This window comes from Lotus japonicus, chromosome 5 (genome assembly GCF_012489685.1).
Source record: "Lotus japonicus ecotype B-129 chromosome 5, LjGifu_v1.2".
NCBI lineage: Eukaryota > Viridiplantae > Streptophyta > Magnoliopsida > Fabales > Fabaceae > Lotus > Lotus japonicus.
The window spans coordinates 9581095-9652903 of NC_080045.1; the positions used below are offsets into that span (position 1 = coordinate 9581095).

Consider the following 71809-nt stretch of genomic DNA (forward strand, 5'->3'; position numbering starts at 1 on the left):
AATAACAAAAACCCCCCAGTGTGTGTGCGTTGTGCGTTCTTAATACTGAATCTTTGTTCAAACGATAATCCTTGGGAAACGACCTAGGAGTCACTTCCTAGTTACAACAGTTTTCTTAATTAATTATTTGTATCGGGTACGGCCTCGAACAGGGAGAGGGCAGCAAAAAGCGAGACAGGAAGGTGAGGTCATGAGAGAAGGCTGCGAAGGAGCCATTGTACCCTAAGAGAGAAAATTTAGAGTGCCGCAGACCGTGGCATCAAGCTGACCCTCGCCGGCGAGAGGAGCCAGGTAAGAGTCTTAATGCACATTTGACGGAGTTGCTTCGTGAGGTCGACAACCCACGCGGTTGAGGAAGGCGAGAAATAGGCCGACCCGCCCCGAGTGGCGTTGGATAAAATGAACTGGTGCGAGTATCACCGTTCGGCAGGCCATGACACGAGAGATTGCTTTACCCTGAAGAACGAGATTGAGAGGCTTATTCGAGCAGGACGATCGCAGTGAACGACCGTGGCGATCGGTGGAATGGAGAACGGCAGTAAGGGAACCGGTACAGAGTGGGCCGTCAGCAGGATGACAGCAGGCGAGACGACCGCCGACGCACGCCAACTGCTGACAAAAAGGAAACACTGGCAACAAGGAAGAAGGGGGCGGAAGAAACCTTTAATAAAGACCTTGAGCCGCCAGTTGGGACAATAAACACAATCGTGGGTGGCTTCGGCGGGGGAGGAGACACAGCGTCGGCAAGGCAAAGGCACGTCAGAGCAGTGACATCAGTGCAATAGTATGAAACTCCATTCGGTTTCCAACATCCAGATATTGTGATATTGTCGGCAGATTTCGAAGGTATCAAGACACACAAGGACGATCCTGTGGTTGTAATGATAAGGATTAACATTTTTAATGTACGGCGGGTTCTTTTGGACTAAGGGAGCTCCGCTGACATCATCTAAGGAGATGCTTTTGATCAATTAGGATTGACGGACAAAGATTTGATGCCCTACACAGGAACGTTGGTAGGCTTCTCGGGCGAGCAAGTCTGGGTACGCATATATGTAGATCTGGACACAGTCTTTGGTATCAACGATAACGCCAAGCTACTCCGCGTAAGGTATCTTGTATTGCAGGTTGTGGCATCCTACAACGTCATCATTGGAAGGAACACACTCAATCGCCTCTGTGCAGTAATTTCGACGGCACACCTGGCGGTGAAATATCCGCTGATAAGTGGAAAAGTGGGAAAGATTGTAGTTGATCAAAGGAGGGCGAGAGAATGTTACAACAACTGTCTCAACCTGTATGGAAAGAAAGGAGCTGGCGAGGGACACATGTGTCTTGAGGTTGAGGTCATCCAAGGTAACCAAGGCAGGCAAGGGGAATCGAAGCACGAGGTTGACAGGAAGATAGCAAGATCAGGGAGCAACAAAGGACAGGTCAGTATAGATGGCAGGACGGGCAAGGATAGACAGTTCACGGACGCTCATGCAGAGGAGCGTTGGGCAAGTGTGATCGCAGATTTAGAAGCATATAAATTCAGCATGGGGTGTTGGCGATCGAGCCCAGGCTCACGGTTAGTCAAGAGAGACACTTAGAGAAGCTGGTAGAGGACAACTTTGACCTCTTCAGCTGGAGCTCAAAAGACCCAGAACTCTGGGAACTGCCGATGTTCAGGAAACAGAGTCTCGTGAATTCAGGGCGATATTAAAGTATTGGAATAACAGGACTTCGACCTTCGATCTGGAGCTTCGAACTGATCTAAACACTTAGCCAATTTATAAATCAAAATTTGAAGATTCTATCTCATGGTCTTGACCAGTGATTATGTGAAGGTCTTCCACAAAATCCTACCTTCGAACCTACTCTTGAGTCTTGTGGAACTCATTCGAATGTATCATAGAAAAATAAATAAGGTGAAATCTGTGGTACCCCAAAATTATTTTGGGTATGATACTCGCATTAATTAAGTAATTTAGCAGATTATTGTCATGTGAAATAAATTTTTAGCTGTCAAGGTTTATTGATGACAGAGTTGACGATATCTGGAGATCATGACTGGCGTAGGATGAAAACGATGGTGTCCGACACCTTTGTTTTGAAATTAATTTTTGACGATGCAGAGGAGAAGAAGGGTTGGGAACTTTCTGGAGGATTACTTTGCAAATAATGTTGAGAATATTAACACTTAAAATTTAGAGTATGTTTTATATTGGTACACGTCATTTAGAGCATGTATGACTCAATCAAAACATGTATATTTATTGATACACATCATTTTAAGTACCATATCTTGATCTAACTTAAGGTACCACAATAAGCATCTAGAAATAAAGGGGAATAAGAATAATAGCGCGGTAGTCGTGTATCTACCACATCTAAAGTAGCGATGGTGTCTAGTGATGCTACTAAGCGCATAAATTAACCATGCCAGCAGAACTTGCAATTCAGCAGACTTTGTGACACAAATGGTAGTTGTAAACTCATATCTCTTTTTACTATATTAGTTATGCCATTGGCCAATGATGTTGGCAAAGATGGGATGATCTTAACTGTCGTCACTGATCAATCATTTGTCACAGAAGCAACATGAACATTAATGAAATCATTTTCTATATCATAGGAATTGAACTAGGCTGATATATATTGACGAATCACTAACCCAATGAGAAATATAAAAATAAAAATATTTTATATTCTACCTCTTGTAACGTTTATATTTTTTGATCTATTCTGTGAAATATGTTGCCAAATGCCTTTAATTAAATCAGCTAACTTTAAGCTTTTATCTAAGTTAATAGATAGATGCTCCCAAACTTATATTTTTATACCTTGTACTCAATAATTTATAACAAGTGTAGCTATCCCCAACCTAAATTTATGGGGTGTGTTATAATGACATAAAATTTAAATTTGTGTGGACTTTACTCTTAGTTCGAAAGTTAAATTTATATGTATATTTTATTTAGTTTATTTTATAAGATACAAAAGATCTCATCACTCATAACAACAACAAATCGTAAGCCCGGTAAGAGCGAATACAAAACAATTTCCTCCTTTCTTATAACCACTCCTAAAGCAGTTTTCTCTACAATCTGATCCATTATAGCAAAACTCAGTCCCAATGCAAGTTCAAGGAGGATTACCAAAGCTATTCTTCGAGCCAATCGATATTCCTGCATCAAACCCAAAGTTAATTAAAATTTCACCTTATTGATATATTAAACCACCCAAAATAACTTCAAAAAATTAGAAATCATTATCTTGTGATGCACAGGTGACATCTTCTATTAAAATTTACAAACATTAAAAGTTGTTTTGAAAATATTTTCGAATCCCACCACTGCAAAACAATTTTTATTTTATAATTAACATATAAGAACATTAAACGAATAAAGCATATACCTCTTTTAGTTGGAAGTTTTCTCATTTTTTTTGTTACAAAAATGTAAAAAGCAATCAATCAAACAAACTTTTAAATTCATACCTGAAACAAAAATCAAAGTGAGGCATAAAATCAAGAGATGAGATGGACATTTGTGCATAAACATTTTGAGGAATTTTAGCTTTTATTGTTTTACTCACAAGATGGAGACTAATATGCATTTCTCATTATATATAGTGGACCATATATAAATAGAATAACTTTTTTTTAGAAAGTGATAACTTAATAAGATGATATATTGAATAGATAATTAATATCATTAAAGTCAAATTAAATACTAAATATAATATTTACTGTATTCCAATAGTAATTAGTACTAGTATTCAATGCAAATTAATATTATTAATTATTGTAAAAATTATAATACAGGTTGACTTGAGTTTTATATTAATATATATATATATTAATAGTCACTAAAAACACTTTATATTATTAATTATAGTGTAACGTTACTTTCAAAAAAAAATTATAGCAACGTTTAATTTTAAAATATTTCATGAAGAAATTTTCCAATGTATAAAAAAGAATATTTCATGAAGATAAACAAAAATAATAATATATTTTCATTTTTAAAAAACATTGAATGACAAATTACATTTTTAGCTATGCTATTTATTAATCATAAAGCTTGTAATACATTAAATAGAGTAAGTTGACTTGAGTTTTATACTAATAAAGTTATTAATGAGTTATTGAAGACACTTTGTATAATTAATTAACTACTCTATCCATTCTTTAATATATGGAAAATGCTATAGTGCACGAGACAGACCTGACGTGTAATGCACGAAGTAATTTTCTGGCGGTTATAAACCCCTTGTAGTGTTAAAACCGCCAGAAATTGCGAGTCGGATTTTGCAATTTGTGACACTTATGAGTTTCTGGAGGTTTGAAACTGCCAGGAAACGCGTTTCATGCATGACACGACAAAATCTGTCGTGTCATATATACTCTGCTCTTAATATATATTATTATCTTAAGAGTATTTTTGTTTCTGTTTATTTATCTGTTACATAATTTCAAGAAAACATTAATTACGTCTTATCAATTATACCCTTAACATGTTTAATTTTTAATGGTGGAAGGAAATTTTAAAAATCAAAAGGGAAAACTTAGATACAGTAACATTTATACAGTTGGTACTGTTTTCCAATAAAAAATTGACATATGTCCCATTAATAATTTTTTTTCATTTTTAACCGCTTCCCCTGATTCCCTGTAACAAGTCACGTTAATGCTATCGTTTCTACGTCTAAATTCCAATAACAAAAAAACTGCAGTTCTCAAATCTCACTTCGGATCCAATTCCTATTGTCAATTCTTTGGCTGAAATGTTAATGCTCTATCTCCAATCAATACTTTGTTCTTGCTTTCGCTGCTACAGAGTACGTTTCCTCCTCTTCAATTGCAAGTTCGACATTGGCTTTCCATTCTTCATGGTTGAAGCTCCATGCCTCACACCCAGTCGTCTGCACCGCTGCAACTGATAACAAAGATGGAGAAAAGGGGGCCAACAATTAACAACAACAATGGAGAAAATGGGGTCAGATCAGGAGCATCCTCTTCGGTAGAACACATCTTATTGCAGCCAGCAGCACCCAATCGAAACGAAGAAGCCAAAAACCTGCAACCACATCTTGTGTTCACTTCCTTCACGAACAAGAGTCGCGTGGAGATCGTGACTCCTTCATTTCGTACGACCACCGAGCAAGAGACGACGATGACTTGTTATAGGGAAAGAAGTTTTTTTTAAACTTACAAGAAAGAAGTTAAATATGAAAAAATAATTAATGGGATAGATGTCATTTTTTTATTGGAAAACAGTAGCAACTGTATGAATGGTACTGTATCAAAGTTTTCCCCGAATCAAAATTACTAAGAGATATAAAGGGTATATTAGAAAGCTAGTAATAATTTTAACAAAAAACCAGAATATTAATACTATTTCTTAATACATGTGTCAAAACCTTAAAGTAACAAAATTATAGGAATAAAGGGAACATTGTAAAAAAATTAATGCATTAAAGTGACAATGCTAATTAGTCCTCCCGTCCCCATTTATAAGCATTTTAACCATAATTAAAAAATTATTTACAATAAATTTCTCTAGAGTTTATTCTTCTATTAACTATCATAGATTACCCTTACAGTTTTATAAAAACTTTCAAATTTAACTAATTTCTCTCTCTATTTTAACTATTTGTTTAAATTTCTATCCATGTTAAAAACTTTTCAAAATCACATCATCGCTTCCATGTTAAACATGAGGGTAATTTTAGAAAAAATATTAATTGTTTCATTGATATATTATAAAGTGAGTTATATTTACGATAAGAAAAAAATCTTAACATGTTACTTATTCATAGAGACTAGGAGTACTAATTATATCGTGCAATGAAAATATATCGTTTGGTTCTTTAGATATAAAACTTAATTAACCACAAGTGGGGAATGTGCATTTCCTTAAGGGATTTCATCTAGGCTTCTGGCCCGGGTTCGATCCGGTCTGAGGTAAAAAATAATACATTTATGGTCAGGGACTTCACTACTGTATCCCGAGCCAGATTAGTCACGTGGGGTCTCTTTCTCCCGTGGAGACTGGTGGCCAAAGGACAAATATATATATATATATATATATATATATATATATATATATATATATAAAAAGACTTAATTAAATATTTACATAATTTAATATTTTATTTCATCTTACTGATGAAGATTTAATTTAATAATGTTAATAAATATGTCAAAAGGCTTTGGACTGGGCGAGACTCCAGGGTCCCTCGCCCAGGAGCACTGGCCTAGGGCGATGAGCGGACTAGGGACTTGGGCCTTCATCCCGGAGGCCCAACTGGCCCATTAGGATGATTTAGAGGCGCTAAGCCCAACTCCTCCAACTATAAATAGGGGAGGGATACCAATTGTAAAGGACTCTTGGCTCATTTGTGAGAAAACAAGATTGGAATTCAGTTATTCTCTCTCTAAAGCGGTTACGCTCTCACTTTCCCAAGGAATCTCACATCACGTTCCTCACACCTTAGGTACTATACCTCATCTCAATGTTCATGAAGGAACATTTGGCGCCGTCTGTGGGGATCGGTAGATTTCGATTCCTGGACTACGTGGATTGCAATTGGATTTAGAGAAGTTCAATTCTCTGTGTGAATTTTCTTCAGTTTTTAGTTTTTCGCCTGAAGTTCTTCGGTTCACTAACCAAGATCGATGGAGACACGTCGTCGACGACGCGACAAAGATCAGGAGCGGCGGCGCGATTCGCCTCCACGCCGCGTGAGGCAGGCCGCGACGCGAGCAAGTTCGCCATGAAGAAACCGATCAGTTAACTCCTCCTCCACCACCACCTCCACCTCCTTCTCCAACGCCTTCGTTACCTTCTCCGCCAACTTCACCGGAGCAGCAGAGATCACCAGCGCACTCACCCAGAGCTTCGGGAGAGGAGAATCCGGCACCTCAGGAACCGATCTCTGGCCAAGATTAGAGGCGCTTGATCCGTAGTGTTGGTGATATACGACAGAGAAACGATTACTTACAAGAACAGCTAGAGTATTATCATTTCGAGCAGCAGGATGAAGGGGAGCGCGAAGCGGAAGCCGTGGCTGAATTTGAACCGTTCTCAGCGGCAGTAAGAAAGGTTGCCATACCAGATAACATGAAGAATATTGTCCTTGAGACATACAGCGGGAAAGTTGATCCCAAGGAGCACCTGCTATATTTCAATACAAAAATGGTGATCAGTGCCGCTTCCGACGCTGTGAAGTGCAAGATGTTTCCAGCTACGTTCAAAGGCACAGCCATGGCGTGGTTTACCACGCTACCCCGAGGATCCATCACTAATTTCCGTGACTTCTCATCAAAATTCCTCGTCCAGTTTTCCGTCAGTAATACCAAGCAGGTGACAATTGAGGATCTCTACAACGTCCGCCAATCTAAGGGAGAGACTCTGAAGCAGTATGTAAAATGATTCAGCGCGGCGTTAGTCAAAATTGAGGAGTCAGAGCCGCACGCCTGTGAGCGTGCCTTCAAGAACGGGTTGCAGCTGGGGAAGCTGAATAGCAAGTTGAGCCGCAAGCCAGCTCGGTCCATGGCGGAGATCCAGACGCGAACAAACACCTACATCCTGGACGAGGAGGATGATGCTTTCAAGCGAAGGCGCACGAAAAAGGAGAAGGACGGCGAACAGGGGACGCTTCGCCAAGAGAAAAACGGAATAAGGAGAGGGGAGAGGGCAGCAAAAAGCGAGACAGGAAGGTGAGGACATGAGAGAAGGCTGCGAAGGAGCCATTGTACCCTAAGAGAGAAAATTTTGAGTGCCGCAGACCGTGGCATAAAGCTAACCCTCGCCGGCGAGAGGAGTCAGGTAAGAGTCTTAATGCACATTTGACGGAGTTGCTTCGTGAAGTCGGTAACCCACGCGGTTGAGGAAGGCGAGAAATAGGCCGACCCGCCCCGAGTGGGGTTGGATAAAATGAACTGGTGCGAGTATCACCGTTCGGCAGGCCATGACACGGAATATTGCTTTACCCTGAAGAACGAGATTGAGAGGCTCATTCGAGCGGGACGATCGCAGATGAACGACCGTGGCGATCGGTGGAATGGAAAACGGCAGTAAGGGAACCGGTACAGAGGGGGCCGTCAGCAGGATGACCGCAGGCGAGACGACCGCCGACGCACGCCAACCGCTGACAAAAAGGAAACACTAGCAACAAGGAAGAAGGGGGCGGAAGAAACCTTTAATAAAGACCTTGAGCCGCCAGTTGGGACAATAAACACAATCGCGGGTGGCTTCGGCGGGGGCGGAGACACAGCGTCGGCAAGGCGAAGGCACGTGAGAGCAGTGACATCAGTGCAACAGTATGAAACTCCATTCGGTTTCCAACATCCAGATATTGTGATATTGTCGGCAGATTTCGAAGGGATCAAGACACACAAGGACGATCCTGTGGTTGTAATGATAAGGATTAACAGTTTTAATGTACGGCTGGTTCTTTTGGACCAAGGGAGCTCCGCTGACATCATCTACGGAGATGCTTTTGATCAATTAGGATTGACGGACAAAGATTTGATGCCCTAAATAGGAACGTTGGTAGGCTTCTCGGGCGAGCAACTCTGGGTACACATATATGTAGATCTGGACACAGTCTTTGGTATCAACGATAACGCCAAGCTAATCCGCGTAAGGTATCTTGTATTGCAGGTTGTGGCATCCTACAACGTCATCATCGGAAGGAACACACTCAATCGCCTCTGTGCAGTAATTTTGACGGCACACCTGGCGGTGAAATATCCGCTGATAAGTGAAAAAGTGGGAAAGATTGTAGTTGATCAGAGGAGGGCGAGAGAATGTTACAACAACTGTCTCAACTTGTATGGAAAGAAAGGAGCTAGCGAGGGACACATGTGTCTTGAGGTTGAGGTCATCCAAGGTAACCAAGGCAGGCAATGGGAATCGAAGCACGAGGTTGACAGGAAGATAGCAAGATCAGGGAGCAACAAAGGACAGGTCAGGATAGATGGCAGGACGGGCAAGGATGGACAGTTCACGGACGCTCATGCAGAGGAGCGTTGGGCAAGTGTGATCGCAGATTTAGAAGCATATAAATTCAGCTGGGGGTGTTGGCGATCGAGCCCAGGCTCACGGTTAGTCAAGAGAGACACTTAGAGAAGCTGGTAGAGGACAACTTTGACCTCTTCAGCTGGAGCTCAAAAGACCTTGAACTCTTGGAACTGCCGATGTTCAGGAAACAAAGTCTCTTGAATTCAGGGCGATATTAAAGTATTGGAATAACAGGACTTCGACCTTCGATCTGGAGCTTCGAACTGATCTAAACACTTAGCCAATTTATAAATCAAAATTTGAAGATTCAATCTCATGGTCTTGACCTGTGATTATGTGAAGTTCTTCCACAAACTCCTACCTTCGAACCTACTCTTGAGTCTTGTGGAACTCATTCGAATGTATCATAGAAAAATAAATAAGGTGAAATCTGTGGTACCCCAAAATTATTTTGGGTATGATACTCGCATTAATAAAGTAATTTAGCAGATTATTGTCATGTGAAATAAATTTTTAGCTGTCAAGGTTTATTGATGACAGAGTTGACGATATCTGGAGATCATGATCGGCGAACGATGAAAACCATGGTGTCCGACACCTTTGTTTTGAAATAAATTTTTTACGATGCAGAGGAGAAGAAGGGTTGGGAACTTTCTGGAGGATTACTTTGCAAATAATGATGAGAATATTAACACTTAAAATTTAGAGTATGTTTTTTATTGGTACACGTCATTTAGAGCATGTATGACTCAATCAAGACATGTATATTTATTGATACACATCATTTTAAGTACCATATCTTGATCTAACTTAAGGTACCACAACAAGCATCTAGAAATAAAGGGGAATAAGAATAATAGCGCGGTAGTCGTGTATCTACCACATCTAAAGTAGCGATGGTGTCTAGTGATGCTACTAAGCGCATAAATTAACCATGCCAGCAGAACTTGCAATTCAGCAGACTTTGTGACACAAATAGTAGTTGTAAACTCATATCTCTTTTAACTATATTAGTTATGCCATTGGCCAATGATGTTGGCAAAGATGGGATGATCTTAACTGTCGTCACTGATCAATCATTTGTCACAGAAGCAACATGAACATTAATGAAATCATTTTCTATATCATAGGAACAGAACTAGGCTGATATATATTGACGAATCACTAACCCAATGAGAAATATAAAAATAAAAATATTTTATATTCTACCTCTTGTAACATTTATATTTTTTGATCTATTCTGTGAAATATGTTGCCAAATGCCTTTAATTAAATAAGCTAACTTTAAGCTTTTATCTAAGTTAATAGATAGATGCTCCCAAACTTATATTTTTATACCTTGTACTCAATAATTTATAACAAGTGTAGCTATCCCCAACCTAAATTTATGGGGTGTGTTATAATGACATAAAATTTAAATTTGTGTGGACTTTACTCTTAGTTCGAAAGTTAAATTTATATGTATATTTTATTTAGTTTATTTTATAAGATACAAAAGATCTCATCACTCATAACAACAACAAATCGTAAGCCCGGTAAGAGCGAATACAAAACAATTTCCTCCTTTCTTATAACCACTCCTAAAGCAGTTTTCTCTACAATCTGATCCATTATAGCAAAACTCAGTCCCAATGCAAGTTCTAGGAGGATTACCAAAGCTATTCTTCGAGCCAATCGATATTCCTGCATCAAACCCAAAGTTAATTAAAATTTCACCTTATTGATATATTAAACCAACCAATATAACTTCAAAAAATTAGAAATCATTATCTTGTGATGCACAGGTGACATCTTCTATTAAAATTTACAAACATTAAAAGTTGTTTTGAAAATATTTTCGAATCCCACCACTGCAAAACAATTTTTATTTTATAATTAACATATAAGAACATTAAACGAATAAAGCATATACCTCTTTTAGTTGGAAGTTTTCTCATTTTTTTTGTTACAAAAATGTAAAAAAAGCAATCAATCAAACAAACTTTTAAATTCATACCTGAAACAAAAATCAAAGTGAGGCATAAAATCAAGAGATGAGATGGACATTTGTGCATAAACATTTTGAGGAATTTTAACTTTTATTGTTTTTCTCACAAGATGGAGACTAATATGCATTTCTCATTATATATAGTGGACCATATATAAATAGAATAACTTTTTTTTAGAAAGTGATAACTTAATAAGATGATATATTGAATAGATAATTAATATCATTAAAGTCAAATTAAATACTAAATATAATATTTACTGTATTCCAATAGTAATTAGTACTAGTATTCAATGCAAATTAATATTATTAATTATTGTAAAAATTATAATACAGGTTGACTTGAGTTTTATATTAATATATATATTAATAGTCACTAAAAACACTTTATATTATTAATTATAGTGTAACGTTACTTTCAAAAAAAAATTATAGCAACGTTTAATTTTAAAATATTTCATGAAGAAATTTTCCAATGTATAAAAAAAAATATTTCATGAAGATAAACAAAAATAATAATATATTTTCATTTTTAAAAAACATTGAATGACAAATTACATTTTTAGCTATGCTATTTATTAATCATAAAGCTTGTAATACATTAAATAGAGTAAGTTGACTTGAGTTTTATACTAATAAAGTTGTTAATGAGTTATTGAAGACACTTTGTATAATTAATTAACTACTCTATCCGTTCTTTAATATATGGAAAATGCTATAGTGCACGAGACAGACCTGACGTGTAATGCACGAAGTAATTTTCTGGCGGTTATAAACCCCTTGTAGTGTTAAAACCGCCAGAAATTGCGAGTCGGATTTTGCAATTTGTGACACTTATGAGTTTCTGGAGGTTTGAAACTGCCAGGAAACGCGTTTCGTGCATGACACGACAAAATCTGTCGTGTCTTATATACTCTGCTCTTAATATATATTACTATCTTAAGAGTATTTTTGTTTCTGTTTATTTATCTGTTACATAATTTCAAGAAAACATTAATTACGTCTTATCAATTATACCCTTAACATGTTTAATTTTTAATGGTGGAAGGAAATTTTAAAAATCAAAAGGGAAAACTTAGATACAGTAACATTTATACAGTTGGTACTGTTTTCCAATAAAAAATTGACATATGTCCCATTAATAATTTTTTTTCATTTTTAACCGCTTCCCCTGATTCCCTGTAACAAGTCACGTTAATGCTATCGTTTCTACGTCTAAATTCCAATAACAAAGAAACTGCAGTTCTCAAATCTCACTTCGGATCCAATTCCTATTGTCAATTCTTTGGCTGAAATGTTAATGCTCTATCTCCAATCAATACTTTGTTCTTGCTTTCGCTCAAGCTAATCCAGTCCACCCGTTAAGGTGATTTCTTCCTTCTTAGAATGAAGGCAATCCACTAATCAGATAATTGTTACAACTGCACTTGAAACCTACAAGTGACTAACAATACACTGACTTAGCTATCACTAAGATTCACTCTCTTAGTCTTCTCTAGGATCCGATCAACCTTGATCTCCTAAAGGAATCACCACTAAGATTCACTCTCTTAGTCTTCTCTAGGATCCGATCAACCTTGATCTCCTAAAGGAATCACCACTAAGATTCACTCTCTTAGTCTTCTTAAGGATACTGACCTACCCGGTCCCTTAAGGAAAATCAAACAACTGTTTGAGGTTGGTGTTTACAAAGGTTTGCTTCTAAATAAGCTGAGTGTAAACCAAATAAGAATAGATGAAGAAAGTAGAGGCTTGAATCTTCTCTTGTATTGCAGCTCTTTGTTTTCTCTCGCTCTTCTCGCTCTCTTAGTCTTTCTTCTTTTCTTCAGCCTTTTATAGTCCAAGGTGCAAAGGATATTTCTGTTGAGAGAATATGACCGTTGGAGGGCATTTCTGGAACTTCCAGAACCTGCTGTGGCTGAACCTTGGTAGGTAGGCATTTCAGAATAGTACACTGCTCTTGTACTTCTCGATAGAGACCTTTGCCTTTAACCATTGACCTCTGATCAGAGTTATGCTTCGTGTTGGAACTTGTGAAGCTTGGTGATCAGAGTCAGAGGGATGCTTGGATCCTCTGACCTTCGTAACTTCTGCTTCTGGACCTTCAGAGCTTCTGAACCTTCAGAGCCTCTGGTCCCTCAGAGCTTCTGGTCTTCAGATCTTCTGATCCTCAGATCTTCTGATCCTCTGATCTTCTGATCCTCTGATCTTCAGATCTTCAGATCCTCTGATCTTCTGAACTTCTGATCTTCAGATCCTCTGATCTTCTGAACTTCTGACGAATATATCTTCTGGTGTCAGAATCAGAACCTGTTTGTCAAAACACTCAAGACAAACATTAGAGTATCATAGTTGTTCATCCACAAATAAATACTTGTTATCATCAAAACATAGAGTTGTACCACATGACCAAATCTTGATCTAACAATCTCCCCCTTTTTGATGATGACAAAACCATGTATTTTGATGAACAACTCTAAACAAATAAACTGAATACACTCAGAGTATAAGGTATCAGAGTTAAAACTTATCCTGATGTGTATAGTTTATCTTGCTCCTTCTGAATCCAAGTCTCGTGCTTGATTCTGAGCTAAGCTCCCCCTGAATCTAATACTTAATATCAACGTTAGTAAAGTCTAGATTCTGAGCTAAATGATGTAGGAGTTGAGTTGTCAAGATACTATAAGTTCTCCCCCTTTTTGTCATAAGCAAAAAGAATGAAGGTGGAAAAAAAAATAGTAAGAGTAAAAGACGAAATACTCCCCCTCAGAAGTAATACCAAGGGATACTTGGCTTCTGATTAGCATATCTTCTGATGAGAGCAGAAGTGTGGTTCTGGTGACATCTCCGTTCTGGACAAAATTTCATCTTCAGATACTTCAGAATGAGAAGCTAGGAACCTGCTCTTCTTCTGATGACGCAAGTCAGAAGTTGTAGTAGCATCTTCTGATGTTGTTGCTTCTGGTTCGACAAGTTCTGAGTCTTTGTTTCTTTCTGAAACGGTCATGCTCATCTCTGCAAGCTTTTTCAGCTAGCTTTGACTTGACCAAATCTTACTCTACTGATGCCTCCAAGATCAACTTCACCTTCAGGTTCAAGTTTTGGATCTTGGGACATATGCCTTTCTCCCATCATGTGTTGCTTGCATCCACTGTCCAAGTTCCATGGTTGGAGTTTCGATGGACCTATTGAAGATATCTGCAACATATATAATCTTATCCCTAGGTACCCACTTTCTGGGTCCTTTCTTGTTAGTTAGCCCAGAAGTTCTGACAACTTTGGGTCTTTCAACAGGATAATATACAGGAATTTTTGCATGATATTTAGACATGGAGAAAGATCCCTTTATAAGAGGAGGTTTAGCAGCTTCAGCAGGTACAGGGTCAGGCAATATGGTACCAGAGGGAACAAAGCATTCATACAAAGATTTAGCTTTAGGCACAGAGGGCTCATTTCTAAGTGGTTTAGAATACCCAATGCCACGCATTCCATTTCTGCTCACGCCATAGATCAATGAAGCCATCAAGCTTCTATCTACGCTTTTAGCCAGGAATCTTTGAAAAGTTTTTTTATACTTAGATTCATGCTTACTATCAGAGGCATCGCAGGCAATAACTTCTTCTAACTTAGCAATTTGATTCTTAAGCACAGAGTTAGAATTAACTAAAGCATGGTTATCATTTTTCAAATCAGATATGATTTTCTCATGTTCAGAAGAAGTTTCAGAGGCAGCAGAGAAATTCTTTTTCAACCTTTTATGCTTAGTCAAGAGAGAGTTATATTTATCCATAATTTCAGACAAAGCATCTTTAAGTTCAGAAGTTGAGAAAGAGTCAAATACCTCATTTTCATCGTCAGAGTCTGGATCTCCTTCTGATTCTGAGTCAGAGTCAACAGCTTCCTTTGACTCTGCTCCTTTGTCTTTGACAATAGCCATGAGTCCTTGGACTTCACCATCAGAGTCAACATCCTCTGACTCTGATTCATCAAATGTCACCATCAGACTCTTCTTGGTCTTGAAATGCTTCTTTGACTTTTCGTCCTTTGATGAACCTTTGTATTTGCTCTGCCTGTGCTTCCAGATGCAGTTGAACTTTCTGGATATCAGAGTCAGCTCATCTTCATCAGAATCTTCTGATGCTTCTTCGGATTCTTCTGTTCCAGCTTGGAGAGTCTTAGCCTTTTCAGATTTGGATTTCAAGGCAATAGACTTCTTCTTGTGATCTTGATGTTCAGCACGCTTTAATTCATGACACTTCAGTATGCTTATGAGTTCTTCCAAACTCATCTGCTCAACATCTCTAGTTAGCTCCAAGGAAGTTATCAAAGGCATCCAGCTTTCAGGAAGACCTCTAAGGATCCTCATGACATGATCCGCAGTGGTGTAGCTGTTGCTGAGGGGTCTTATTCCAGCTACGAGCAACTGAAATCTGGAAAACATATCCTCAATGGATTCGTCAGGTTCCATTTGGAAGGATTCATACTGCTTGATTAGAGACAACGCTTTTGTCTCTTTCACTTTCTTGTTTCCTTCATGAGACATCTGCAAGGATTCAAAGATGCCCTTGGCGGAATCACGATCAGTAATTTTCTCATATTCTTCATATGAAATGGCACTTTGTAGAATAGCTCTTGATCGGTGATGATCTCTGAACTCCTTCTTTTGATCTTCACTCATCTTCTCCCTTGGGATTTTTACACCATGTTCATCAACAGGAGGGGTGTAGCCATAAACAACAAAATCCCAAAGATCAGGATCAAAGCCAAGAAAGAAGCTTTTGATTCTATCTTTCCAAAAATCAAATCTCTGACCATCAAAGATAGGTGGTCTTGCACTGTATTGATATTTGCTTGTAGTAGTGGTGGAATCCATGAGTTTTTCACACTGGCCCGGATCTACTGAACACTGTTAAGTGTGGTAATCAGAACTTGCGCTCTGATACCAATTGAAGGTGTGAAAAACGACTAGAAGGGGGGGGTTGAATAGCGTTTTCAATATAAAAACTTTCCCCTTAAGATTTAAAGTAAATCTTTTCGGTTTCTCTAAGATAGATGGTGCAGCGGATAAAGATAGAGAGAAGAGAAAAGCACACAAGTATTTTATCCTGGTTCACTTGATAAATCCCTCAAGCTAATCCAGTCCACCCGTTAAGGTGATTTCTTCCTTCTTAGAATGAAGGCAATCCACTAATCAGATAATTGTTACAACTGCACTTGAAACCTACAAGTGACTAACAATACACTGACTTAGCTATCACTAAGATTCACTCTCTTAGTCTTCTCTAGGATCCGATCAACCTTGATCTCCTAAAGGAATCACCACTAAGATTCACTCTCTTAGTCTTCTCTAGGATCCGATCAACCTTGATCTCCTAAAGGAATCACCACTAAGATTCACTCTCTTAGTCTTCTTAAGGATACTGACCTACCCGGTCCCTTAAGGAAAATCAAACAACTGTTTGAGGTTGGTGTTTACAAAGGTTTGCTTCTAAATAAGCTGAGTGTAAACCAAATAAGAATAGATGAAGAAAGTAGAGGCTTGAATCTTCTCTTGTATTGCAGCTCTTTGTTTTCTCTCGCTCTTCTCGCTCTCTTAGTCTTTCTTCTTTTCTTCAGCCTTTTATAGTCCAAGGTGCAAAGGATATTTCTGTTGAGAGAATATGACCGTTGGAGGGCATTTCTGGAACTTCCAGAACCTGCTGTGGCTGAACCTTGGTAGGTAGGCATTTCAGAATAGTACACTGCTCTTGTACTTCTCGATAGAGACCTTTGCCTTTAACCATTGACCTCTGATCAGAGTTATGCTTCGTGTTGGAACTTGTGAAGCTTGGTGATCAGAGTCAGAGGGATGCTTGGATCCTCTGACCTTCGTAACTTCTGCTTCTGGACCTTCAGAGCTTCTGAACCTTCAGAGCCTCTGGTCCCTCAGAGCTTCTGGTCTTCAGATCTTCTGATCCTCAGATCTTCTGATCCTCTGATCTTCTGATCCTCTGATCTTCAGATCTTCAGATCCTCTGATCTTCTGAACTTCTGATCTTCAGATCCTCTGATCTTCTGAACTTCTGACGAATATATCTTCTGGTGTCAGAATCAGAACCTGTTTGTCAAAACACTCAAGACAAACATTAGAGTATCATAGTTGTTCATCCACAAATAAATACTTGTTATCATCAAAACATAGAGTTGTACCACATGACCAAATCTTGATCTAACATACGTTTCCTCCTCTTCAATTGCAAGTTCGACATTGGCTTTCCATTCTTCATGGTTGAAGCTCCATGCCTCACACCCAGTCGTCTGCACCGCTGCACTTGATAACAAAGATGGAGAAAAGGGGGCCAACAATTAACAACAACATTGGAGAAAATGGGGTCAGATCAGGAGCATCCTCTTCGGTAGAACACATCTTATTGCAGCCAGCAGCACCCAAACGAAACGAAGAAGCCAAAAACCTACAACCACATCTTGTGTTCACTTCCTTCACGAACCAGAGTCGCGTGGAGATCGTGACTCCTTCATTTCGTACGACCACCGAGCAAGAGACGACGATGACTTGTTATAGGGAAAGAAGTTTTTTTTAAACTTACAGGAAAGAAGTTAAATATGAAAAAATAATTAATGGGACAGATGTCATTTTTTTTTATTGGAAAACAGTAGCAACTGTATGAATGGTACTGTATCTAAGTTTTCCCCGAATCAAAATTACTAAGAGATATAAAGGGTATATTAGAAAGCTAGTAATAATTTTAACAAAAAACCAGAATATTAATACTATTTCTTAATACATGTGTCAAAACCTTAAAGTAACAAAATTATAGGAATAAAGGGAACATTGTAAAAAAATTAATGCATTAAAATGACAATGCTAATTAGTCCTCCCGTCCCCATTTATAAGCATTTTTACCATAGTTAAAAAATTATTTACAATAAATTTCTCTAGAGTTTATTCTTCTATTAACTATCATAGATTACCCTTACAGTTTTATAAAAAATTTCAAATTTAACTAATTTCTCTCTCTATTTTAACTATTTGTTTAAATTTCTATCCATGTTAAAAACTTTTCAAAATCACATCATCGCTTCCATGTTAAACATGAGGGTAATTTTAGGAAAAATATTAATTGTTTCATTGATATATTATAAAGTGAGTTATATTTACGATAAGAAAAAAATCTTAACATGTTACTTATTCATAGAGACTAGGAGTACTAATTATATCGTGCAATGAAAATATATCGTTTGGTTCTTTAGATATAAAACTTAATTAACCACAAGTGGGGAATGTGCATTTCCTTAAGGGATTTCATCTAGGCTTCTGGCCCGGGTTCGATCCGGTCTGAGGTAAAAAATAATACATTTGTGGTCAGGGACTTCACTACTGTATCCCGAGCCAGATTAGTCACGTGGGGTCTTTTTCTCCCGTGGAGACTGGTGGCCAAAGGACAAATATATATATATATATATATATATATATATATATATATATATATATAAAGACTTAATTAAATATATACATAATTTAATATTTTATTTCATCTTACTGATGAAGATTTAATTTAATAATGTTAATAAATATGTCAAAAGGCTTTGGACTGGGCGAGACTCCAGGGTCCCTCGCCCAGGAGCGCTGGCCTAGGGCGATGAGCGGACTAGGGACTTGGGCCTTCATCCCGGAGGCCCAACTGGCCCATTAGGATGATTTAGAGGCGCTAAGCCCAACTCCTCCAACTATAAATAGGGGAGGGATACCAATTGTAAAGGACTCTTGGCTAATTTGTGAGAAAACAAGATTGGAATTTAGTTATTCTCTCTCTAAAGCGGTTACGCTCTCACTTTCCCAAGGAATCTCACATCACGTTCCTCACACCTTAGGTACTATACCTCATCTCAATGTTCATGAAGGAACATTTGGCGCCGTCTGTGGGGATCGGTAGATTTCGATTCCCGGACTACGTGGATTGCAATTGGATTTAGAGAAGTTCAATTCTCTGTGTGAATTTTCTTCAGTTTTTAGTTTTTCGCCTGAAGTTCTTCGGTTCACTAACCAAGATCGATGGAGACACGTCGTCAACGACGCGACAAAGATCAGGAGCGGCAGCGCGATTCGCCTGACGCCGCGTGAGGCAGGCCGCGACGCGAGCAAGTTCGCCATGAAGAAACCGATCAGTTAACTCCTCCTCCACCACCACCTCCACCTCCTTCTCCAACGCCTTCGTTAACTTCTCCGCCAACTTCACCGGAGCAGCAGAGATCACCAGCGCACTCACCCGGAGCTTCGGGAGAGGAGAATCCGGCACCTCAGGAACCGATCTCTGGCCAAGATTTGAGGCGCTTGATCCGTAGTGTTGATGATATACGGCAGCGAAACGATTACTTACAAGAACAGCTAGAGTATTATCGTTCCGAGCAGCAGGATGAAGGGGAGCGCGAAGCAGAAGCCGTGGCTGAATTTGAACCGTTCTCAGCGGCAGTAAGAGAGGTTGCCATACCAGATAACATGAAGAATATTGTCCTTGAGACATACAGCGGGAAAGTTGATCCCAAGGAGCACCTGCTATATTTCAATACAAAAATGGTGATCAGTGCCGCTTCTGACGCTGTGAAGTGCAGGATATTTCCAGCTACGTTCAAAGGCACAGCCATGGCGTGGTTTACCACGCTACCTCGAGGATCCATCACTAATTTCCGGGACTTCTCATCAAAATTCCTCGTCCAGTTTTCCGCCAGTAAAACCAAGCAGGTGACAATTGAGGATCTCTACAACGTCCGCCAATCCGAGGGAGAGACTCTGAAGCAGTATGTAAAATGATTCAGCGCGGCGTTAGTCAAAATTGAAGAGTCACAGCCGCACGCCTGTGAGCGTGCCTTCAAGAACGGGTTGCAGCCGGGGAAGCTGAATAGCAAGTTAAGCCGCAAGCCGGCTCGGTCCATGGCGGAGATCCAGACGCGAGCAAACACCTACATCCTGGACGAGGAGCATGATGCTTTCAAGCGAAGGCGCACGAAAAAGGAGAAGGACGGCAAACAGGGGACGCTTTGCCAAGAGAAAAACGGAATAAGGAGAGGGGAGAGGGCAGCAAAAAGCGAGACAGGAAGGTGAGGACAGGAGAGAAGGCTGCGAAGGAGCCATTGTACCCTAAGAGAGAAAATTTTGAGTGCCGCAGGCGTGGCATCAAGCTAACCCTCGCCGGCGAGAGGAGTCAGGTAAGAGTCTTAATGCACATTTGACGGAGTTGCTTCGTGAGGTCGGCAACCCACGCGGTTGAGGAAGGCGAGAAATAGGCCGACCCGCCCCGAGTGGCGTTGGATAAAATGAACTGGTGCGAGTGTCACCGTTTGGCAGGCCATGACACAGGAGATTGCTTTAACCTGAAGAACGAGATTGAGAGGCTCATTCGAGCGGGACGATCGCAGATGAACGACCGTGGCGATTGGTGGAATGGAGAACGACAGTAAGGGAACTGGTACAGAGGGGGCCGTCAGCAGGATGAGCGCAGGCGAGATGACCGCCGACGCACGCCAACCGCTGACAAAAAGGAAACACTAGCAACAAGGAAGAAGGGGGCGGAAGAAACCTTTAATAAAGACCTTGAGCCGCCAGTTGGGACAATAAACACAATCGCGGGTGACTTCGGCGGGGGCGGAGACACAGCGTCGGCAAGGCGAAGGCACGTGAGAGCAGTGACATTAGTGCAACAGTATGAAACTCCATTCGGTTTCCAACATCCAGATATTGTGATATTGTCGGCAGATTTCGAAGGGATAAAGACACACAAGGACGATCATGTGGTTGTAATGATAAGGATTAACAGTTTTAATGTACAGCGGGTTCTTTTGGACCAAGGGAGCTCCGCTGACATCATCTACGGAGATGCTTTTGTTCAATTAGGATTGACGGACAAAGATTTGATGCCCTACACAGGAACGTTGGTAGGCTTCTCGGGCGAGCAAGTCTGGGTACACATATATGTAGATCTGGACACAGTCTTTGGTATCAACGATAACGCCAAGCTACTCCGCGTAAGGTATCTTGTATTGCAGGTTGTGGCATCCTACAACGTCATCATTGGAAGGAACACACTCTATCGCCTCTGTGCAGTAATTTCGACGGCACACCTGACGGTGAAATATCCGCTGATAAGTGGAAAAGTGGGAAAGATTGTAGTTGATCAAAGAAGGGCGAGAGAATGTTACAACAACTGTCTCAACCTGTATGGAAAGAAAGGAGCTGGCGAGGGACACAAGTGTCTTGAGGTTGAGGTCATCCAAGGTAACCAAGGCAGGCAAGGGGAATCGAAGCACGGGGTTGACACGAAGATAGCAAGATCAGGGAGCAACAAAGGACAGGTCAGGATAGATGGCAGGACGGGCAAGGATGGACAGTTCACGGACGCTCATGCAGAGGAGCGTTGGGCAAGTGTGATCGCAGATTTAGAAGCATATAAATTCAGCAGGGGTGTTGGCGATCGAGTGTAAGATCAAGTTTTGATCTAGTAGTACAACTCTATGTTTTGATGATTACAAGTTAACCTTTTGATATGAACAATTGTGGTACTCTAACGTGTTTTTCTGAGTGTGCTATTAACAGGCTCTGACCTCTATTCAATCTCACACAAATCAGAAGCATTGTGCTTAAAGAGTGTCCCAAGCAACGCTTTCGCATTCACCATGTTCAGTATGAACAGTGGAAAAGCGTCAGAAGTTCTGAAGTTATACAAACTCTGATGTGGACTCAGTCACTAGAAGTTCTGAAGATCCAGAAAGTCTGATAACCAAGAAACACTGAAGGCTCAGATACTCTGATGGTGTAGAAGACTCTGAAGATCCAGAAGCTGATTAGTGAAATTCTGATGTCCAGAAGCAAGATACTCTGAAGACCATGTACTTCCCTCTGAGTTCAGAATCAGAAGAAACAATGGTCAGAGGATCTGGGCTTTCCCTCTGACTCTGATCAACCGGCTTCACAAGTTCCAACATGAAGCTTTCCCCTGATCGGAAGTCTCCTAGGTTTAAAGGTCAAGTCGCTATCTAAGTACAAAAGCAACTGTACCTTCCTGACGACCTACCTAACAGTCTCAGACACAGCAGAAGCTGGATTTTCCAGAACTGCCCTCCAACGGTAGCATTTCCCTTGCAACGCTCAACCCTAATCCTTGGAGTATATAAAGAGGCTGAAGACTGAAAGAAGCGGCTAGAAGCATTCACATACGCGCAAGACAAATTCAAATTCTTCTAAGCTTTCTTTCATCTGAAATTCATTGAGTTTACTATTAGCTTTTTAGAAGCAAATCTCTTGTAAACAATTCTTTGATAAACAGTTTGTTTAGTTCCTTTAGGAGATCAAGGTTGATCGGATCCTAGAGAAGACTAAGAGAGTGAATCTTAGTGTGAGCTAAGTCAGTGTAATTGTTAGTCACTTGTAGGTTTCAAGTGCAGTTGTAACTCTTACCTGATTAGTGGATTGCCTTCATTCTAAGAAGGAAGAAATCACCTTAACGGGTGGACTGGAGTAGCTTGAGTGATTCATCAAGTGAACCAGGATAAAATCCTTGTGTGTTTTTCTATCTCTTATCTTTAGCACTTAAGTTCTCGAAAGATTTGTCAAAATCTTTAAGGTGGAAGCTTTATCTTGAAAACGTTATTCAAACCCCCCCTTTCTACCGTTTTTCATACCTTCATCGAGCCCAGGGTCACGGTTAGTCAAGAGAGACACTTAGAGAAGCTGGTAGAGGACAACTTTGACCTCTTCAGCTGGAGCTCAAAAGACCCAGAACTCTGGGACCTGCCGATGTTCAGGAAACAAAGTCTTTTGAATTGAGGGCGAGATGAGCAAAAGGGAACACGATTAAGGGAATGGATCAACGAATCGTCCAACAGGGCAGCGGCGAGAAAATATATAATAAGGCGCACGAGCGGTCTAAGGACAAGAAGAAGGTGAGGAAAAGGAGCCCAGTGAGTCGTCGCCCGGGTAAAGCAAAAAGAGAGTCAAAATATTGGAAGCCTGTGGGTTCGGTAGTTTTGAAGCCAGCGACGTCCAAGCGCGACAAGAAGAAGGGCAAGATAGGAGAAGTTCGTCACTGTCACGAGGCGGGCATGGAAGGAAGCCAGCCCAAAAACAACAATGAGTGGCTAGCGAGCACGTCGGGCTCGAAAGATGTGGTGATGGGGATGATACTTTGACCCGAGGGGCTAGGAGTGGAAAGCAGGGTCGAGGACGCAGCAAAGGAAGCAGGAACGAGGACACAACAACAAAACCAAAAAATAGGACCAAAAATAAAGATGCACTCTTTTTCTCCGCCACGAGAGTTTTTTAATGAGGCATCCCTCCCATGCAAAATTTTTTACAAATCAAATACAAAGGATATTCTCAAGTAATACTCCTAGCTGGACTACAATACGACGGTCGCTCAGTGGGAAAAATTCCCCGAAGGTGGCGATCCCACCACGACCTTGATGTCTGGGGATCGCTCCGAGAAAGTCCGACGCGAACCGCTGCTACCCAGATAGCAACTCAACTAACATGTCACGTTCGCCCGGTGGGAAAAATTCCCTGAAAGTGGCAATCTCAACACGACCTTGATGACTGGGGATTGCTCCGGAAAGTCTGGCGCGAATCGCTGACCTCTCGTTGGTGATGTGTGCGGGTAGGCTCCTTGTCTGAGGACAAGCAGTTTATCCCAAAAGTCTCCCCGAAATATGGGCAAACGAGACCTCCCCGAAATATGGGCGAGAACAAAAACTAGGCATAAGTCTGGGTAAACCTATATGGTCATTGGGTCCCTCGCAACTGTAAGCCCTCGTCGGGATAAAACTGGTGAGGCCGCACCTGCTCTTACGGGAAATATTGGTGTGAAGGAGAAAGCCTCAGTCCAAGGTTGAGCTAAAGTCCTAGTTTCGCTAGCACACATTCAAAATCGCTACACGAGCACAAAATACAAAGCCCGAAGAGCACAAGGGCGCGAACGAGGAGAGAAATGGACAAACGAAATCGCAGCAAATTTTCATTAAATAACGTGGCGTGATATTAATTACAAAAAAAGAGGTAAGAGAAAAATCAGTACAAAATATTCACACTACATTAACGTCTTCTGCTTCCCTTGCATTTTCAGCGACCGCGAAACATGCAGCATTGAAGCCCGGGGATCGTCCGGGCCGACCAATCCGTGGGGGGTGATCTTCTTGAAGGCTCTCGTCCCGCTGAGGTCAATCCCCTCTTAAAGATATTGAACTTGAGCTTTGGTGAGGAAAAAAACCGCGACCACGCTCTTCCACGGCCTCAACAGCAGCCCTGGCCGCCGACCTTGCCCGGAGAGTTTTGGCCTCGGAATTTGCACGGTATTCCGCGTCCGCAACAACTTTGGCCTTTGTTTCCAATTCAGATCTCACCTCAGCGAGAGATTCGTTCGTCGACCCCAACTCACTACGAAGGAACGCGATCTCTTTGTCTTTGACAAGGCAAGCAGCCTTGCTCGCGGCGATCGCCTCGGCCTTTGCCTTCAGTTCCTACTGCAAATCGTCCCGCTCGTCCTCCAGTTCCTCCGTTCTACTTTCACAAGCAGACAAGTCAGCCTCGCGATAACTCATCTCGATACCCAAATTGTTCAATTTAGTCATTTGGGCCGCTACCTGGGTCAGCAACTTGTCACGCTCGCCATGCGCTTTGAGTGTAGCGTGGCGATAACCCTCATCCCTCTGACGAAGCTCTTCAACTTCAGCGGTTGTGGCTGAGTCTTGTGACAGCTTGGCGAAGAGACACCCTGCACGCAAAAGGCTCGAGATGGCTTCTCGCGCCACTCCATCAAGGTCAGGATTCTCAGTTCCTCTCATGCTGCCAAGAAAAGGGTCAGTTAGCATAAAGTCGACAGGGGAGGGTTGTTGATTTGAAACAAAGCACGTCTGCCCATCAACAATCGGATGGCTATCAGTAGGGGAAGAAAGGCGAAGCGGAAGCAGGGCGGTGGGGGTTTGGTCTCCACTGCCGTGACTCATGGTGGAAATGAGGGAGGCCCTAGGTGGGCTTGCCCCGACTTGATGACATGAATGGTCAGGAGAAAGGGTCGTTTGGGGAGCACCAGAGGGAACGTCTTCAGAAGCATGCTGATCAACGATGACTTCCTCAGGAAAGAGCGAGGACTCCACATTGCCCGTGGGGTTTGGCTTTTCCCGGCCCACCAGGTCTTGGCGAGGGGCAGATGTTTCGCCAGCCCTGGGTCTCTTGGTTTTCTCCTTCTTCTTTTTTGACTTTTGAGGCAGGGGAGTCGCGACCCTCGACTTTACATCTGTGCCAGGGGTGACCCTTTTGGATTTTTGGGATTTTCTTGTTGGGGAAGGTTGGTCAGCATCGCCGGTGGACATCGGAGCCGGCTTGTCAATCTCCAGTGGAAGGATGGAGTCTGGTATTGGCTCGCCAGACCCCGTGGCAACGACGTTTGGGGTCGTAACGACCGTTCCAGAAGGGGCAGCACCGGATCTTTTGGTCCGTTTCTTTAGAGGGGAGGCGGCGACCTCGGCATCAGCATCCGCGACAGCACGTTTCCTCTTAACCCCGTTAGTATTAAAGACGGGAGGAAACTCAAGTGAGTCAGCAGCTAGGGCGCGCTTGAGCGCGACTTCAGTAAAGTTCATCCCTCATAGAAATGAGCAGAGGGTGTTTTTGCGAGCGGCTACAAGCAGCTGAGAGCACTCAAGGATGGGGAGCCCAGCGAAAAAGCCAAGGATGGCTTTATCTTCATCGCTCAGCGATGTGTCGGAAGGCGGCGGGACGTCGCAAGGACTCTTGGTCCAATAGAAAGGGACTGAGCAGTCACGTCCCGGCTGGTGAAAGCTTCAGGGTAGGTAGGATGTACGAGTATTCAGAAATACCGGCGCCCAGGTTCCTTCTTTACGTTGCTCTTGTAAGGGTAGAGGCGCTACCGGCCCGTACGAGATTTTAGAGAGACCCACCCAGGAGTTGGAGTCTTCAGGGATTTTGGCTCCATGCCGTAGAAGTAAAAGAAATGGGAGGTTTTTGCTTCAAGACCGACGGCGTCGCAGAGAATCTCAAAGCACCGAACGAAAGCCCAAGCGTTCAAATGAAGTTGGCTTGGGGCAATATTGATTTCCCTCATAACCTGGCAGAGGAAAGGGGAGAAGGGTAGTTTGATCCCCAGGTCAAGGAAGAAATACTTGTAAACATAAAAAAAAGTGGGGTTGCTTGTTCGATCGTGCGGTGCTGCCAGGGATGACGGATTTCCAAGCCCCAACCGGTGATGAGGACATCTTCGAGGCACTTCTCGCGGCAAAGCCCGCCGGCTTGGCAGGCTGTCTCGGCAATAGACTTATCGGTGGACTGCTCAGAAGGTTGGCAGATGGCCTCCTGAGTGGGGTCTTGAGTTATGGACTGGGGTAAGGTGGCGAAGATTTGGTGCCAGAAAGCGTTCCTTTCATTTTCAATAAGGGGAAATCCCCCAGGGGGGTGTTAGCCGGAGAAGGAGATGCGGGAGCGGCGCTGCGAGATCGAGAGGATCCTTTGGTGCGGCGTTGGGGAGTCATTTTTGCTGGGAGGAAGGATAAGGATGGGAAAGGAAGGGGGTGCTATTTGTCAATTTCAACAGATTGTAGGAATTCCAAAAGTGGTGAATGAGTGAGGGAAGGAGATTTTAAAAGATGGGATAAGCAGCGATTGGGAAATCGTGCCTCATCATGGCAAAGGTGGAATGATCACTTAAGGGAGTGTGGCACGGATTTCGGGGAACGAAGGCAGCGCATTAAATGAAAAGTCACAACGGTTGAAGCTTATTGGTTTGAATTCAAATTGTCAGGCTCTACCACGATTTGAAGGGACGTTTCAAAGGTAGTGGTTGAGATTCCATGGATTTGCTGACCTTTGTGTCACCTCAGGGCGCAACGCGTGGTGCAGGCTCGACACATGTCAAAAAGTTACGGTTCAGGGCACGTGCGTAACTATGGCGGGGCGAGCAGATCCAGCATCATCGCCGCAAGCTCACTTGTGGACTCGCGCCGCCAGGGGAGCGTGACAAGGCGCTCAGAATTTTAAATTTTTAAGCTTTAAATTACCAAGCCATGTTGGCAATTGCTCTTTATTTCTGTACCTTACTTTTTAGCACTAGTTAGCTTCTTGTGGCCATCACCTTATTTCTTCTGTTTAAAAGACATACTTAGCTCTCATGCTTCGAGCTCGGTGTCTTGTGGACTGGGCGAGACCCCAGGGTCCCTTGCTCAGAAGCGCTGGCCTAGGGCGATGAGCGGACCAGGGACTTGGGCCTTCATCTCGGAGGCCCAACTGGCCCATTAGGATGATTTAGAGGCGCTAAGCCCAACTCCCCCAACTATAAATAGGGGAGGGATACCGATTGTAAAGGACTTTTGGCTCATTTGTGAGAAAACAAGATTGAAATTTAGTTATTCTCTCTCTAAATCGGTTACGCTCTCACTTTCCCAAGAAATCTCACATCACGTTCCTTACACCTTAGGTACTATACCTCATCTCAATGTTCATGAAGGAACATGCTTGATCTCAATTAATGGAAGAAATTCAGGTTTAGAATTAATGGAAGAAATTTAAATATGAAGTTGAATAGTTATATATTTTGATTGACTATTCATTTTCGGAAACATCACGTCCGGTATAACCCTAAGGTGTAGGCCAACAAATCGGAGATTGTGGAGGAAAAACCTCTCTCCTGGCCAATGTCCAAGTGTTAAGAACTCAATGAGGTGGTAACTCGAAATGTAGTTGTCTTCGATTATAGCATCTCTAAATCAGCTTGTCCTCTCCATAGTGAGTCTCGCGATAATGACCACAGTACGTCACCTACTGCTTGAGAGGGTAAAAAACCAACGTCGACATAGAGTTATTCTCAAGGAGCTCAAAGTCCACGCTTGTAGCGTCCCGTTTCTCATTTCGTATCATTATTATCACTGAAGTCTGGCGTTAAGCACCCACACAACACACAACAAGTAGAGAGAGTCAACTTCTAAAAACAAATGACCTCTAGGAATAAACAAACAATATAAGCATAGTTCTCAACTACATTTCCCACATCAATAAGATAAACATCTCAATCACATTAAGCATGTTACCAATCGTCATAATTTCATAAGCAAGTAAACATGTTATAAGCACACAAACATGTTCTCAATCATCACAGGTCAACACAGTTAGAACCTAAATGAGTTAGTCTATACGCACTACAAAATCTGGATATACGCCAACGACCATGCATGAGAGGAAGGACAATCACACATAAACCCATGAATTGATTTTATTCAAAGGAGCATCAAACTCATGAAAATTGAAATAATCAGAAGTCAAATGCTTTGTTTGAAGAAGCAACGAAAGCAAACAACTAGAAACAAGCAATTAGAAACAAGAAAACAAAGCAAAACATTGTGCTTGTTCACTTGTGACTAGTTAAACCCAGTGGCGGATCCAGGACCCCGAGGTCAGGGGGTTCAAATTTGTCTATGACCTTCCTAAAATTAAAAACACACCATAATCAGTAAAAACATGGCAGCACTACTCTATTTTAACAAAGGAAAGAGGATTAATAATATAATTAAGCATTTAATTAAACACTTTGATTCATATCAGAACAAGGTAATTTGCAGCAGCTTGCATATACAAACAATTGAGCTGCCAATTGGAATGGCAAGTTACCATGCCATTATTTATTTATTTTTGATAAGCAAAGCATTCATTAAAATCAAGCACAAGGAGTGCTAACAGCAATACAACGTTTGAGAAATCAATTACCTTACACACAAATCAGACCCAAGTAATCACTAAGAACTAAGGACAGCAACATACTTCATAGTTAAGTTATCCAAACAACATTAATAACTACCTTACTACCCAGCCCCAAGAAAGCAAAAGATGATACAGTAACACCATAGGTTACAAAAGACAAAACACCCTGCAAGATATAGCAAGCGATCCATCACATGTTGGTGCTCACCATGCCATTATTTATAAATCAACAAAACCATGATGCTTGCAGCTCAACACAATCAAATAGTCAATGTATTTCAGTTTTAACTCAATTCTTTTCAATATAGGCAACACTAAAATTATTCCAGTAAATGAAACAAATTTGAAATGAAAGTATAAATTTAAAATGTATCAACACTATATCCGTTTAACATTTAAGGTAATGAGAAGAAGTGCACATCCCCTGATCACCTGATGCAGTTCACAAAGTTAGGCAAAAGATCATAGAGCATATGGACTTATGGGCTATGGCTATCTCAGTGCGAGGACCCGGGCAGGAGTTGTATATGATTATTTGTATGAGCTGCATGATGTACAAAGATTGCCATTTCATACAATATAACTATTACTAGTGGTAATTTTAGGTCATTCTTTTCGTGCCAATTGATGCTATTTGGTCATTATATCATTGCTGAGGATGAATGTAGTTTGTGTTTGGAATAAGTTACATTCAACGTCAATGGAAAAGAATGAAACAAGTTGTTGATTCAAAAAAAGAAAATATAAATTTGAACTTGGAATTGAAGGGGAAAATCTTGAAAACAAGAAACTAGGATAAACAAATTGAACAGGTGAGAATAATTAGAAGATTATAACTTTAGAAATTAGGGGAAAAACAGAAATTAGGGTTAGGAAAAAATCAGCCATGCCCATACCTGTAGAAATTAGAACCGCAGAGGCACAGCCAAAGGCAGGGGCGCACGGCTGGAGAGTGGCACGTGGTGGTGCGGCGGCGGCGGCCGGCATGGTGGTGGCCGGTGGTGGTGCTTGGCCAGCTTGGGAAATCAGAGAATGAGAGCGTGAGTGCAGAGTGCGTGCGTGGTGACTGTGAGAGGAGAGAGAGATCTGACTAATAGTGACTATAGTGTGAGAGAGAGAGGAGTTGGGGTCTAGGGTGCAATATTAAATTTTCAGGGGGTTCAAAAAAAACATGTTATAGGGGGTAGGTTGAATTTTTTTTTTCTTCAGGGGGTTCAACTGAACCGGGTTCAACTGAACCCCCTGGGCCCTATGTGGGTCCGCCCCTGGTTAAACCTGACGAAAGTAGAAATCTGTCACATCAACATAAGCTATGAAGCGTGCCTACAAGCCGAAAATGGAAATATCTTTTCAAGCTCTAACTTTCAACGGTCAAGAAGCTATCCAAATTCAAGTCAAGCATGAACATGATAATCTGAATTCAAGCAACCAAGTACATCCTATAAGCTATTGTGGACGATGAAAACCTGCTCAAAAGCATTTCTCGACAACACCAAAGTCTTCATTCACCTAGCACAAATCAGATCAAGCATTTGTGATCAGAACGACTAGTTTCAACTCTCCAACGTCTACTCCATACACTCATTAAGTGTTACACCTTGTAACGATTATATTTTGAAGACTTAGTATAAATAGCTTATGCAGTTGGAAGAAAGTGTTGATTTTTGGAGAAGCAATCACAATGGCTCAGAAGAAGAGGATGAGATTTAGAGTCAAATACTAAAAGAAATAAAAGAAGAGCATGAGCATGAGCTAAAGAGTCAAACTCACATATGCAAATGAGAGATTGTGATACAGAGTCAAATCTATATTTATGAGAAGAAGAAGATGAAGGGAAACAAGAAGAAGAAGTAGAATGCATTAACACAAATCAGATCAAGCATTTGTGATCAGAACGACTAGTTTCAACTCTCCAACGTCTACTCCATACACTCATTAAGTGTTACACCTTGTAACGATTATATTTTGAAGACTTAGTATAAATAGCTTATGCAGTTGGAAGAAAGTGTTGATTTTTGGAGAAGCAATCACAATGGCTCAGAAGAAGAGGATGAGATTTAGAGTCAAATACTAAAAGAAATAAAAGAAGAAGAAGAAGAAGAAGAAGAAGAAGAAGAAGAAGTTAGTTGAGGATCCATTTATTCAATTCAACATCCATCTTAAAGACCTCAAATGAAGGAGCAATATCAAGATGAGGAGAATCAAGATTGAGTTGATTCAACGACGACATCAATATCTATGCTTGGGAGAGTCATAAGAATACTTGGGATGCCTAGAGAGGCAGAGATCAAAGAATACTCTGTTGAGCCTAGAGAAGCTCGTACAAGAATACTCATTGAGCCTGAAGAGGCTCGTACAAGAATACTCAACAATGCATAGAGAGACAATGACTAAAGAATATTCGTTTGTGCCTGAAGAGGCATATACAATAATACTTGTGAGAAAAAGTCCTTGATACTTGATAGTGAAAATCTACGTTGTTGCCAAGGACTGAATGTAAACTCACCGATATAGGGTGAATCGAGATAAAAGATGTGAGTGCATTGTCCGCTGCTTATCTCTTAACTTTATCGTCTGCACTACACGTCTATGGACGAAATGCGTATATGAAGATTACGTTATAACGTCTAGAAAAATCTAGTCAATCGCAATTGAATTATATGAACACAATCCAAACCCACTTGTTGTGTCCCTGTGGTCTAACCTTCAAATGATAATTCTTCAAGACAACTTCCTGGTCGAATCCACATAGTTGACGAACCTTCCCAGTTTTGAATTATTAGTGGTCACCTCGGTCCGGCAATGATAACCTACTTGGTTCCAAATACCCTACAGGCACTCATCTCATGCAAACGACACCTTATATCTCATGCAAGTCATAGTCAAGCTTGCAAGCATGACATATATCTCATAACATACATCATCATAGAATATTACATATATCTCATATCATGCACAATCAACAAACAATCAATATTATATCATATCATATCATAGATTGCAACATCCCAACAATAACATCATATAGTCATCACGCAATATACAAGCATTAAAGCATAACATGATTCAATCAACACATAGCACACAAGACGCTCTAAGACCAAAGTGCCATAACATCGAATATTTTTCTTCCTAAGTGTAAGGCCCGAGTTTTAGGCTTATGTTAAGTGAATAAACTTTTTATTCACGATTAGGGTTGATGTAATGTGAAGGGAAACCTGAACGAAAGTTTATTAAATTAAATATATTTATGAAGGAGAAAGTTCAGGAAAAGTTCAAGGATTTCATTATGATCGATAAAAGTTATAGCACGAACGTTTTACGCTTAAACCTAGGTCAGAAACCCTAGTATATAGCTAATTTTCACTTTTAGGCACGCTGGCAGTTAATTCCAAAAATCTTCAGAGAAATGTTAGAATTTCTCTTCTTCCATATATAACAATCGTTTCGAGGCGAAACTCTAGGATCTACGAACGTCCGATTCCAATCATCGGAAGTTTGCCGAAACCGAATCCCTGGTATTTCAAAACCCTAGAATTTCCCGACTTTGAGGACTTTATCTATTCAGAGCTTCAAATGAATATTCCACACGCGTACACCCATTTCTCTTGATGATTTCAATCTTTCTTCAGAAGGAAGTTTTCCATTCCGACATTCGAGGCAAAAAGCAACTTATCGGGTAAAATAGTTTTACACCGACTTTGCACCGACTTTGCATTAGTTGCCAAAAATACAAGGAGACATCTTCTTAGCTTGGGAATTCCTTTGCCAAAACCTATCTTAGAATTCATGGTGAATGACGCCGGAAAAATCGGATTCGCGGAACTTTCATTTTCCCGCGAATTTCCACCTTCTATATATAGCAAACAAAGGAAGAAAAAACACAATTTTCCTCCATTTTCTCTCCTCTAAACCGCGGCCAAGAACAAGGAAGAAGGAAGAAGAGTTTTTCTTCATCGTTTGCTTGATCGTCGATCAATCAGTTGCTACTTCAAGGTTTCGAGGTATAGTCGCTAACCCTTACCTCCGATCGCTTTTTCCATAGCTTTTCTGTAGAGTTTTCTGAGCGGATAGTTTATGGGTTTTTGCAAAACTATCCTGAATCTTTCATTTCTGATTCTAAACCTCTTCTATGTATGCCCAAGATCACTTCTGCCGGATTAGATTTTCCGTTATGTCGCCGGAATTCCGCCGGAATCAATTTGAACCTAAAATACCCATTTTATGTAGTTTTTGAGTAAAGTTCCAACCTCTAGGCTGAAAACTATCGCCTTAGCTTAGTGCTAGTAGGATTAGTTGTCATAAACGTCGTTGGTGACGTCCCTGCAAAATTTTATTTTTGGGATTTCAGTTTTGAAAATCCTAAGTTAAAAATCATGACCAAAATACCCCTGCGACAGTTTTTGATCCGATAATTTTTCCGAGTTCAGAATACCCTTAGTTACGGCTTATGAAAGCATAGGAACCAAGTTTGATCGAAGAAAAATCGAACCCTACAATTACCTATAGTGGCCGAGAGCTATAAGGGGGGAGGAGGAAATTTCCTTTTCCGAAAACTTGTCTTTTCGCGCTAGATTATCGTACCTTAGAGTATAGATTACTTCGAGTAACCTTAGTAAGTATCGATAGCTTAGTTTCCGATAGATTCTGATTGATTTTTGTGGTTTTGTTCTAAAGGTGATTTTGAGGAATTTCCTGAGGATCAACACCTTGCTTGTGAAGAAGAGTTTGAAGTTTTTGCTGGAGAACCTTCAGGTGAGGGCTTCTCACTGAATCTCTAGTTAATGCTTAGGGTCGATATTTCGACATTGTTTACTGTTTATGCACTGAGATTGTGTGTGATTGAAAATGTTTTCTGAGGCTTCGGCTGACAATGTAGATGATTCATCTACTGAATGTTTTTGAAGATTGACTTACATGCTATGTGCTATGTGGGTAATCTAGGATGTGTGGTGCATGCTTTATATGCTAAGTGCTAAGTGTTTATGATGCGATTTATTGATATATGACATGTTGTTGATTGTGATGATTTAAATATGCTTTACACTGAAAATCTGAGATTCTGAATGGTGAGAATAGCGGGCAGGTCATGCCGATTTTATTTTGAGAGTTTTGAGAAAGTTTGATAGGACGAACGAGGTTCGGGCCTTGTATAGGGTTTATGGATCGAGACATTCTCTGGAGTCATTTGGGGATTCGAAGATCCCGAGAACTTATAGGAATTGCGATAAGACTAAAAAGGATATTATTTTGAAAAGAAAATTCATAAGACATTAAACAACCTCTAAATCTTTAAGTAAGGGTAATAATCTCGAAAGGAGGCTTTGGATGAAAATCATAGTATGGAAAACGAGAAGTGTCGTTGGATCCAAGTGTTGAGTCTGTTGTTGTTGTGCTGTTGGAGCAGCGTTGGTTGTTGTGCTGTTGGAGCAGCGTTGGTTGTTGTGCTGTTGGAGCAGCGATGTTGTTGGGCTATCCTGGGGATAAGTCCGGGGAACCGTTAGTTCCCGAGTATGTGATACTCTTGTGCTGTTGGAGCAGCGATGTTGTTGGGCTATCCTGGGGATAAGTCCGGGGAACCGTTAGTTCCCGAGTATGTAATACTCTTGTGCTGTTGGAGCAGCGATGTGTGTTGTGAAGTGTGTCTTTTGTCGCAGAATCGACTTTGCCTTAGGGTAAGATTTTAGAGACTTTAATTTACCTAGAACACGTGGCGACGTGTCGAGTGAGATCGGAGACGTTGGTTGACTAATCATCCTGCATTCATGCAACATTAATGGGGTATTAACACAGGACGTACTCTAGACCTCGTCGGATTCCAAAATGGTCATAAGACCCGGATTTCCGTGATAGAGCGTCTGTAGACGTCTCTTGTAGCAGACCGAAATGGCAGACCTACGGGTTACGGCTGATCTGACTACCGTTGTTGTTGGAGTAAGAGGCACGCGGGCCGAAATGGCACCACCGTGGCTGGTGAAGGGCTGATCCGTTGATGTCCATCCGTTCCGGATTGCATATTGGTTGACTGGGTTAACCTGCATACATATCATGCAACATGCATACTAATTTAGTTGTTGAGTGTGATTGCTATTTGATTATCTTACTTGTAACATGCTAAGTGTTATTATTGCGTTCATGTTATTGTGGAACATGCAACCCTAGGAATGATATCTTTAGCTATAAGCCTAAGTGGCTATCTATTATTTGTACCTATTGGGTTTATTATCTACATAGTTCTTTAGAGTTGACCCTCGCGTCTTCTGTGTGTGTTTTGGCGGACAACGCCTTTTGTCAGATGAACATTGCGGATTGGTTCGCAATGGTCCACCCTTCGGGGGGGATTAGGTACGAGATGATCGACCAGGACGACCCCGGGTCGTGGGTGGTTGACCCCGCGAGCCACCGAGCGACGTATTCGGGGCGTATCATGGAGGACCACGTGGATAGTGGAGGACTCTTGAGGTCAGGAGTGTTGAGGCGATGCTCTATCAGCTTCAACTTGCCACCGGGCGTTCACTGTGGACCAGGTCTTGGAGGAGCACCACCGCCACCGTCATCTTCAGAGGAGGAGGATCCCTCAGAGGAGATTCCAGTGGGAGTGCCTTCGGCAGGGTCTAGTGCACCCTCCGTTGCGATCATTGATGATCAGGGTTCGGGCCCTAAGCCCGTGAGTCCAGCATCGGAGAGCGTTGCAGGAGCGAGGGGAGGACGGATAGGGTTGATAGACTTGGTCGTTCTGGATTCTGATTCAGACGACGATCATGCTAGCACATAGTTTTGAGTGTTGGTATGAGCTCCTCGAGTTAGGATTAGTGTAGGAGTAGAGTTTTAGCTCTGACAGTCTTGCTTCATTTGTTACTTAGGGGACAGGGTAGATCCGCCTATAGCTTTTTGTGTGGTTTCCTTACGGGAATCACAGAGAGTTGGTTGGACTTAGGAGGTCTTATTTTCAGGCCATTGGGGTCAGCTGATTCTCAGTTTTGAGGGATGGTGTTGCGGGCACTTCACCCTTTTCATTTGGTTTGTATATATTGCCTACGGGCATTGCACTTTTCTTTCCGTCACTGGAGGTTACTCGTGACGAGGTTGTTACTTACAGCGGGGGCTGTTTATATATTGTATATTAGTTTTATTACTTTTCGCATTTGGGTTTTATTTAATTCAGTCTTGTCTTAGTTATTATCAAAAAAAAATATTCACGTTTTTCCGCATTAAGTTTACTTTTGGTTACTAAAGTGACGCCACCGAAATCGGGGTGTTACACTAAGCGCATTCTTCCCAATCCCGACAACTTTGCTAACCGAACCTTAACAACAAGAGTAAATAAGTTACTAACCAAGGTCGTACAAAAGCTAGAGAGAGGAATCAACACATTTGAAAATAGCCTTGCAAACTAAACCCTAAACTTGGTTCATTTAGATTCAAGTCCCTCAACTTCTTAATATTTTCCAAGTAACCCCAACAAAGAACACATGATTAAAATGAACCCAAACAAGTTGGAGACGAGAGACGCAGCGCGAACCTGTTGGAGCGAGACGACGGCGAGTGTTTGGCGTGGCGGCCACCGTCGACGGCGAGGGTGTTGTTGGTGTTCCAACCTCCGTTCTTTAGCAAATCACTCCCATGTCGGTAGCTGTAGAGGGCGAAGCTGTGTCTTTTCAAGCTTCTGAAGCTCGTAATGATGTTCGTAGAATTCTTGAATCATACTCCAAAGTAAGACCAATTTTTTCTCCAGTAAACTTTGTATTTTGCATTGCAATAAACTTTGTATTTTGAATTGCAATTTTTTGCTCATAATGATGTATAGTTTTATCATTTTGAATGCTAAATGATGCTTACAACTTTGATTGCTGATGATTAATGGTTTCAATAGTAAAAGAAAATATAATTTGCTTGTTAGCATAATGTTGACAGTATATTGGTTTTGTACTTGGTAGTTGGCTGAAGCTGGAGATTTTAATGACTCTGAAAACACCATCTTAGAGCTTGTCAAATTCCTTGATTCTTTATCGGATACTACTCTTTCGGAACCAGACGATGAACGTGCGGAGAACAATGCATATGGGGCTCTGTTCGAGATCCATCGATACATTTCTTCTCCTTCTCTTCATCAGGTGAGCTAACTTCTGGATTTCAGTCATTTTTCACACTAGGGTTTTTTACTGCTTCTGTAATATAGACTTAGAAAATTGAAATCAAATAACATAGAATCATGTCTATAGGTGGCATATATTTGTAATTTATACAGTCCACAACCTTGTATGGATCCTTAAATAGTACTATAGGAGATTAATAATTTCACACTATAATCATATTATTGTTTGGATCATGCCTTCTTTCAAGCTCACGGTATAATGCAAGTTCTTCTAAAGAGTTTGTGTGTGTAGAGAGTGACTAAGGTCTAAGAGTGACTTTTTTATTATTTGGTGATGTGGCAGGAAGTTGTTGATGCTCTTTCCTTTGAACTGCCAAAAGCTGTTTCTAAGTTCGGGAGCATTTCAAGTAGACTTTTGGACATGGCAATTAGCATCATCGATCAGTTAATAGTGAAGTGTGGTCCAAGGGATATGCTTTCAATTCTCTGTAATGTGAGTTTGTGTTGTTCTTTACCATTAAATGCATACTTCAATCCATCTAAGATTTATGTGACATCTCATTAGTCCCTGATTGATTAGAAATATTGAATTGGTCCTGCTGATAATTGAATTCCATCAGTTTCTTCCCTTTAGGATTGGTTTGATTTCGCTGTAAGAACCATTTTGATGGTAAATTTACAATGATGGACTGACTTTTTGTTTTTTTAAATGGACCACTAACCTGATAACACATATTTGAAGGACCAACATGGACATTTGCTGCTTTAAATAGATGCTGCTTGCAGTTTATATCTTTCAATATCTTCTTGCTTATTGCGTAGGTAGAGTTGAAGTAGGTTAGTGGAGTGTAATTTTGCCTTTAAAGTGTATTTACAAAAGAATTATTGAATGAATCTTAATGTAGAATCCAATTAATGTGTCAATAATGCTGAAGGCACTTGATAAGAAGGTACCCTAATAACCTCCATGTTTACAAATGTAACTACATCTTGTTTTGTGATGTATATCCTCGGCTTGAGATTAATTTCCTTCCACTTTTATGACAGCCCATCACATAATTCTGACACCTCCTATTCACCTGTATTTCTTGCTTCCTGTTTATTAAATTTTATTGTCTTATCTAACTCCGAAATATTCATTTCCTGACCTCTGGCCATAAATACCAAAAAATAAAATTTTCGCATAATCATATCATAGTTTCCTTGTGAAGAAATAAAGGACAGTGTCACCGTGACATTTAATTTTATTTACTTTTGGTTAATATCTTGATCCTATGCTTCTCTTAATTTAATTGAAACAGACATTAGGATACTCAAGTAAGATGACCAAGCCTGCCTGTTACATTGTCTCTCCTTTATCGGGGCTCTCAAAGGGTAATTTACAGTAAACTTTTCAATTACTGGATATAATATAAAACTGTAACCTCTGTTCGACTAAAACAAGTTGGCAGCAAGTAACTTGCTTATTCCCTTCTAGTGTAGGGATTTAAATGATTATGTTCTTTTCTTGTTTCTTTTAGCGCATGAAACTCATGTCTGGATACATATTAAAAACACGCTTTTGGTTGTCTTGAACTTGAATCTTGGTTGCTCTGGGCTTAGTGTAAAGAGAACCCATTCTATCTGGCCTCAACAATGCAGATTCAGTTTGATGTGCACTGTCAAGTAGCTACAAGTTTATGATTATATTATATTTATTTTGAGAAAATCAAATACAATATCAATTAAGTTTTACTTAGTTTTTTGAGATTTATTAAAAGTATTTATTATGTTTTCACCAACCTTACTGGCTAAGCAGATCCTAGGATCAGTTTCAAATAGATATTTCAAGAGGGACAGATCCAGGCTATTAAAGTTGGTTAACATGCCTGAATGAAGGAGTAAAAGCAGAGAAGCAATTTCTTACAAAATGTTGTGCTTTTGCTTTGGCATTTTAACCGCTCTTATGAAGACAAGTTTTTTGGGTTGAACTAGTGATCTGAATCTTGAGTTTAACAGGACTGATAGCAAACAAATCTGAGACATTATTTGTTTGGGTAAAGTGGCACCATATGGGTGAGAAAGAATTGTGTCACTATTCTTGGTGAAAAAAACTCTCTAGCTTTTTTATGATGTTGAAGTAGAAATTTGGATGTCTATGTGTGTGTTTGGTTTCAAATCTGGAGAGGCCAAACGTGGATCCAGAAATCCAAAAGCAACTATTTCTTGCTTCTGCAAACGTGGATCGGGGTCAAACGTGGATCTGCAGAAGTTTTCCAAACACACACATATGAGATGAGATAGCACTGATGAATTCTAAACGTTGTCCTTCCAATACAGTGAGGAATTAACAAATCATATTTTAAGATTCGACTTTTATATCAAATTAAAAAAAGTTCAATCACCCTAGTCTTGTTATCTGCCAGATTCTTTTGAGCTTTTTTTTTCTCTATAAGAATAAAGACCAATAGAGAATTTGTCTAACCACTTAAGCAACTGTAATACTAGTTTTAAGCTGAGCCTTTGTCTCTAATGCTGCCAATGATTTGAAGCTCCATGCTTGGAATTTTTCATTCATAACCATTTTGCCTTTTTCAGTCTTTATCTCCATTCAGAGGCGTCAGTTTGAGCAAGTTAAAGAAGCTGTTCCTATGATTCTTAATGTATTGAAGACTGTGTCTTTGGACTCAGATGAAGAAGAACTTGAGGATGTATTTGTCAAAGCTGTTGAGATTGCCAAATCTATACATGAAGTTTGCGATAAGTTGGTTTGTCAATTTTAAAACAACTTACCTTTTTCATTGTGAGGACAACTTAAATTACTGATTTATTTTCAATTTTTTTGCTGACATTTTTTCACCTATACAACAGGAGAGTGTTAAAAAGGAGAAGCTCCAAGAACTTCTTGGTTTGTATGTCCTGCAATGCATGGTAGATGCTTTGTGCTTTATTAAATTTTTATAATTATTCTTCTCTGTATTTGTTTCCCAACTACTTCAGAAAATTTCATTACTTATGGTTATACTACTTTAGTATTATTTAACATGTTACCATGCACTGTTCAGGCTCTTGTTTCAACCAGCATTAGCTATAAAGCTGCCATTTGTGATTCGTTGGTATTACAACTATCACAAATTTCATCATATTGTGGTTTATCATATCTCTTTCTTTTAACGACTTATGATGTCGAGACTGTGGCTAGCTCCGTTTTCGGAGGTATTACTCTTAGGTCGCTTTGTGTCTGGTCTGCTGTTAATTTATTTCAATGCGGAAGCCCTACTAACAGTATACGGCTTGTTCTCTTTCCCTCAATTACACAGATGATAAAGATGACTGTATGGGTTGTTTATCTTATGTCAGACAAGGTGCTGCCCTTTCAGGTTTGTGTTAGGACAATTATTATAACTGAATCCTTGACTTTTCTTTTTTGTATTTCCTTTTCACTAGCCCATCAAATTCCTCATTTTTCAGTAATTTGGGGGCATGTCTCAGAGGGGGTTGCTCATGCTGCTAAAGAAGATTTGATTGTCATCAAGGATGAACTTTGTAATAACCAGATGAAAAGGTGGCAAGCAATAGGAACATTAAAGCATGTTCTTTTCTTTGTAAATCTTCCATGGGAGTTAAAGAAACATACGATCGACTTCTTGCTTAGCATCACAGATGGAAGTATCTCTAGAAAGTGCAATAATGAACATTCTGAGTTGTTATCTTATATGCCCAATGTTTTCTCAGCTTTGCAGGTTGTTGTTTTCTGCAATTTCTAACTTCAGTTTGTTTTTATTGGTCAATCGTGAACTTTTTCAATGAAGGAGGGAAATTTTGATACATTCTTCTGTTATGGTTACCTTAACCTTTCAGGCTGTTAAAATGGTTATCATGCATGCCCCAGACCCAGAAGTCAGAAAAAAATCCTTTGCTGTGCTAAAAGGAGTGAGTTTCTAACACTAGACAATGTATTTTTATGTTGAAGATTTTTTTTATAGCTTGTATGCAATATGAAATGTGCATTTTGTGAAATGGAGATATATGATGTTGGTTGAATTGAATCCCTTTAATGTCTTGTATTTTTCTTGAGATTTTTATGGTACTGTTCTTGTGTTACCCAAAGGTACTTGCAGATATACCAATTTCTCAAAGGTTTGACATTTTGAAAGCGTTGATTGCAAATACTGACTCTTCCTCCATGGTAATCCTCTGAATTACAGCTTGTTTAGCTTCGTTCTTTATTTAACTAACTGAAAAAGTAAAATCATCTAATGATGGTGTTACGTTTGTATAGATTGCCATCCTCATTGATCTTGTCCGGAGGGAAATGCACACGGAAATCTGCAGTAGGACATCAGCTGTAAAAAATGTCGCACCGATAAATAATAAAGTACATCCTGACATATCATTTTGGAATCCAAGTGTCCTTGAGTTGGTGGAGTTGGTACTAAGACCTTCACAGGGAGGACCTCCTCCCCTCCCTGAGCAGAGTGATGCGGTATTTTTGCTGTTTCATGTGCTTTTGTAATTTACAAAATCCTGGTATCTTGAGTGTATCTATTGGAAGAAGCATTCTGCATTTTTCTCATCTGGTTTTTGGGTTATGCTCTGACTGAATTATTACCTACAGGTGTTGTCTGCTCTCAACCTATACAGATTTGTATTGATGACAGAATCTTCAGGTATGTAAAATCAATGAAATCTCAAATAAAGCAATAAAAAGTGCCATGAAACAAATATTTCAAAAACTTAAAGCTGTTGGGTGAAGACACATGAGTGATTTTAGATTATATTTAAAACATGCTGATAGGTTGAGTCTTAAAGATAGACATAAGGTGTATGTTAGGCACCAGAATAAGTAAAATGGCCAACTAATTGTTAGTTAGTACTTTTTGTTTTTGTTGTTAGTTAGGATTTAGGAATACTCTTTTAGTATAAATAAAATTAGAGGTGTGCTGCTGAAGTTAGTTTTTGGGAAGTTAGTAGTTGGAGGCACTGATTCATCAAGAATCAGTTACATCTTTCACATAAACTTAATCTCTCTTTCAATAGATAATACATCTCTCAATTCAGAATCACATTGATTCTGGGCAATTCTTTTCTTCTGAATCAGTGTTCTTCTTTCTCTCTTGCATTACCAGTTCTAACACATGCCCTCTCACTCGAGCTTATTGGGTTTGAAGCATGGACAATATACAACCTCACCTAGCTTATGCTGAAATTCAAACTTTTTATTAGAATAATGGGTAACAAGGATTGAACTCTAGACCACTTATTCATAGAGGTTATGATACTATGCCATGAATCAAATATCCCAAAGCTTAAGCTATTGGGTGAAGAAGACACATGAATGATTTTATATTATATTTATAACAAAAAGAATTGGGAAAAATTACATAATAGGACTTCTTATATTAAATTTCAAGGATTTGGAAGATGAAAAACAAGCTTTTGTGTTAATGATCCACTTGAATGACTAGCTGTGTTCCTGAACAGAAACATGTTTACCTAGAATTTTCTTTTGTGAGTGGCCCTGAAAAGTTTGAACTAGTTACATCTTTGTAGTGGTTTAATAATTGGTAGTTGCTAAACATAATCTAAATTAAAGTCTATTTATGAAGGTTTTGCAATTGCTTTTATAACAGGAAAGACAAACTGCACTGGTGTCCTGTCAAGGAACACTTTGTTGAAGGCCTTCAATGAATGGTTGCTTCCTTTGCGGACCTTAGTGACAGGTATATTGGCAGAGAACAAGAATGATTATGATCAGCTTGCAGTTGACACTTTATGCACAATAAACCCACTTGAGTTGGTGTTGTACCGGTGCATTGAGCTTGTAGAAGATAAGATAAAGGAAGCCACATAGGCTATCCCACTAGCCAAAACATTTTTGATAGTATATTTTTAGGGTAGAATTGCCAGCAACATATATGTACCACATTTTCAAAACATGATTGTTAGATGAAGTTCATGTTAGTGGTGAGACTTATTTCATAATTGGTGTGCTTTAAATTAATTTTACCAAAAATAGAAAAGGGGACACCCAGGATTTGTCAAATATATTGTGTGTGTTCTTAGTAACACCCTGGATTTTCACTGGCTTGGAACACATGCACATCATGTGTGTTCCAAGGAGACAACTGGGATATGGTTCATACTAGGGTAAGGTGGGAGAGGATAGGAGAGTGGAATGAGAGGTATGGTAGGGGTAGAAAAGGGGAAGAGACGTAGGGCCCATGGAGAGAGGGAGTGGGAGTGGGAGAAGGCTTGGGTACGTGGGAGAGAGTAGAGTAGGCAGGGAGCAAATAGGGGGAGGGGTTGGGAGTATGAGGGTCAAGAAGCGGAGTGGGGGGCTCAGTAGGAGGGGAGGAGAAGGGGTAAGGGAGGATGAGGATGAGAGATACTAGGATGGAGAAGGATAAAGGTTTTAGGAATAGGGTAGGGAGAGTATGGTAGGTTCTTGGGAGAGTCGAGAGGAGACCTGGGTATGAAGGAGGGTAGAAGGTGCAGGGAGTAATGGTAGAGATAGGGGAGGTAGGGGTAGGGTAGTGTTGGGTAGGGGGATATGAGAAGTAGAGGTATGCAGTGGATAGGGGAGACATGGTGAGGAGGGGTAAATGATATAGGGTGGGGAAGGATAAAGGAGGTAGGGATGGGAAAGATAAGAGATACGGATAGGGATATGGTAGTGAAGGGATAGGGAGGGGAAGAGGTAGGTAGGAAGGGTGAAGGGTGAGTGAGGATAAGGGAGTTAGGGCTAGGGTTAAGGGATATGGTAAATACTTCACTTTTGTATCGTCGGCTGCCGACTCTAGTGTTACAAATTTAGTATTTTAGTCATATGATCGCTGCAAATTTTAGACGCTAAATACTCTTTATTGAGAAAGACCAATGTTACAATAATTTTTTTATGACCATTCAATATATAATAATATTTTATAATTATTATATATATATTCGACAAATTTAGAACATCTATTTGCAACTAAATTAAATTTTAAAGACAATTATTTTTCTAAAAAAAAAATGTCAATTTATTTACTAATACAACAAGCTTTAGTGTGTTCACACACTATAACAAGAAGAAAATAATTCAAAGAAATTTCCAATAACAAATTATCATATTAAGTCTAAGCATTTGTGCCTAAATAATTGATGCTGAATGCTCGTTACATAGCAATAACTAATACAGCTGAAATCATCATGACTCCAAAAGAAACTTGCATCAACTTGGTTGCTGAGTTTTGACTTGAATTCGTAGAACCACGTGAATCTGAAATAACACAAACATATATTTTGTTACAAAAATGCATAAACATATCTTTTTATCTTCCCATTATAGATAAAATAAGACATAAAATGAAAGATTGAAAGAAATCAGTCTACCAAAATTACAAAGTATTAGTGAAGGTATTTTTTTATTCTAATGATTATGTATTGCTACTTTTGTTTTACTTATACTTAGCTTGAAGTTGCACGTCATAAATTTTTGTCTTTTAACGTCTTAAAAATGTCATTAAATTAAAGAAATCCCAAATTAAATTCATATACAAATTGGATTTTATTTAAATGTAATGAATTGGACTTATTTAAATGCATGGATAGTGTAAAGAGTTGTACGCATGCATCTAATAATCCAATCTCATTTCTTCATTTTCCATTTTAAATATTTAAAAATTAAAAATAATTATGGCATGACATATTAATGTATTCTAATAAAATGATCGTATAAAATGTTTTATATTATCAGTGCACAATAATTAATTAAACTCGTACAAATGAACTTAAGGAAAACATACTTGTTAGGCAGGACAATGGATTAACACGCTGGCCACATCTCCCGGGCAATGCCTGAGCCTCATTAACATTAATTCCAGCTTGCTCAGCTTTCCTTGTGCCTCTGTTACTCACCAAGCTACATAAGCATTTTTGGTCTGATTCAATCACAGATTTCAGTGGATCACAACAGCTATCAGGTGGGTCTTTGGTCCCATTTAGGTAGTTTAGGCAAGGTGCAAGCTTGTTTATGCAAGAGCTATCTTGAGCACTTGCTCTAGAGACCCATGTCACCAGCACAAGGAATGCAATGCACCAAAGTGAGAACCTCAACTTAGTAATTCCCATCTTCCTTACTTATACTAATTGCTATAGTCTTTATGTTCCTTAGTGACATTGTGCACATGTTGTATGTAGCATGTATTTATAGGAGAGAAGACTAGCAATTAACTAGAGAGAGGAGAAATAAGTGATGTCAAAAATGCTATAGTTGGTAATCAAACTTGTATCAAATTCTAGTTGACCGTTAAGCTACTTTCATTTCCAAAACTCACAGTTTCAAATGGAAAAAAGCAGGTCAGCGCTCCCTTGACTTCCATTTTTGCTTTAAAGCAAAACTGGCTCTGTTTTTTCTTCTTAATTTCTTTTATTTTAATAAATATGAAGGATTCTAGATATTGCTCATGTATCTACTCAACCGTGTGAACCTCTATTATGAATTTACTTTTGTAGCAATTTGTAACCCCTAGAAAATATTGACATTTAAAAACTGCCACAGGTATTATGTATCCAATAGTAGTATGCATTGTGTAATAGTTGTGTATAGGACTAAAAAATGCTGGTTCTCCTCGTGGAGAACGCCTTTGAGCAGGAAGTGCCATTGACTTCTTTCTCTTATAATTATGTTTTGCTTCATGTCCTCACTCTCATAATTTGCTTCATATGAAAATATTAATATAATTAAACAGAAGCATAAGATTCTATAGTTTCACTCACATGGTGTTTTAAAACACAAACCATTACTCCATTTCTGAGTGTGAAATTGTAAATAATCGTTGCTATGAAAAATTGCTGTTTCACCTCGTGGAGAATGCCTTTGAGCAGGAAGTGCCAAACTGTCAATGATTTCTTTCTTTTTTGTTTTGCTGCATTTCCTCTCGCTCAGAATTTGTGCAATTGGAGAGTGTTGACAAGTATATATTTGTGGTGAAGCATAATTTCACAACTGTGTAGTTTCATAGGAAAATCAAAATAAATAGAATAAACAGAAGCAAAGATTCTAGTTTCACTCATGATGATTTAAAACCAAAATCAAACCATGTAAATAGGAGTTACTTAGTAGTATCTCAGCTGCACAATATAATCAATATACCAAATTTTGAGTCCAAGAATAAGATCCACAGTCATATGGAATTTGATTGAACATTATTATTTCCAACTTATTTAGTTTATTCATTTGTCCTGCTAAATAAACCACTTCAATCTTCACTATCCAACTCAAAGCCTGAAATGTAGAAGTTTAGAGATCCCATCAAGGCCTTTTGCATCGAAGTGGGCCATATAATCAAAGAATTTTCGGTTGTAGAGTATCCCATGGATCATGACCACTGAGATGTCAGGTATGGACAAGGAGGCATGCCCCAAGGGGGAGGAACCCAACCCTAGGGAGTCCAGGATGCATGCGGAGGTGGTTGTCATGGCTGAAAGGGAGCTGCAGCAGAGGAACCAGAGGAGCCCGAAGAACCAGTAGAACAGGAGCCATTGCGCTGGTCACGACCACCAAAGCGACCCTGATTGCTGCGATTGCGTCCGGACCCAGAACGATTGTTTGAGCGTCCTTGAGTGCTGCGAGTGGTGGAGCGCAGTTGAGATGGGTCGTCAGAGTCTCGTGGAGTTGAAGCATATGAGGTGTGTAGAGCAATCTGAGAGGCAGTGGCCTGCATCTAGGCGAGACCAAATTCCTCAAGAATCAGCATGGAGCGGGCCTTGTGGTAAGTTGGCAAAGGCTCGCTCTGACGGATCAGGGTAGCAACACCATGGAAAGCTTAGAGAGACAAAATACCATTTGTAAGACCAGACGATGATTGCTTACATGAGCACCATATCAGAAAGATGTTTCAGACGCTGGAATTAGACTGAAACATTAGGAAAATCATTCAAGCGAGTGGAGGAAAAATCCTGCTTGAGAGCGACAACACAGAAGTTCTGATTGTCCTAAAAAAAATAGCAGCAAGACAGTTCCAAGTAGCCATAGCATTAGAGCCTTTCTCCATAACATTAGCTAGAAGATCAAAGGAGATGGTTGAATAGATCCACTATTTGACAGTAGAGTCAAGAGTGACCCACTGTTCATATGTAGCATCTGTGGGAGCAGGAGGCTCCTTTCCATCCTGAGGGATGATATGGTGGAGTACGCGGGTGGAGCGAGCATGAGTTTCAAATAACTCAGCCGACATACCATAATGATCCTTCTTCATCTCGAGTTTGAAGGGGATACTGTTTTTGACATTAGTGTCAGCAAGTGCCAGATGAAACTCAGGTTTATCCGAAGAGGAGGATCCACCATTGGCGGAAGGCACCACTGTGGACGTCAGAGAGTCGTGATCGGAGCCTGAATCTGCCATAAGAAAAACCATGAAGAAGAAAAATTAAAGAAAAGGTTTTATTTTTTGTGTTCTTGTGTTTTGTTTGTGTTTGTGTTTTTTTTTTTTTTTGGGTTCTGGCTGGGTTGAACCGGAGGGGATCCGTGGTATGGTTGCACATGTCGGACCGGGTTTGGACCAGTCTGGGCGAACCAAGAAAGGTTGGCTTTGGCTGCAGCGGGTCGCTGGGTAGGATCCGGGCGCTGTTGTAGATGCTGGATGCCGGTGAGGAAGAGGGCGTTTGGGACGCCGAAGTCACGCTGGCGGAGGGCGACTCGGAGGAGGGAAGGATCTGGCGGCGCGAGGGGCGGCGATGGCGCGGATAAGAAGCAGACTTGATGGTTGCAGGCTGTGTGCAAGAGAGAGACGTAGGGAGGCGCGCAAGAGACCGGCGGCGCTGTAGAGAAGGAGCGCGGTTGGCAGCGCGGTGTGCAACAACCGTAGATGAGCAATAAGCGGCGGTGACACAAATATGAGTAGGTGCGGTGGCGGGCTGATGCGGATGGGAAGAAAATGGAAAAAAAGGAAAGAAAATAAAAAATAAAAAGTTCAGAGGATCTGAACTAACTCTTGATACCATGAAGGAATTGTATTACGTACCTTTCATTGATAAACAACTAAGTACATATAAAAAAAGATCCTAGGGTAATAGTTAACTAGGGAATAAATCTAAACAAGATTACATGCGTAATTACATCATAATAAGTAAATAATAACTATTTTAATATTCTATTCTAATATTATATTCTAACAAATACAAGCTTCTAGACCCTGCAAAAATACATGAGTTACAGCACATCAAAACACAAAATTGGTTTAAAGAACCATTTAGAAATGGCATGAAGAAAGTCTTTATTCTTTTCTTCCAGTCAAGACCAAGCCTTGAAGCGTGCCTGCTCAAATACCTTTCTTGAATCCATCTCCACTCCCTTGGAAACTATCCCATTCCGCGGTATCCAAATCTGCATACTACTGCCACCCAAATCACAAATAGCCCATTCTTAACATTCCCAGCTTTGTTCCCAAAAAATTGTCTCAAGTGTTCAAACGCCTCTTCCGGATACACATGGTACCAACCCATCCAATTTGAAACATTTGCCCAGATTTTTCACGCAAAAGAGCATGCAAAAAATAAATGATTAGTTGATTCCAAAGCCACCGAACAAAAGGGCAAATTGCATCAGGAAGTTCTATATTTCGCCTTATCAGATTGACCTTTGATTGAAACTAGCAACACCTTCCAACCCAAACATATAGCATTTGAGGGAGCTAAAGTAGCCCACAACCCTCTGAAAACCCAATCTTCCTCTGAATAGTCAAAATCCAAGAGAACCTCATAAGCAGATTTAACTTAATACTCCCCATTACCTTCCTTTTGTGAGAGATGTTTCCAAAATATATAAAATTGGAAATATGCATTCTATTATGAGTTATAATATTAGTGTTCAAAGTTATAGCAACATGTTGATTGTGGTATAGTGGATTTGTCACTAACCATGCACTTGCGTGTCCTTTGTTCAATTCCTCCTGGTGACATTTTATGGACATTAATATTATATAACGGTTTTCAAAGAGATATGTCTCTTCACCAAGGGATGTTAGTATCTCTATATAAAGAGATATTTGGGCAGAAAACTTGGACATAACATATGCACGAAATTGGTCTTCATTTTGACCAATTTCTCTTCCATTTACTTCATACTAAATCATCCTCCACTTCATTAATGCATGAGTGAAGTGCGGGAATCATACTTCTGTAAACTATTATCAAAGATACGTTTGGTGTGTTAGTGAAAACCACATCAAGGAATTCAAAGTATCCTGAAGGGAATTCGCCGGTTTTCTCATTTGCATCCAATACATATTAATTGTGATACAGCGGAAGTCGTACTGGGATTGCAAGCGCAAATCCTAAGGAAAAGGTTTCTGGAATCCACCAGAAAGGAAATTAGCAAGCGCTAAAACCCTAGAAAATACACTGGAATCCACCAGAGAAGAAGAGAAAACTCTTAGATTTTATTATCAATCAAAACTCAAATAGGCTATGCCTTACAAGTGCTTAAATAAGAAAAGAAAATATCCTAATAGTAAAATAAATAATATCCTAAAAGATCCTAATTGAAAATAAAAGATCCTAATTGAAAATAAATAAGTTCCTAACAAAAAAATAATTAAGATCCTAAAAGATCTTAATTACAAATAAGTAAAATTACTAAAATACTAAAATTATCTTAAAAAGCTCCTACATCAGTCTCCTCTTCTTGTAAAGAACTCGACCTCGAGTTCACATCACGATAAAGGACTTCAGTTGCCTCAAAATACCAGGATCAAAAGGCTTCCAAATTAAACCAAGGAGAGTGAGTGTTGAATATCTAATAAAAGCACATGGAAAAGAGTGTGGAGACTCCTGTTTTGAAACACTAGCATCCATCTTGTTGATGCCAGGATCAAATTGTTTTCGCCAAACACCATGAAATTGATGGAGTGTGATTTCTGGATGAACTAGCCGTGATTGAAACAACTTCCAGTGGCATGGAATAAATTGTCGGAATTGCGAGTTAGACAAGTTGGATTGCAGTTCCTTTTTCTCAGGCATATTACCAAACAAATGGGGTGCAAACTTGGGAACAAGGACATATCGAACCTGAGGCACAACCATAAGTGTTAGATTGTAAGGTGTGAACACTGCTTCGATGCCCAAATTGACAGAGGTGTCTGGCTCAGATATAACATGGGGTACAACCTCTAAGATGTCATCAGATCTAGATAAAAGAGAACAGTGTGTTGGTGTTGGTGCGCTCTCGCTGCACAAATCATCCATCAACGTTTTTGCCTCATCTTCCAGGCCAACAACAGAGGATGGCGCAAATGAAATTTGAGAATCAGATTCCGAAGAAGTTGCGTACATAGGTCTTGTAGAGGGACATGAATTTGAAGTAGGTTTTGGTAGGGGTTGTGGTAAGGAAATTGGATCTGCAGTCGGTGATATGTTGGGGTAAGGATTGATAAGGTTTGGAGTAGCAGGTTGGGGGTGTGGAGTTTCGGTGGTTTTAGAGGTTGAGTACTGAACTTGGTAATAAGGATGAGATACGGATGGTGAATGCAAAGATTGGGAAGGTAAAGATATAGTGAAACGATTGTTGTTGTTGTCGCGCGGAAACCTATGTGGTTTCCCTCTCCTGTCTCGTCCCCGGTTACCGTTGTTGGTATTGTTGATCTGCGCCGTTAAAGCCGCCGTGAACGTCGCCATATGTTGTATCATCTGTTGTGTCATATGTTGCGTAATAGCAGTTAGGGCCGCGGTAAGAGCCACGGTAACATCCTTCAGGTCTGCTTTGGTCATTGGTTGATCTTCCATGGTTGATCAAGCAAAGAAAAGAGACAGGAGAAAGCCTGCTCTGATGCCACTTGATACAGCGGAAGTCGTACTAGGATTGCAAGCGCAAATCCTAAGGAAAAGGTTTCTGGAATCCACCAGAAAGGAAATTAGCAAGCGCTAAAACCCTAGAAAATACACTGGAATCCACCAGAGAAGAAGAGAAAACTCTTAAATTTTATTATCAATCAAAACTCAAATAGGCTATGCCTTACAAGTGCTTAAATAAGAAAAGAAAATATCCTAATAGTAAAATAAATAATATCCTAAAAGATCCTAATTGAAAATAAAAGATCCTAATTGAAAATAAATAAGTTCCTAACAAAAAAATAATTAAGATCCTAAAAGATCTTAATTACAAATAAGTAAAATTACTAAAATACTAAAATTATCTTAAAAAGCTCCTACATCTACCACTTGATACAGCGGAAGTCGTACTAGGATTGCAAGCGCAAATCCTAAGGAAAAGATTTCTGGAATCCACCAGAAAGGAAATTAGCAAGCGCTAAAACCCTAGAAAATACACTGGAATCCACCAGAGAAGAAGAGAAAACTCTTAAATTTTATTATCAATCAAAACTCAAATAGGCTATGCCTTACAAGTGCTTAAATAAGAAAAGAAAATATCCTAATAGTAAAATAAATAATATCCTAAAAGATCCTAATTGAAAATAAAAGATCCTAATTGAAAATAAATAAGTTCCTAACAAAAAAATAATTAAGATCCTAAAAGATCTTAATTACAAATAAGTAAAATTACTAAAATACTAAAATTATCTTAAAAAGCTCCTACATCAAATTGGTGGGGGCGAATTGAACCTAAAGGTTAGTGCTTATGCACGCTTTGAATCTTCAAGTGCTTCCGTCATCAAGATCTTCATCAATCCAAGAGTTGCAGCATCTTCCCCACAGATTATTTCCCAACAATCTTTAGGTCCAATTGTTCTAAATCAAGAGCTGCATCACTCAAAGTTATGGGGTCTAATTTTGTGAAATTGGACAAGTTTGATGGAAGCAATTTCAACCGATGGGAGAAGAAGATGAAATTCCTTCTTACAAGCCTGAAAGTGGTGTATGTTATGAACACCGCAAGATCATTAGAGAATGAAAATGAAACCATGGCTAAAACAAGAGGAAGATCAAATGGGATCAATTACACTTATGAACAGAGGTCAGTACCCCACAACCATTCGTATTGTGTGAAGACTATGAATTCTTAAGATCTGATATATCTTTTACATGCTTTAATATGATTAAGTTTATATGTGGTAGCAAAGCATGAGTTAGAGAACTTGTAGTTTTTCTTTAATGGTGATTTGATCCATGAAAAATGTCTTAAAATTATTCTTCACGGTCTTGATAACTTAACTATTAATTTTCCGCTGCATGAATATGATGGTTAAAATGAATGATTGAGATTATGTGATTGCTCCAATCTAGAATCATTGATGTATATGTTTGAATGTGTTTTTCTTTAAGCATGAATGAATGATGTATGAAATTATAGTTAAATGTTTGTATCATAAGAATGCATTGCTACTTATGATTTGATTTTCGTTGCATGATATATAGTTATGATTATTGACATTAACATATGCAAATTACAACTGAATTCGAGTAAGAACTAAGGCATCATGGTTTGCATTGATTGACTATTTGTTGCTTGAATGTTTCCGATTGGATTTTGTGAGAAACCGATGTTTGGTTCAAACTCTATAGATATTTGTTTTGTGATGACAATTGTCTAAATCATGTGTGGCTTAGTGGTTTCCGCTATCTGTTGTATTGTGCCAGTGCAACGGTTCGATCCTGGCTGTGGCTGGGCACCCTTTTTGGTTATTATTCTTCTGAAATGAAAAATTTAAAATTTAAAGGGTGTCATGGGGTTCGAACTCAGGTCCTGTCTGTTAAGGAGAGTAATAACAGACCACTTAAACTGATGCTTGGTTATGCAATATTTTGATAATGAAAATATATATTATTTATATATTCTGAAACATCTCCAAATTTTCCTATATATTATTATATTATGGTGAAAGGAAAATAAATATTTTACATATTGTGCTATGTGAAATTATTTGGAAACTAGTAGATGTTCCACCATGGTCCTAACCAATAGGTTGTAAATGGATCTTTAAAAGGAAAATGAAAAATTGATGGTACCATTGATAAAATTTAAGGTTAGACTTGTTGTCAAAGGACTTACACAAAAGTAAGGTATTGATTACTTTGATACTTATGCACCTGTTGCAAGAATTGCAACAATTAGAGAGTTGTTGGCACTAACTTCTATTTATAAGTTGGATGAAGAAGTGTATATGAAACAACTTGAAGGGTTTGTTGTCAAAGGCCAAGAACATAAAGTGTGTAAATTGACTAAGTCGTTATATGGGTTAAAACAAGCACCCAAACAATGGCACCAAAAGTTTGATCAAGTTGTACTTGCTAATGGATATAAAATAAATGAATCTGACAAATGTGTTTATAGTAAATTCCATAATGGAAATGTGTTATGATTTGTTTATATGTGGATGATATGTTAATCTTTGACACTGATTTAAATGAGGTTGAAAAGACTAAATCTTTCATGTCCAATAATTTTGATATGAAAGATCTAGGTAAAGCAGATGTGATTCTAGGAATTAAAATCATAAGAAATGGTGAGAGTATTGGTTTATCCCAATCTCACTATATTGAAAAAGTGCTTAAGAAATTTGATTATTTTGATTGCAAATAAGTTTCTACCCCTTTTGATCAAAATACCAATTTACAACCATATAAGGGATGTCATGTGGCACAACTTGAATATTCAAAGGCAATCAGATGTTTAATGTATGTCATGACCTGTACTAGACCTGATATAGCATATGTTGTCGGTAGGTTAAGTCGGTATACATGTAATCCAAGTAAAGACAATTGGCATGCTGCTAATAGAGTATTGAAATACTTGAAAGGGAAAATTAATTATAGTTTGTCCTATAATGGTTATCCTTCAGTTTTGGAAGGATATACAGATGTCAGTTGGGTAACTTATGTAGAAGATCATGCTTCCACTAGTGGATGGATCTTCAACCTTAGTGGATGTGGAGTTTCTTGGGGTTAAAAGAAACAAACTTGCATTGCCGACTCCACCATGACTACAGAGTTTATTGCTCTTGCTGCATGTAGTAAAGAGACTGTATGACTAAGAAATTTATTGTATGAGATAATTATTTGGCCAAAACTAATGAGACAAGTATCCATACATTGAGATAGTCAGTGCACACTATCAAAAGCATACAGTCAAGTATATAATGGAAAATCCAGACATATTGGTTTAAGACATAGCTATGTGAAGGATTTAATTACAAATGAAGTAATCTCCATAGTGTTCGTAAGAACTGAGAAAGAATCTTGCAGATCCTTTGACGAAAGGTCTGACAAAGGAAATGATGCTGAAGACATCATTGGGGATGAGTCTCAATATCGAATTGATCACCAATAGTGGAAACTCAACTCACACTTAAGTAAAATTAAGTCTTGAGTTCAATGGTGAAAGTACACTATAAGAGTGATTGCAAGTACTTAATTATCGATACATCCCAAAGAGTAGAAGTACTTGGACCATAAGAATAAAGTGGTAGGATGAAGGTTTCTTCTTAATGGACATATAACATATATTTGTTGGAATGCATAATTATGGGTGCATTTCTGATATAGTCTACCTATATGAGAATGAAGTGGAGCCGCTTCATAGATTTAAAGGGCTTGACTCTTAAATTCTCATGAAAAGGATATGTGACACAAGGCCTTATTGAATGTGTCAAATTTAAATTCTTTTGATAATACCGAGATTTCATGTGTAAGTTATGCACACTTGTTCCATTGAATAGTTGGTTCAAAGCTTGCCTACCAATTTCTATTCGGGATGAGTGGAACTCATTTCTTACTAAGTAATGGTTCAAATCGTAAGATACCATTATCTGAAACCATGATATTTCCGGAAATATAGATTTAGCTATATTTTGTAAATGGTGGGGGATTGTGAGAGATATTTCCAAAATATATAAAATTGGAAATATGCATTCTATTATGAGTTATAATATTAGTGTTCAAAGGTATAACAACATGTTGATTGTGGTATAGTGGATTTGTCACTAACCATGCACTTGCGTGTACTTTGTTCGATTCCTCTTGGTGGCACTTTTTGGTTGTTTATTAATTTGAAACTCAAATTTTTAGCAAAAAGTCACACCTCTTGGATTCGAACTCACGACCTCCAGCATGAGGGGAAGGGACGCGTCAGCCAGTTGGGCTACCACAACAGTTGTGACATTTTATGGACATTAATATGATATAACGGTTTTCTGGAAGTTGTTCCTCAAAGAGATATGTCTCTTCACCAAGGGATGTTAGTATCTCTATATAAAGAGATATTTGGGCAGAAAACTTGGACATAACATATGCACGAAATTGGTCTTCATTTTGGCCAATTTCACTTCCATTTACTTCATACTAAATCATCCTCCACTTCATTAATGCATGAGTGAAGGGTGAGAATCATACTTCTGTAAACTATTATCAAAGATACGCTTGGTGTGTTAGTGAAAACCACATCAAGGAATTCAAAGTATCCTGTATTGGAAATATAGTTAAATTAGAGGACTAATAGTTAATTATGTAGAATATAGTCAGTTAGTTAGTTGGAGGTTGTTAGAGTTAGTTAGAGGCTGTTAGAGTTAGTTGGAGGTTGTTAGCAGTTCTGTTATTTTTTCTTTCTCTTGTAGCTATGTGTATATAAGTAGAATCACTTCTGAATTCAATAACAATGAGAAATTCAGCCAAATACACTTCTCTCAAGATGGTATCAAGAGCAAATATTCTCTTTCTTCTTCCGCACAGTATCTTCTTCTTCCTCTGATTTTCTGTGTTTCTACCAAGCTTCTTGAAGCTTCTTACATACTTCAACAATGGTGGATCGTGTTTTGATCACCATTTCTCTGTTTTTTCCTCGCTGATTGCTCGATTTCTGAAGCATTTTTTGCTCAGTTTCTGAAGCAATTTTTTCTTCTCCTTCAACTGAAGCTTTTTCCTTTCTTCAACAATGGCGACTCACGCTTCGATCACTGCTGCGAATCTTCAGGATTCAACTCATGATTACTACATTCATCCGAATGAGAATCCGTCTTTGGTGCTTGTGACTCCGATTCTTGATGGAAGCAATTATCACGGTTGGGCTCGTGCGATGGAAATGTCTCTGCAGATGAAGAACAAGTTTGGTTTTGTGGATGGTTCTATCACCAAGCTTTCTGATACAGATCCTATGCTCTCTGCCTGGAAGCGTTGCAATAATCTTGTTCTTTCATGGATCAATCACTCTATTTCGCATGAGATAGCCACAAGTATCATCTGGATTGATACTGCATCAGCTGCTTGGAAGGATCTGAAAGATCGTTTTTCACAAGGTGATTCTGTAAGAATCTCTCATCTTCATCATGAATTGTATTCTCTTAAGCAAGCTGATTTGTCAATTACTGCATATTACACAAAAATGAAGATTCTCTGGGATGAAATGTGCAACTATAGGCCAATTCCGACTTGTACTTCTTCTGATGCTTGTTGTTGTGAAGCTGTGAAAACCTTTAAGAGGTATCGAGACAATGATTGTGTACTTTGTTTCCTGCGAGGCCTGAATGATAACTATGCTGCAGCCCGTTCACAAATTTTGCTAATGGATCCTTTACCTGTTTTGCCAAAGATATTCTCTATGATCATACAGCAGGAGAGACATCTTGGCATAGGAGTGTTGCCAGAACCTGCAGCAATGGCAGTTCAAACTTCACAATCACAATCGCAGAATGCACAATCTCAGTCATCTGTTTCTAACAAAGGGAAACCGAGTTACCAAAAATCTTACAACAAGAGCAACAGGCAGTGTACCTATTATGGTAGAAACAATCACACAGTGGAAACTTATTTTCAGAAACATGGATATCCTCCTGGATTTCCAAATGGATATAAGCCAAAGAAGGCTTATCTTGCTGCTTCAGGTGATGATGTTCCTGCTGATGAGGAGCAGTCATCTTCTACAAGTTTGGAACTCACAAGGGAACAACTTCAAGGTCTCTTAGCTTTGCTCCCTTCCTCTAAGCCTACAGCTACTACACATTCTTCTAATCTTGTGAGCAGTCACAATGCTATTTCCAATGCCATAGGTAAACCTACTAAGCAATGGATCTTGGACTCAGGTGCCACTGATCACATTGCTTCTTCTCTCAGTTTCTTTGCTTCTTATTATGCCATAAAGTCCGTGCCTGTTTCATTACCCAATGGAGAAAGTGCAATAGCACAACACATAGGAACAGTATATCTTTCTCCCACTTTGACTTTGCATAATGTTCTTTATGTGCCTAGTTTTTCTGTTAATCTAGTATCTATCCATAAACTTACCAAGGTATTGTCATACAAACTGATTTTCAGTGATGATTACTGTCATATACAGGACAAGATCACTTTGAAGATGATTGGGAGAGCTGAGATCAAGCATGGACTTTATATCATGGTACTTCCACCACTACAACAAGTTCAACCTTTAGTTACTCTTCATTCAGTCAATATGGCTAGGTCATTACCAATCCAACTGCCTCATATTTGGCATCATAGGCTAGGTCACCTTTCCCATTCTTGTTTTGAAAATTTACATAAGTTGTACCCTACTATCCCTCTATCCCATTGTACACCTTGTGATTCATGTCATTATGCTAAACAAAAAAGATTGTCATTTTCATTAAGTCACACTGTTTCTGCCAATGTATTAGCTCTATTACATGTGGATATCTGGGGTCCTTATAGTCATGCTTCTGTAACTGGTGCAAAGTATTTTCTTACTATAGTTGATGACAAGTCTCGATTTACATGGATTAAGTTGATGAAATCAAAGTCTGAGGCTCGAATCACTCTTCAAAAATTTATTCTCTTTGCACAAAAACAGTTTAATACACAAGTTAAAACCATAAGGACTGATAATGGTGTTGAATTTAGTATGCCAGATTTTTACACACAACATGGTATTCAACATCAGTTAACATGTGTAGAGACTCCACAGCAAAATGGGGTAGTAGAAAGGAAACATCAGCACATTCTAAATGTAGCTCGTGCCTTGATGTTCCAATCTAAACTATCAATTCAGTTTTGGTCCTTTGCTGTTTTGCATGCTGTGTACTTGATCAATATTTTACCTTCAAAGGTTTTATCTTTCAAAACACCATTTATGGTTTTGCATAACATTAAACCTGACTTAGCTCAATTAAGAGTTTTTGGTTCCCTATGTTATGCAACTACCATTAAGGCACACAGAACTAAATTTGAACCAAGGGCTAGAAAGTGTGTCTTACTTGGTTACAAGGACGGGGTCAAAGGTTATCTTCTTTTAGATTTGCAAAATCGAGAGATTTTTCTCTCTAGAAATGTTATTTTCTATGAGAACATTTCCCATTTCATGGCAGTGGCACTGAATCATACACTTCTACCCTTAATTCCTTGTCCTTACCCACTGACATTAATTCCTCTACCACTGATTCCTCTACCACTGATCCTATACCACCAAATGTCCCAAACACACAAACTCCTCTTCCTCCTCCACCCCCTGTTTCTCCCCCTCTGCCCTTAGTCAGACAGTCTGCCAGACCCAAGACAAAACCTTCTTACTTACAGGATTACCATTGCAATTTGGTCCATACTACATCTCAGGTTTCTCAATCATCTGGTACACATTATCCTCTCTCTGATTTTTTATCCTATTCTTCTCTTTCTCCTACATATCAATCTTTTGTTCTCTCTTGTTCTACACTTGTTGAACCTACAACTTATAACCAAGCTGTGAAAGAGGAATGTTGGAGGGAGGCTATGGACCTTGAAATTGCAGCTCTCGAGAAAACACATACTTGGGAATTGACTGACTTACCTCCTGGCAAGCATCCTATTGGGTGCAAATGGGTATATAAGATCAAGCGGCATGCAGATGGTAGCATTGAACGTTTTAAGGTTCGGTTAGTCGCCAAAGGCTACACACAGCAGGAGGGTTTGGATTACTTTGACACTTTTTCTCCAGTTGTTAAAATGACTACTGTGAGATTGGTTCTTGCCATGGCAGCTTCAAATAATTGGTACTTGAAGCAATTGGATGTAAATAATGCTTTTTTGCATGGTAATTTGGATGAAGAGGTTTACATGTTGCCTCCCCCTGGTTATCAAACAACTCGTTCTACTCAGGTCTGCAGACTCATCAAATCCTTATATGGTTTGAAACAAGCCAGCAGACAATGGAACTACAAGTTGACTACTTCCCTGCTTTCCTTGGGATACACGCAATCCAAGAGTGATTATTCTTTGTTTGTCAAACACACTGATGGCCATCTCACCATTCTTCTTGTGTATGTTGATGATATTGTTCTGACTGGTGATGACTTGCAGGAAATTACTAAGGTCAAGCAATTTCTCGACACTCAATTCAAAATCAAGGATTTAGGAGATCTCAGATATTTCCTTGGTTTTGAGGTGGCCCGATCCAAGCAGGGGTTAGTTCTTTCTCAGAGAAAATATGCCTTGGAATTAATAGAGGAAGCAGGTTTATTGGCCTGTCAACCAGTCACAACACCAATGATTTCAGGCACCAAGTTCACAGCACAAACCGATAATCCATTTTCGGATGTTTCTGCCTATAGAAGGCTTATAGGTCGACTTCTATATCTCACCAATACCAGGCCTGACTTGTGCTTTGCTGTGAGTACATTGAGTCAGTTCCTCTCCAAGCCAATGAAGGAACACCATGATGCTGCACTTCGAGTCTTACGTTATCTCAAACAGCAACCTGGTCAGGGGTTATTCTTTTCAGCTAGCTCCACACATAAAATCACAGGTTTTTGTGATTCAGATTGGGCCTCCTGCGTTGACACCAGAAGATCAGTCACAGGGTACAATCTGTTTTATGGTTCCTCATTGATCAGTTGGAAATCAAAGAAACAAAGCACAGTCTCCAGGTCATCCTCCGAAGCTGAGTATCGTGCCATTGCTACTACAGCTTGTGAAATTCAGTGGTTGATATACTTATTAGCAGATCTTCATCAGCCTATGGTGACTCCAGTAGCTTTGTTCTGTGACAATCTCTCAGCCATTCATATTGCTCAAAATCCCACCTTTCATGAGCGAACAAAACATATTGAGATTGATTGTCACTTGGTGAGAGACAAGATTCAACAAGGCATCCTCAAACTCATGCCTATCCCGACAACTGCACAACTTGCAGATCTCCATACTAAAGCTCTCCCTGCTCCTCAGTTTCAGTTGTTATTGTCCAAGCTTAGTCTCAAAAACTTGTATGTCTAAGCTTGAGGGAGGGTATTGGAAATATAGTTAAATTAGAGGACTAATAGTTAATTATGCAGAATATAGTCAGTTAGTTAGTTGGAGGTTGTTAGAGTTAGTTAGAGGCTGTTAGAGTTAGTTGGAGGTTGTTAGCAGTTCTGTTATTTTTTCTTTCTCTTGTAGCTATGTGTATATAAGTAGAATCACTTCTGAATTCAATAACAATGAGAAATTCAGCCAAATACACTTCTCTCAAGATCCTGAAGGGAATTCGCCGGTTTTCTCATTTGCATCCAATACATATTAATTGGTGGGGGCGAATTGAACCTAAAGGTTAGTGCTTATGCACGCTTTGAATCTTCAAGTGCTTCCGTCATCAAGATCTTCATCAATCCAAGAGTTGCAGCATCTTCCCCACAGATTATTTCCCAACACCTTTATCCAACACCAAGAATCTTTTCGCCTTCTAATCAACGAAGTAGCAGATATAATTCACATCAACTCATTTCGTTAGTTAATAAGACTGCCCACAATTTCTCCCTTCCATTTTAAATCTCAAACTCATTTACTGTCTACCCATACACCCTTCTCAATCACTCTGTTGTGTTGTTGTTCAGAAATACAAAATAGTTCAGCAAAAGTCTCCTGAAAGCACCCCACCCTCCTACACAAGCTCCCTTCAAACCAATGTCCTGCATCCTCTCCAACACTAGCTTGAACTAAATCCTTCCATCAAATAGAGGCCTTTGAAGATTCACCATGTCCATAATTTGCAAATAAGATCTGACACCAAAGTTGGTCCTTATTTTGCACCGTCATTTTCCCCGCAGTGCCAAATTAAACTTTCTGTTTGCTTGATGCCTGTAGTAGGAATAGTAAACATTAATATCATTTCACAATTCCAAATAAACTCCCCTTATAAACATTCAATCTAGAGTTTAGGTTTCTAACCTTGGCAATTTTGCAAAATATTGTGTACACGGGATAAGCAGCCTACGCTTTTCAGAGCAGCCAACAGGAATTAGAATTGTCTGTAGCGTGGGATGATACCATTGAGCAACTGATAACCAATTACCCAACTCTAAACAAGCCACACAATTTTATTCCATCAAAAAACAAAAACCAAATTAAGAAATTGACCTTGCGTTTCTCTTTCACAGGATCCGCCAATCCTCCAAAAGCAAGCCCAATGGCCTTAGCCATTGTATCCTCAACAACTCGAAGACCTTTTAACTCTTCACTATTTCTTTTAGCTGGATCGACGTAAGATAACATCAGATAAAATGCTGAAACTACATCCTCCAAACATAAGAATTGCTTCTTGTAACGGTATATCAAGAGCATCATGAAGTTAAATGCAACTATATATCTTAAGCGGTTGAAAATGGCTACGAATGTAATGAGAGGAATATTTCTTGAATCTTGGAGAAGAATACATAAGGAAGGATAAAATTCCTAAGGAAATAGCATGTAATGACTCTTCTTCTATTTAATGTCTTTCTTAACTTTATAAAAAATTATATTTTATAAAAATATTACAATTTAAAAATACAATTAAAAACAAACCCGTGCATTACGGGTTTAATTTCTAGTAATAATAGTAATAAGTCATATTACATACTCATTACTTCTACTGGTATGGATAGCCTAAATGGTAATTGATGGATTAAAATTTCCTAAGTCCCGAGTTCAAATTCTGCCGGTAACTAGATACCAATAAAAAACATACTCATTAAATGGAGAAGAGATGGAAAGCGAAAAGGAGTTAGAATTGGTACTCCCACTCTTGGATTTGCTACCTCATTTAAAGTTGGAAATTTCTATAATATCCCTGTTTAAATAATTCCCGAGCCTTAAGTCTCGGGAAATATTATAATTTTCCTGATGATAATTCTCGTGTGTTGGTACTCGGGAACATCGCAAGCCTTAAGTCTCGGAATATTTTATAAATTTCCTGATGAAAATTCCCGAGCTTTGTTCCTCGGAAACATCCGAGGGTCTAATTCCCAGAATAATTTCGAGGGTTGCGCCTCGGTAATTTATAAATGTGGATTTCCCGAGGTTTGTCAAGTTCGGAATGTGAACAATGTGTTCCCGAGGTTGCCAAACCTTGGAAAGCTTCCTTGAAGAAATTGGAACAATTCCCGAGTCTTAGACCTTGATAAGGAAAACGTAAGGAAAAAAACTTCCAGTCTCGAGCCCTAAAGCTCGGGAAATAACTTCCAGTCCTGAGTCCTAAAGCTTGGGAGAAAGTGCAGAGAATATGAAGGCTCAGGAAAAAGGAGAAAAGGGATGTTAAAACATGGGGGCAATTTTGTGTTTTTTGGAAAATAAGGGGTAGCAATTTCAAGAGGGGTACCAATTCTTATTCCCAAAGAGAAATTACAAACGCACCCATGACTGTAATTGTTTCCCAAAAAAAGGCAACCTCACTAGCAAATTCACTCTAATGTCGTCTACAATCCGTTAGTTCTTATTTTTTATATTAATAATTACCCATTAATTAATTTTGAAGTAAATGACATTTTTGCCCCAACTAAATTTAGAGGGAAAAAAAATCAAAGTAAAAGAAAGAACATGTTAAGACATTCGAAACTCTCACACACTGACACACACCATCCTTTGAATCTGCCCAATTTCAACTTTATTTTATTTTACAGCGACTAAAAACCTATTTAACCCGATCTTTAATTTATTAGATGATGAGTAATGTTGTCTTTGTAGGATAGTTCAAGTGGCAGGAGCTGTGAGACATATGAGTTAAGTAGAGGAGGTCCAGGGATCGATTCCTGGCGGGTGCAATTTATCTTTCCGATCTATTAAAAAAAAATGATGAGTAATGTTTCATCCCATTTCTTTCTTTTATGTGACAAGTATATATTTGTGGTGAAGCATAATTTCACAACTGTGTAGTTTCATGTGAAAATCAAAATAAATAGAATAAACAGAAGCAAAGATTCTAGTTTCACTCATGATGATTTAAAACCAAAATCAAACCATGTAAATAGGAGTTACTTAGTAGTATCTCAGCTGCACAACATAATCAAAATACCAAATTTTGAGTCCAAGCCACAGTCATATATATGGAATTTGATTGAACATTATTGTTTGCAACTTAGTTTATTCATTTGTCCTGCTAAATAAACCACTTCAATCTTCACTATCCAACTCAAAGCCTGAAATGTAGAAGTTTAGAGATCCCATCAAGGCCTTTTGCATCGAAGTAGGCCATATAATCATCAAATGTGGTTTCTCTGTATTTGGGGGGATTGTTTTCTGATGATAATTCTTTTATGGGTCCATAGAGCTTGGTTGATGATTGAAGGCCAGACCTGAAAAACATTGCAACAGATATTCTTGGACCAATGCGATTCGCCAGTACTCGGTGTTCCACACTCTTGAATCTGTCATTTGTTATAAGCTGTGTAGTTCAACAAAAATAACAGTTAGTTACATTCATATAAGTTCATTTTTACATACAATAAAAACTTGCAAAAGAGCAGATTGGCCTTTGCTTTTAACTGGGTCAAGATATTGCTTCAAATATGGCATTGTTTTGGGTATTTGTTAGGATCCAACCGCAAGATATGGGACTTAAGTCCCGCATTGGAAGTATGAGATTCTAGTTTGATCTTTATAATTATAAGACTTTTGAGGTATGGTTCTCTATTATTATTGCTCAGTAAGATTAATGTGATAATCCTAATTGCAGTTTGAACAGGTAAGAGAAATGATAAATATTAAAAACCAAGACTTGCCATTTTAATGTAACCATAGGAAAGTGTATTAATTTGTGGCAATGAAGCTGCAGATGCAATACACATCCATAATAATTATAACAGGAAATTAACTGAGGAACAAGTCCAAATAGTGTCTCAATTTCATGTCCCACCAACGAAATCTTACCATGTCAATTAAAAATCATGAGCGGGACAGTAGGAAACTTACATGATTGTTTTTAATTGATATGTCAAATTTTTGTCAGCGAGACAGAGAACAAGACACAGATTGGGTATTGAAAATTTCAAATCCAAAATATACTCAGGCAGAAGAATAGCAACAGAGAACTTGCCTGCAAAAGGTCACCAATGTTAACAACAAGAGCCCCAGGTACTGGAGGTATATCAACCCACTTGTCCTGGTAAAGAACCTGGAGACCACCAATATGGTCCTGGAGGAGCACTGTCAGAAAAGAACCATCAGAATGTTTTGTAGTTCCCATAGTTAAATCTGGTTCAGGGCATGCAGGGTAGTAGTGGCAAAGTGAAAAAAGCCCCTCAGTACAACTCATGTCTTTTAAATGGTTTGGATGTAGGCCAAGAGCTTCTGATAGTAACTCAAAGAGTACAATTCCTAGTCTCATCACATTGGTTCCATATTCTAGAAGTATATCCCTGCAAGAAGAATAGGCAGTCAGCAAGAAATTACATGCCTGAAGTAGAAAACTCGAAATAGAAACTTTAACTTGTCTTTGCTTGTTCAATTGTTCTTCTAGTTTCATTTTACAGCCTTGATTCATAATTCTTCACGTACCTAAAAGGAGAAAGTAGACACACTTTATAGCCTATTGTGCCTCTGGGAGGTTCTGAGAATCTTATCCAGGAAAAAGAGATGATCCTTTGTAGATTTTATGCATATTAATATCACACAAACCTAAACATCTGAAGCTATAACACCTTGATGAAAGTAGCTTGGAATTTGAGCAGAATTCGAACACAATTTTCAAAAATCAAACTCATGATTAAGTGTGTGTTTGGATGGATGCCCAGTTGACCGCAATGTGGATGGACTTTCATCATAATCCATAAGAAGAATTCCTTCACTTTTTGTCTTGATATGAGTGCTAAAGTGCATTTGCACATGTGTCAACACGTATCCAAACACAGCCTAAATCGCTGAAGCTCTTATGCATAGAGCTTGCTTGGATTGGGATCAAATAACACTTATTAATTGGAGCTTATTGAGTGTTTTTTCTAGTACATAAGCTCCAGAGTCAGTGTTCTTTAGTTCGTAACATTAATCACAGTTGATTTATAGTCAAGAAATCAGGTTATATATAATTGGAGCTTATTGAGTGTTTTTTCTAGTAGATAAGCTTCAATCAGAATTCTTTAGTCCCTTTTCAATGAAATGAGATTAATCACAATTGAACTATGGTAAGAAATCAAGTTATATAGAAATTGAATTATCACAAAATAGTTTTCAAACATGAACTCAATTACCTGCATGCTACAGGCAAGTCTTCTGGTTTGGGAGGATTAGGAGCAAGGTCACACACAAAAGTGTCTCTCCAATTGAGTGCTGGTGAACTATACAGATCATAATTGCTATTATACACCACTGGCCTCTTCTGGTCACGAGAATATAGCTCCTTTTTTACCTCAGCATCTTGTTCATAAAATCTACGCACCCCTTCTTTCATTTCCTCTAGAAGACTCACATGGATGCCATGATTAGCCACTTGAAAGAAACCCCAAGTCTCACATGCTTCCCTTATTTTGCTGATAACTTCTTCGCGTTCACTTGGATCTTTTCCAACGTTTGCAAGGTCTATAACAGGAATAACATGTTCTGTTTTGTCTGAGTTTGAGGCCTTCACAAACTTATCTGGTGGATGATGAAATAAGCTTGGGATCTTTGTTATCCCTTCATCAATAAGGCCTTTAACACCAGCTTTAGTTTCATCAAATGCTTGGAGCTCACGAAGCCTATCAGAATTGACCTTGACTGTTCCTTCAATTTCATCTCTTATAGTGGCAGAACCCTCCATGTTTCTTCTGTTAATTTGTAGTGGAAATCTTGTACTCTGAAGCCTTCTTGAGAACAAGTAGGAGAAAAATAGCCACAGAACTATTATATAAGACCATTCTAGCTACCTATTATGGGGTGTTAGATTTGCCACCCGGGCAATAGATCTAACACCCAGACTTTTTAAAAAAATGGCAGATGTACCATTCGGAAGATAACATTTCGAAATATATTAGAAACATGATGTTCCGAAACATCATAGAAATATGATCTCGACTTACCTATGGAAGTTTATGTTCCGAAAAAATTCGGAACTTTATGTTCCGAAAATAAACACGGAGGGACATTTTGGTATTTTCCCACTTTTAAGTGGGGTGTTAGATTTATTGCCTGGGGTGGCAAATCTAACACCCCTATTATGGTGAAGTTTTTCCGGTCCAATACATGGGAATAACCGGCGATGTAAAAAACCGGATAAAAACCGGCGAAACCGGTCAAAACCGGTGGTTTTCCGGTTTGAGCCGTTTCAGTGAAAATGGTGCGTCATTTTTTATTTTCCAATCTTAAATTCCCTTACAGCACATGAACTGCATTTTTGACTTTTTTCTGTGAGTTGAGGTAAAAATGGGAGATCTAAGTACAGTGGTATGAAACGTGGCCACTGTGTTCATATCTCATGGAAGTATGGACTTGATCTGTTGAGGGGATGATGAAAGAGGAAGGAGAGAAAGAGAGAGAAGGAAGTGTGGGAGGAGAATGTCTCATGGTGAAGAAAGCTGCGTGAAGATAAGCACTGGAGGTGAGATAGAGAAAAAGAAAAAGTATGATAGTTTTAGGGTTTGGGTAGTGGGCTCAAACTTGTAGCTAGGCCTTTTTCATAAAAGGCTTTTCATTGGTTTTTTTAAAGAAAACTAGTCCGTAATGCTTTTTGGGTAAGCAACAAAAATTACCAACTTACCATGATTACATATTGAAAGAAAATCCCTAAATTATTTTATTTAACTGTACTAGTTCGATACAAGTTATAACGACCCAGTTTGGAAGAGCTTATTTAAGCTTATTTGACAGCATAAGCTCTTATACCAGTGTTTGGGAGAGCTTATGCAAACAGCTTATGGTCTGCCATAAGCTATTTTCAGCTTATTTTCATAAGCTACTCTGGATAGCTTATGAGAAACAGCTTATGCTTATGTATAGCTTATTTTCAATTTATTTCAATAAATTTTTTAAAATAGCTTATGAATAAGCGCTTATGTCATAAGCGCTTATGACCATAAGCGCTTAATTAAGCTGTTTTTCCAAACGGGGCTTTATCAAATCATCATGTATGTATCACACTCTAACCTGAATGTTGTTTTTGACCAACAATAAATATGTTGTTAAATCATGTGTTGTTAGAAGTATGTTATTTATGGTATCTTGAACCAATTATTTTAGCTGTGTAATTTTTATTTGTAGTTTGAAGTTATGGATATTGTCTTGTTTATTCAATATTGCATTATATATTATATAAAATATATGTTATTTTATTTATAGCGACTATACCGGTTGAACCACGGATCAATTACGGTTGAACCAATAAATCGTGAACCAATGCCCTCACCGGTTTAATCACCGGTTCGGTTTTAATAACCTTGAGTTTTTTGTTTCAAGTTATGATTCATCGACACTCTCTCTTCATTTTCATATTTATTTTCTATTTATCTCTATTTTCTCCTACATTTTACATATCACATCTCTTATTTTCTTTTCTCATATCTCTTTTCCCTTAACTTCATTTCCATCTAAACAAACAGGACGAGTGTGAATGAAACTTAGTTATTTTATTTGTTTACATGTAATCTTTGACTTTGAAACACTGATGGTTGTCTTAATATATGCATGCACATGCTTTGCAGCCGCCACAAAAAGTGTGTGTGAGACTATGAGCACTAGAAGGTGAATGCAATTCAACAGACAAAAACATTTATTGATTATGTGGATAAATACTGACCATTGGGGCTTCAATTAATAAAGGCTTAAATAAGTTTTTGGTCCCTAACCTTTACCAAATGCTTGGTTTTCGTCCCTCGTCGGAGCAAAGGTGGGTTTTAGTCCCTAACCTTTGCCACAAGATTTGGTTTTGGTCCCTCCGGAGCTCTGGGTCAACGCCGGAACTCCGGTGACCCATGTGGCATGACCAAGTCAGTTTAATGAGCTGACGTTGAATTTTTTCTTTAAAATTAAAAAAAACCTAATTAATTTAAAAAAAGAAATTGTATAAAATTCTAAAAAAAAATAATTTTTTAACTTTAATCCCTAATCAAATGTTTAATTTTAGTCCTAAATTTTTTAACTATAATCCTTCTTCGTCATTTTCACGATAAGCCCCGAGCTCAATCAACCTGCTGCAGCAAGAGGTTTTTCCCCTTTGCTCCGGCGAGGGACGAAAACCAAGCATTTGGTAAAGGTTAGGGACCAAAAACTTATTTAAGCCATTAATAAACAAATAGCCCCCAGGGTGGTTTTTTTTCTCCAAAGTAGATCTCTTGCCTTTAGATCCGAACTGAACTAATCCAATGTTGAATGAGTTAGTTCTGTTGGGGTGGCGCAGCGGAATGTTGGACTCATCACAGTCTTACAATTTATGAGGGGTTGAGAGTTTATCATCCACACATTGAATTAAGAGGGCTAAGAGCATAAGTGGTCTATGACATCGTCCATCGTCTGCATACATTCACCATAAAACCTTTAGGCAATGGGTGAGTGAGTCATTCCACTTATAAATTATTCATCTCTTGCATATCCATCCAATGTGGGACTAATTCCTACATTCTACTTCAAGTTTTCAACACTCCCCTTCAAGACTGAATCCATTTTTTTCATCTTTCTACTTTTACTCTCCTTCATGACTTGATCATATTTTTTCCCTTTTTTTTTTTTTACTTTTTCTTTATTTTTCGTGGGAATATTTTTCCTTCTTTTTTTCCTTTCTTTTACTCCCCCTGAGCACTTCACATGTGCATTCTTGTATCGTCGTTGGAACTCAACACCAACGAGGCTCACTACCTTCTAATCTCCACACTTCCGGGATGATTTAACAATACATTGAGCTTGTCGCTCGCCGAATTGATCATCGTGCTCGCCAAATCGATCATCGTGCTCTCGATACCACTGTTAGAACAAGAACATTCTTTACTGTGTTGATCACAGACTTGCTTGGGCAGAGGCCAATAACACAGGCTCTCATTCTTAGTATAAACACACAACACAGTTAAAAGAAGCAACATAGATGAAGAGAGAAAACATACAATGAAGAGAGCAAACACACATGGAGAACTCATATTTTCCAGACCAATCTATGCTCTCTGTGTGTTTTATCTCTTCATCTCTGTTGCTTTTTAGTGTCTTGTGTGTTGATACTGAGAATGAGAGTCTCTATTCTTGGCCTCTGGTCAGGCAAGCCTATGATCAACATCGGGTGATTGAATTTGAATAAAATAATATATTTTTGCAAACTCTGCACTAAACTTGAAAATTAAAATTAAAAGAGAACATGATAAATCAAACAAAATCAGAAACATCAAAAAAAGGGCTAGACACAAGAGGAGATGTCATGATTGTGAACTGCTAACTAAACAAACACAACAAGATAAGTCTTATTTGTCGACGATGTATTACTGGCGATCATAAAGTATCAGTTATAGACTCCATAATCGACGGCTTAGCCATGAGAAAAAAGTTTTGAGAAAAAAAAAAGAAAAAGAAAACGTTCATAAGCCCTGGGTAATCTTGGCAGGTAAATTTAGTGTGTCATTACTAATGGTCTAAGCCTTCGGTAATTTGGAGGGTAAGGATTGCGCGTCATTGCCGAAGTTTTGTTTTATTTTTTGAATGAATTCAAAAATTTGTTTGAGCAAGACAATTGGTCGCCAAAAATACCGATATACATTTCTGTGGGTAATCAATAAGTAACCGTTGAAAAGTCGTCGGTATATAATGACAGCCTATACCGTTGGTAATCTATAAATAGGTTTGTTAGCCTCTTGTCTCTCACGAAATCCATATTTCATCGTATTCATTCATGTAAGTCCATCTTTGTTTTATCCGACCACCACCCTTCGTCGCCGCCACTTTCCACCACCACTACAACCACCTCCACCACACCCTCACAATCGCCTCTACCTCCACCAACACCATTACCACCACCACTGCAATAGTCGACGTCGCCACTACCACCACAATTATCGTCGCAATACATCCTCTGTAACACCCTCTAAACCCCGCATAATAATATATCATAAATCAGAGTAAAATGCATAACACAGAGGGTGTCACACTTATTCTCCAGAAACATAAATCAAAACACCTGTCATGCTCATAATAAATATATAAATTTTCCAACTTTAATGTCGCAACATCATATGCATAGCACAACGGATTTATTTCAACTCCAAAATTTAACATAAAGAGAGTTCATAGGTAACTCTTAACATCAAGGTACAAAACTAAACGTTTCCCGGTGTTACATAACAGAGCATGACTCCCCTAACTAAACCGTAAATGAAAGACTAGCTCCTCCAACTAACCCTCGCGAGAAGCTCCACTATCTTCGGTACCTGAGCGATGTCGCATAGAACATCATTCCAACAGAAGGGTGAGAACACATATCATATGGATAAGCATAATAATAAATAATATAAAAGCTTATCTATGCTCCACATAAATTACTCACATTCACTAACAAATAATAAATTATGTAATTTTAACATAATTAATCAAGTTCACAGTTATGGCAAATACTCCATAAATTATAGCCCAATTAGAACATATATAATAGTCTCTAATTACCACCACATCAAATCTCTCCAAAAATATCACCATAACACATATGACTCAAGTGAGACCCGTGCAAATGCCTTTGGTACCAAAGTTGTTATCCTTAGCGGTATCACCGCGTCCACTCCAGACAGATAACCACCAATAAAGCCCTCGCTCTAGGCTTTAAAACCACTCCAGTTTTGGGACAAGTCACTAGCCTCCACGAGAACTAGCAAACATTGCCTCTTGACAACTATGCAGTGTATTGTGCAAAACTCAACTAACATATGCATATTCAGACCATCTCCAAGTCCTAATTATTTTAGCATATTCATCACCAGTTGCACAAAACACATATTACATGTTATCAATTATACAACTTGCAATCACAACAACTTAGCATCTCAAACATAACATCAATTCAGAAACAACATCATATAATGATTATTAAAAATAGATGTAAATTAAATATAATTTATATATAACAGGTTCTGCAACTATTTCCTAAAGACTAGATTTCTCTCTAAATTTTCCCAAAAACTCGCGACATGCTCATGCTCGCCATCTCGCGACATCTCACTGCACAACTCGCCATGTCGCGACATCTCACGACATCTCCCTACGCAACTCGCCATGTCGCTGAATAACTCGCCATGTCGCGACATCTCACGACATCTCCCTACGCAACTCCCCATGTCGCGACATCTTGCGACATCTTCCTGCGCAACTCGCCATGTGCGCGCACCACACATCTAATAAACTATTAAACAGATGTAAATTATCAAATATACTCAGAAAAATCTAATATTTTTATCATGGTTCCGTATACACGTTTTATAAACCTCTATAAATTTTCAAGTCACAATTCAAAGTACAAAAATCAGGAAAACTCGTACACTAACCGCAGTTCGTAAGAAACTGGACAGCTTAACCTATATTCACTAAAATACACATAACTCGAGCTACAGACGTCGGAATGACGTGAAACCAGTGGCAAAAGTTTCGTAACAGAAAAACCTACAACTTTTATGAAGACTACTTCTTCAAATTCGGCCGTTAACATAGCACGAAAAAGGGTACAAGAGAACGTAAATTTCTGCGCATCATGCAAGCCTATCATCTACCCCCAAAATCATCTAAAAACCAAACCCTAACTATTTCAATTTGGGAATTTTTGCAACCTAGGGTTCCTAAATTATGCTTTCTATCATTATCCACTATCATACCAATCCATAAAACATGAATTCAAACTCTTACCTCTTGTAGATCAGTTCTAAGTTTTCTCCTCTTTTCTCCTCTCCTTCTCTGCTTTC

The 71809-nt window shown here is 39.0% G+C and overlaps 5 protein-coding genes across 10 annotated transcripts; 1 reads left to right on the top strand and 4 right to left on the bottom strand.

Annotated features, from left to right (window-relative positions):
* Positions 1 to 10439: 10439 nt before the first annotated feature.
* On the bottom strand, positions 10440 to 29860 carry LOC130720580 (uncharacterized). 6 transcript variants are annotated; one of them, XM_057571233.1, is made up of 2 exons: positions 29647 to 29860; positions 10440 to 10697 (listed from the first exon to the last, which is right to left on the bottom strand). In XM_057571233.1, the coding sequence occupies exons 1-2, from the start codon at positions 29735 to 29737 to the stop codon at positions 10519 to 10521; spliced, it is 270 nt and encodes an 89-aa protein (XP_057427216.1). In that variant the 5' UTR covers positions 29738 to 29860; the 3' UTR covers positions 10440 to 10518. The 6 variants fall into 6 exon arrangements, 2 of the variants coding, with proteins under 2 accessions (XP_057427216.1, XP_057427215.1); XM_057571232.1 differs by lacking the exon at positions 10440 to 10697 and adding an exon at positions 22399 to 27928; XR_009013176.1 differs by lacking the exon at positions 10440 to 10697 and adding an exon at positions 28250 to 28472.
* A 6385-nt stretch (positions 29861 to 36245) lies between these two features.
* LOC130718942 (aberrant root formation protein 4) lies at positions 36246 to 42809 on the top strand. Its single transcript, XM_057569597.1, has 14 exons — positions 36246 to 36463; positions 36688 to 36864; positions 37189 to 37338; positions 38147 to 38219; positions 39423 to 39592; positions 39696 to 39755; positions 39890 to 40040; positions 40145 to 40204; positions 40296 to 40567; positions 40686 to 40757; positions 40936 to 41013; positions 41107 to 41310; positions 41443 to 41494; positions 42458 to 42809. The coding sequence occupies exons 1-14, from the start codon at positions 36374 to 36376 to the stop codon at positions 42676 to 42678; spliced, it is 1830 nt and encodes a 609-aa protein (XP_057425580.1). The 5' UTR covers positions 36246 to 36373; the 3' UTR covers positions 42679 to 42809.
* A 1097-nt stretch (positions 42810 to 43906) lies between these two features.
* LOC130718943 (non-specific lipid transfer protein GPI-anchored 30) lies at positions 43907 to 44969 on the bottom strand. The gene is made up of 2 exons (XM_057569598.1): positions 44612 to 44969; positions 43907 to 44085 (listed from the first exon to the last, which is right to left on the bottom strand). Exons 1-2 carry the CDS (start codon positions 44934 to 44936, stop codon positions 43982 to 43984), a joined length of 429 nt encoding a protein of 142 aa, XP_057425581.1. The 5' UTR covers positions 44937 to 44969; the 3' UTR covers positions 43907 to 43981.
* A 4321-nt stretch (positions 44970 to 49290) lies between these two features.
* Positions 49291 to 50931, bottom strand: LOC130718838 (uncharacterized). The gene has a single exon (XM_057569466.1). The coding sequence runs from the start codon at positions 50586 to 50588 to the stop codon at positions 49515 to 49517; it is 1074 nt and encodes a 357-aa protein (XP_057425449.1). The 5' UTR covers positions 50589 to 50931; the 3' UTR covers positions 49291 to 49514.
* An 11964-nt stretch (positions 50932 to 62895) lies between these two features.
* LOC130718630 (1-aminocyclopropane-1-carboxylate oxidase homolog 1-like) lies at positions 62896 to 65795 on the bottom strand. Its single transcript, XM_057569247.1, has 3 exons — positions 65171 to 65795; positions 64021 to 64342; positions 62896 to 63369 (listed from the first exon to the last, which is right to left on the bottom strand). Exons 1-3 carry the CDS (start codon positions 65716 to 65718, stop codon positions 63118 to 63120), a joined length of 1122 nt encoding a protein of 373 aa, XP_057425230.1. The 5' UTR covers positions 65719 to 65795; the 3' UTR covers positions 62896 to 63117.
* Positions 65796 to 71809: the final 6014 nt, after the last annotated feature.

Bases quoted from the DNA above. Each gene is read 5' to 3' on its own strand.
- LOC130718943 (XM_057569598.1), bottom strand. From the start codon at position 44,936: ATGGGAATTACTAAGTTGAGGTTCTCACTTTGGTGCATTGCATTCCTT. The intron at 44,086-44,611 runs GTATGTTTTCCT...GTGTTATTTCAG, and splicing joins TCCATTGTCCTGCCTAACAA to ATTCACGTGGTTCTACGAAT.
- LOC130718942 (XM_057569597.1), top strand. From the start codon at position 36,374: ATGTCGGTAGCTGTAGAGGGCGAAGCTGTGTCTTTTCAAGCTTCTGAA. The intron at 40,041-40,144 runs GTATTACTCTTA...TCAATTACACAG, and splicing joins GGCTAGCTCCGTTTTCGGAG to ATGATAAAGATGACTGTATG. The intron at 40,205-40,295 runs GTTTGTGTTAGG...CTCATTTTTCAG, and splicing joins ACAAGGTGCTGCCCTTTCAG to TAATTTGGGGGCATGTCTCA.
- LOC130720580 (XM_057571232.1), bottom strand. From the start codon at position 25,626: ATGAACTTTACTGAAGTCGCGCTCAAGCGCGCCCTAGCTGCTGACTCA.
- LOC130718630 (XM_057569247.1), bottom strand. From the start codon at position 65,718: ATGGAGGGTTCTGCCACTATAAGAGATGAAATTGAAGGAACAGTCAAG. The intron at 64,343-65,170 runs GTAATTGAGTTC...TTCTTCTTGCAG, and splicing joins GACTTGCCTGTAGCATGCAG to GGATATACTTCTAGAATATG. The intron at 63,370-64,020 runs GCAAGTTCTCTG...TGAACTACACAG, and splicing joins ACATTGGTGACCTTTTGCAG to CTTATAACAAATGACAGATT.
- LOC130718838 (XM_057569466.1), bottom strand. From the start codon at position 50,588: ATGGAAGATCAACCAATGACCAAAGCAGACCTGAAGGATGTTACCGTG.